The following is a 72,089-nucleotide window of genomic DNA, read 5'->3' as shown; positions in this document are numbered from 1 at the left end:
CAACGGAAGCAGCTCCAGTTTTACCTGCTCACTATCCCTTCTGTTCGCTGATTTACTATCCAAATATATGTCTAAGCGGAGAGGCAAACAGCGAGTTAGTCCTGTGACTCCTGTTTTGCCGAGAGCTGGAACAATGGGCGCTTCCTATCACCAGGTGTGTTTACGGGGCTTTCTTCACTGCCGGAGGGTTTGGGGAGAGGTCTCCCTCTCCCCTGGCTTGAACAAGAAACATCTTTTAGCCCTGAAATGAGGAATCCTCCTCCTATGCCTGCGATGGCATCGAATACGGCCCAGAGTACCCCGGATGTAAAAACTATGGCGGGGTTTCCTGGTGCGAGTGCCGAAGTGCTGCCAGAGGTGCCGACAAATCCCGCTATGGTAATAGCGGGTGTGAATGGAGGAGATCCCATTCTTGAGGAAGATCGTGGGGCAGCAGGAGGATACTCAGAATTGGCTACTTTCCCTAACTTGGATTCACCAAGTAAGTCATATTTACCTGTGAAACTTCCAATAATTACGTTGGACAACATATGGGAGTGTTTTTATTTGGGTTTCATAGACCCATGAAGACCCCCTCTAGTAGGTTGGCAAACTAGCCACCCACCAGAGAGGCTTCCTAGAAGGCTTCCATATTCATGCCTACCTGACTCCCTACCAAAATAGAGGAACCTATGAATTCTTTTATCAGCCATTTCCACCCCGATTGGTTAGATCAAATCCTTAGAAATTCTGTAAGGAGGGAAGGTAGAAGAATAGTCAATTTTATTATAGCTTACCACAATAATACAGCAGGATCAGGTATACAAGCAGATGGGTGGACAGATGGGCAGCATCTCATCTAGCACTTCGAAAGGTCTTCTTACACGCCCAAAATCTCCATCTTATATACTCTCCCAGTCCCACTCTAACTAATGGGACCCATTGGCTTCAATGTTACAGTTGTTTACTAAAATCTAGCTAACCACAATCTTGCTTAACCGGAAAGTAATTTCCTTTGCACCTGCAGATTTTTTCAAGAAGGCAGATTTTTTTTTCTTAACTTAGATGCAGAGATAGGAATCCATTTTATAGCTAACTCCATTTTGATCTCAGATTTTCTTGACCTAACTTTTCCAATTCAGGTCATTCAGGCCTTAATCTAAGTTTAATAACTGCACTTGGCCTTTCCATCAGGCCTCAATCTGGGCTAAAAACTAGGCCATGCTTTTCCAGCAAGCTCATAGCCATGCTAGCCATCAGATTTCTGACCTGACCAGTGTCTCTAGTAGCTTGAGCTCTATGGCTCAGCCTTCCACTATTCCAGTGGGGGTCTCTAGCTATATCTCAACAGAAGGCACTAGTAAGATTGGAAGCCTCTTTTTCACAAAAATTTACCCACTTCACTCAGAAATTCAATTCTGACTCTGAAAAAATATCTGAAATAGATTTAAAAAAAAAAACTAATATCTTTGGGTAAAGAAACTGAAACTAATTCTAGTAAAATAGAAAACTGCTAGCAGATTCAAGTAAATCTAATTAAAGAAAATCTTTACCTACAAAACAGAACTGAAATATTAGAAAATTACCAACGTTCAAATACCCTCAGATTGATAAACTTTCCTAAGCAGGTTGCCATCTCACCCTTGATAACTTTTAAACAATACTTAACTGAAGTGTTAAAAATTCCAGAAAACTCACATCCTCCAATTTCAAAGATTTTCTATATAGAACCTTTTCGGAAGACAGAATTACTACAAGGAGAGAATGTGGTTGCGCCAATAGAAACTTTAGACTTGAATTTGACTCAAATAATTGAAGAAGATAATGTGGGATTGACAACTGCTACACTTAAAGTGATCTTCATACTACAACCTGATAGAGACTGGATACTTAAACAATATTTCTTAAATAAAGGACAAGATTTCCTGAGTTGTAAAATAAGAATGTATCCTGATGTCTCTAGAACCACACAAAAGAAGAGACAAGAATTTCTTAAACTGAGGCCAAAGGCATTGCAACTTGGCGCACTATTTTGGCTGAATTTTTCCTGGAAGTGCGTAATAAAATTCAATTCTATTAAATATGTATTTTTGAGGCAAAGCAACTAAACAATTTTTTAGAAGCCAAACTGAAAGATTCACTGCTACCACCATCAAGGACTATAACAACTTCAACCCCGTAATTAGTATAAAGTCATCTGGTTGCTCTGATTTAATATACTTGATTTCCTTAAATATTGTGCATACCCCCGGCATTGTGGACTAAAGATTATAGTTATGTACTAACTATAATCATCTTTAGATGCAGGAGTGGTGTAGTGGTTAGGGTGGTGGACTTTGCTACTGGGAAACTGATTCCCACTTCAGGCACAGGCAGTTCCTTGTGACTCTGGGCAAGTCACTTAACCCTCCATTGCCCCAGGTACAAATACGTACCTGTATACAAGATGTAAGCCACATTGAGCCTGCCATCAGTGGGAAAGCATGGGGTACAAATGTAACAAAAATAAATAAAAAAAATTTGTATTCAAGATATATGCTTGATGTAACTGTAAAAATCCAATAAATAAAAATTTTAAAAAAAGATATGATTCTATAATTTAGGTATGTACCTTTGCACCTCATCCACACATGTGCATGCCATCCACAATATGTGCACCATGAAATCATGTTGTGCACTTTTCTGCTAGTTCATATTATGTAAGAGGTCAATTTATTTGCAGAAGTGACTAGAATACAATATTTACACATGTTCTTGCCGTCTTCAGCTAGGTGACTCTTTACAGAATTACCGCAATGTATGGAAATGTACATTCTCAAATCTCTGTGCCTAAGTTTCTAGAAATGTGTCTTTTGGACGCCCATCTTTTTTCTATGTGAGAAAACAAACAAAATACAGAAGTACATAAGTATTGCCATACTGGGAAAGACCAAAGGTCCATCAAGCCCAGCATCCTGTTTCCAACAGTGGCCAATCCAGGTCACAAATACTTGGCAAGATCCCCAAAAAGTACAAAACATTTTATACCGCTTATCCCAGAAATAGTGGATTTTCCCCAAGTCCATTTAATAATGGTCTATGGACTTTTCCTTTATGAAGCCGTCCAAACCTTTTTAAAACTCTGCTAAGCTGACCGCCTTTACCACATTCTCTGGCAACGAATTCCAGAGTTTAATTACACGTTGAGTGAAGAAATATTTTCTCCGATTCGTGTTAAAGTTACTACATTGTAGCTTCATCGCATGCCCCCTAGTCCTAGTATTTTTGAAAAGCGTAAACAGATGCTTCACAACTACTCGTTCAACTCCACTCATTATTTTATAGACCTCTATAAAGATATATACAGCTGGACCTATCCCCTGAAGAAATAGCGAGACTTGGCCATGTTGGTGGAGGTTCTTGGTGCTGTGGAAGCTGTTGAAAGTTAAGTGGTGCTGGTCATAATTTTTAACTCCTAAGTTTACACCATTTGAGAAAAAGTTAATGTATTGGATCGATGAATATGTGCACAGCATTGCCTATAGTAACCCCCCCAAAAAAACTATTTCTCTCTACATTGTGAAAGAAGTAGTGACAGTGATGTTTGAGGTATGTCTAAGCAGAAGTTGCTGGGAAGATGATATTTTATTGTTTTGACTGTTGAGGCATATATTTGGGGATAGACAGAGATAAGTGTGTTCTAAAGTGTAACTCCTGTCGAACCAATTATAAAACCCAGGAGCACATCTCAGTAACCCCATTTCCTGGAACACAGCAGATGATAGCCAGCCTTCTGGAGGTAAAACTAACATCCAAAAACCAACTATAGGTAAAATTAACATCCACCCTTCAGCAACAATTCTGAGATACAGAAGCTGCAGGACTGGAACAACGATTGAGTGTTCCCACCTTTAGAAGAAGTGAATAAACAGAGGGTCTCTGAGGCTTGAAGGGTCTGAAGAAGGTCTGGGGGGGGGGGGGCTCTTAATTTAGTATTTCAGCAGCAGCCACAGAACTCACTCGGAGGAAGGTTGGGGGGAGAAGAGAGATTTTATCCTACTGTTTCATTATTCCTTATATTTGTTTCATTGACTTTAAGGAAAAGAAGTCAAAGACATTTAAAATGAATTAAAAAGAAGAAAAGACATTTTCTGTGCACAGCCCTCATTTGCTCTGCTGTGTCTCCCCAACAGCTCAGTTCAGCTTTTCTAATACGTCATACCAGTTGGCTTTCAGGCTTATTTTCGAAAGTGATTGCCGGCGATCTTCCGACATAAATCGGGAGATGGCCGGCAATCTCTCAAAAGCGGTGAAATCGGTATAATCAAAAGCAGCTTTTTACACCATTGCCACGCCGGTGAAAGTTCAAGGGGGCGAGTTGGTGGCGTAACGAAGGCGGGACATGGGCGGGCGTGGCTACCAGATGGCCGGCTTTCGCGGATAATGGAAAAAAAAGCGGCATTAATCAGTATTTCGCCGGGTTTACTTGGTCCTTTTATTTTCATGACCAAGCGTCAAAAAGGTGCCCCAACTGACCAGATGACCACCGGAGGGAATGGGGGATGACCTCCTCGTAGTCCCCCAGTGGTCACCAACCCCCTCTCTCACTAAAAAAACACAAATAAAAACCTTTTTTACCAGCCTGTATGCCAGCCTCAAATGTTATACCCAGCTCCCTGACAGCAGTATGCAAGTCCCTGGAGCAGTTTTTAATGTGTGCAGTACATGTCAGGCAGGCAGACCCAGGTCCACCCCCCCCCCTACCTGTTACACTTGTGGTGCTAAGTGTTGAGCCTTCCACCCCCCCAAAACCCACTGTACCCACATGCAGGTGCCCCCCTTCACCCATAAGGGTGAGTTGAGTTGTGGGGAGTGTGTCTGGGGTGGATTGGGGGGATCAGCACACAAGGTAAGGGAGTTATGCACCTGGGAGCTATTTGTGTATTTTTTAAACATATTTAGAAGTGCCCCCTAGAGTGCCCATTTGTTGTCCTGGCATGTCAGGGGGATCAGTGCACTACAAATGCTGGCTTCTCCCATGACCAAATGCCTTGGATTTCGCCGGGTTTGAGATCGCCGGCATTTTTTTCCATTATCGCTGAACAACAAAACCAGCGATCTCAAACCCAGCGAACTCTGGCATTTGGCCAGGCTAAACCGTATTATTGAAAAAAAAAGATGGACAACCATCTTTTTCGATAATACGGTTCCAGCCAGCTGTTGCGCCGCCGCCAAATAGATCGCAGGCGATCTATTTCACCGGCGACGAACGATTATGCCCCTCCATGTCATCTAATACTTTATCGCCTCTACTCTGTGCAGTATAATTCTGTTCTAAATATTTGATATGTGAATGAAATGTAATCTTACGACTAAGATGGTGGTGAATTAAATCTTTTATTTTCGACAGATCAGTTATACCTCAGGGAACCTTGTCATGAGCGACACAGTTAAATTTCCTTATGTTTACCGGACTGTCCCTAGTGAGCTGCACCTCTGTGCTGGGATAGTCAAACTGTTAAAGCATTTTGGCTGGAACTGGGTCGGTGTCATTGCAGCTGATGATGAGAACAGCATGAGGGCTGTGCAGATCCTGAGAGAAGGGATTGAGCAGAGTGGAGGTTGCATTGAATTCATAGAAACCGTCCATGAGTCCAGTACACTCATGATTCAAAATATAACTAATATTTACAACACCATCATTACATCTTCAGCTAAAGTGATTATTTTGTATTGTAATAGAGACTTCACAGATTTTATAAGATATACACCCATTTGGCAAGTACCGGGAAAGGTCTGGATCATAACAGCTGAATGGTTATTTGTCTATCCCTCAAAAAATGTTGATAGGAAAAACACCTTTGCTTTCACTGTGGGAAAAAGGACTATTCCAAGCTTTCACAAATTTGTCCGTGAGGTGAATCCTGCTCTATTTCCAAGTGATGGATTCATAGAGATATGGTGGAAGGACCTGTGTAACAACAAGTGCCCTAAGAGCATCCAAAGATCCTGCAGCAGTGATGAAATGCCTGAGTACATCTTACACTGTGACATTGTAATCCTTGGAAGCAGTTATAATGTGTACAATGCTGTGTACGGTCTGGCACATGCGCTGCATGACATGATCACTTCTGGTTCTGGAAATAGCATCCTGTTAAGTGGAGAAAGTGAGAATGTTTTGGATTTTTCACCATGGAAGGTAATATCCTATGATGGAGGAATGCTATTTTCAGAAACAAGTGATAGTCTATAATTGCAGGATGTAATGAAGTCTGTATAGTCACACAGATGCTTCCTGCTCACCGTCAGAGATGTGCACCAATTTCAAAGATACAAGTGGATTGTAAAGCATATATATATAATGATGAGAGTAGTATTAATTGCACAAATATCAGAGCTTTATTTATAAATTACTTCCACAGCGGGTACATCTTTTTTCCAATTTGTCAAAACATCTGCCCTTATCATCTGTCTTTGCATTCAATGAGCTTTCTTCTTTTGATTATATACTCTCCTCTGCTGCTTTTAGGTGACTTCATCCTGCCCTGTCTGACTCTGCATCATCTTTCTTGGGTTTAACCTCTGCTGCTAATCTTACCCAACATGTTTCTTTTCCTGTCCATTCTGTTGGCAATGTAAGCTACCTATCCATAAAGTTCAAGTTGGTGAGGTTTCCTTCTCTGGTCCTCTCCTCTATGTCTACTCTCTCTGTTCCCTGGTCTAATCACCCGCTTATTTCCTTTTCTCTCTCTTTTCCAGTGCCTCCACCCACACCCCTCACTTCCCTTCTCTTTCCCTGGTCCCCTCCTCTATGTCTGTGTTCCCTGGTCTGATTCCTTTTCTCTCTCTCTGTTCCAATGCCTCCACCCTCATCCCCCCCCCCCCCCCCCCACACACACACACACTTCTTGCCCTCCCAGTCATGCCCCAACAGACTCAGCTTTCAATCTTTTTTGTGATAATCTCAATCAGCTCTCCCCACTTCACCTTCTCTCGGCTCAGGTGACTTGTTTAAATTCCTTGCTTCAGCATCTCCTTGATAGGTGCATGGAAATTCCCCAGCCTCGTATCTGACATTTACTCATACACCAACTTGGTTTCTTAAAACTCCATAAGTTCTGAGTCAAACAGAGATTCAAGTTGACCAATAAAACAGAGGTTGTTCCTGCACAACCTTTACTCCAAATTATCTATCTTGTCATCAAAGGTAAACGTTTCTGCATGAGAGCCAGCTGGGCTTGGGCCTCTGCCATGGTGGAAGTATGTTTCTCTATCTTCTGCATGCAGCGCCCTATCTCAGGCCATGTCATTCAGTTGTGCGGTTTCCTTTTGAAATGACTATCCAGAGCCGCAACTACTGCCGAGGAAAGTGTTTGAATAAGTGTGCCATCATTCACCTCCACCATCTTGCTGTCTGCGGATTAGGGCTTTTCTTTCGCTTAGCCATCATTTCCATTAGCTGTCCTAATTTCTGCTGCTTAGCTATGAGGGTGCTGGCATAACTGCTGGTTCCACCACTTTTAACATGTGTGGTCAGAGCTGATATTCAAATAACTATGCCTGGTTTAGTGCCACTGAATATCGGGGTTAAGCAGCCACAGGGCTTTTTATATAGCTATAAATATAGGTAGAGATAGATAGGTAGATAGCCGTGTACATGCAGCTGGAATAATTATACATCATGTTGCTCTGAAATTAAAGTCCATCCCTAAAATGAGATTATATGTGTTTGATATTATGAATGTATTCCTGCAGTGAGTTCATTAATAAAAATGTTTTGCTTCCCTTCAGCTTCATCATTATCTGAAGAAGCTTCGTTTTAACAATGTTCTGGGTGAAGAAATCTTTTTTGATGAGAATGGTGATCTCACCATTGGATATGATATTATAAGCACAGTAATTCTACCTGATGGGACACGGAGTAATGACATTGTTGGAAGCTATAATCCTTATGCTCCACCAGAGAAGAGCTTTACCATCAATGAAAAGACAATTGTGTGGGAGGACTTGTTCAGCCAGGTCAGAAGTAAAATGGAAACCAGTGAACCATGCCCATATCATGCATGTTCTTATAAAACATATAAGAATACCAAATCTGATCACTGTTCCTTATAAGCTCAGTAGGAGTCCTCTAACTGTACTACTGCCAGTGGGTGGTGAGGGCTTCAAGATCACCAGGCAGACATGTGAATGGACACACATTGATGATGTGTTCTATTGCTTGGTAGATGCCATAGGGGCCTTGTGGATCACCTCTGAAGACCCAGTGCCGTTCTTTGAATCCTTACTGACTACAGTCTGACTGAAATTGGTATAGCCACGACCACAAATGACTTTTAAAGTTGCCAGCTTGCCTTTGTGGTGTTTAAATGTCCCTTTCTTAAAGACCTCTTTCTGCCCCTTTCACACTGGGGGACTAAAGGTACTTATTTCATATAACAGGTTCTGTATAGTTTCTCTAACTTCCATTGTCACCCAATCACAAGGGGGTCTGTTCTGGGGTGGCATTAGGAGCCGTAATTGAAAACTAATTCCCATAACTACTGCTTTCTGTCCAAAACTGAGTGTCACTTGTATGGGATCTACCTTGTAGGCTAAATGTAAGGTAAAGAGAAGATAGAATCAATAAAAATAAAGACAGAGATAGGTTTAAATGGATAGGTACATTTTATTCCTTACCCTAAGACAAGTCTTCAAGTTGATACAAATACAGACATCAGACAGATTCTGGGTTCATCTGCACAGCGCCCTGCCGTCTGAGAGAAGCGTTGGGGAGGACTCCGAAACTAAGGCAAAATCTCCCCTCTTTTATACACAAACCTCTCCATAGAAGTACATGGTGAGATACCTTGCTCTCAATTTCTTACATGATACTTTCCCATGCGGTCTTATCAGCATGTTTTGGGAACAAGTTGTTTTTCTTATCTTGCGGTTGAGATACCAGTGTCACATCTCCCTGTTGCAATACTTTTCATACCATCTTATGAACTCTGTATGACCTCTGTATCATTTTATACAAAAATAATAAGCCCCATTTTATTCATCTGATCCATCATTCTTTCATTACAGGTGCTGTATTTGATTTAAAAATTGTACCATTTTGTGGCAGGACTCATTGTTCAGACCTGCTTTTTGCAGATTCTCAAATATTAAATCATTTACTTGTTGTTTGGCCTAGTCAGTACTTTTTCAGTTGTTTTAGGCTGCATAGCTTTGGCCATCACTATTCCAGTGGTAGCCTTAAAGCCAGGCCATATATTAACATTCCCCTCTTCACCCTATCCCATAGGGTGACACCAGGGTTAACGTACCTTGGTACCATCCGTTCCAGAAGGTATTCTATGAGGCCATCAAATTATCTGAGTCTTAAGATCAACTGGTACAATTTGTTTAGTTTTCGGTTTGAAATTATCATCTTGGTAGCACTTCAATTATGTCAATCCTACTAAAACTTATACTATAATATTATTTTTCTTCAACCTTTTAATATGCAGGTTTTATCTTATTCTTATCTATGTGACTATATATACATTGCTATCAATCAAAAATTGTTTGGTTATATACTGATTATATCTTAATTATACATTTGCATAGCTTTGCACAATTTATCACATCATCTTATAAAGCTTTATATGGTTATATTATATCCCTGTGTGCTATTATCTGATTATACAGTTGCAGTCATCTCTCCAGTGTATCCAACAGTTGCATAGCGATTGGTTCTTCTCAGAGGGAGATAGTCCAATGTGTTATCTCCTGTGGTGTTGGGAAGGAGATTTACGTACAGGGCATATTGTCCTGCTGTTGTCTTTTTCATTATTGCGGTTTCAATTAAGCGTTCTACTAAGCCTCTAGCACAAGGGATTATGCAACATCCTACTAAAACAAAAATTGCTACCACTATGATTATAGTCGTGGCCGCTGAAATGATAAATGTTTTCCATTTACCAAACGCTCTATCCATCCAACCTGTCCAGGATGTATCAACGCCAGAGTTTTCTGCCAATTCTTGTGACAGTGAGGCTAAACCTTCTAAAGCTCTGGTAATTGACCCATCTGGAGCTGTATTATTGGGGATAAAGGTGCAACACTGTGTACCTATCTTTTGGCACACCCCTCCATCGGCTGCTAGAAGTTGGTCAAGAACTAATCTATTTTCCAACGTCATTCTGCTACTGGCGTCTAATTGTGTTGCAATGCCTTGAACTGCATCCCTAGTGTAGTTCACAAATCTTTGCTGGTTGTAATATATATAATTGATCCAGTCTAGATTCTTATTGATAGTTGCCCACCAAAAGAAAACTGATTCAAATCCTGCGGCTATCTGGTTTCTGGCTTTAAACTCATCAGGAACCCCTCTTGGAACTCCAATAGCATCTATATAGACCCGATCATCAAAAGATCCAGGCATTGCATTTCTCTTCACTCGTGAGGAAGAGCTGCTGTGAGGGGGAAGCAAGGATGCTATAATGATTGGAATGACCAATTTGACTAGGGCACATTTGCCTGTCCAATTGTTAGGAAGTGTATGGCGGATAGTACGGGTTCCACAGTACCACCATATGTCTGCTCTAGCTTGTGAGAACTGTTAGGTTCAGATTTTGCAGAGTCCCATCTCCTAAGGTTGTATTACAATTGGTTAAGTTTCCTAAAAACCGTGTCTTTTTCACCCCATATCGTTCCAGACATGTATGATATCTGGTAGCAGGATTTGGAATCCTGAATGCAGGTGGAACCCTCATCCGAGGGGGTAAGTAGGGGTGGTGCTCGTCAAGATGTTGACAAGACTGATTTATGTGGTCTTTAACCTGCAATAATTGCAACATACACCAAAATCCATCTGGATCATTGTGGAGATCTAAAGGGAAAGGAACTACTGTTGGTTCTGCTCTTGCATGAGAACAAAAATAACAATTAGAGACATTCAAACTCTTTGTAGTATAATGTGCCCATTCGAGCCATAGGTTTGTCTCTCCAAATCCTGTTTCTAGTGCCACCAAATCTTTAGAATCATTAATTGGAACAATCTGGTAAGGAATTTTTATTTCTGGGATCTTTGTTGGCACCAAAGGATTGGTCGCTGTAGGTTGGGCTGGGGGTGGAACAATCTTGAATTTTCCTATGGGATCTCTACCTGTGGCATCAATTCCTATGGAATAAGTTCTGTATGTAACAGCCGTTACTCCTCTGAAAGTGATAGCCACTTGATTACATTTAGTCATGTGGCAGAGGCCAGTGACTCGCAATTTCATGATGGAAATGCTCCTTTTTAGATCTGGAATCTCACTACCTGAGTAGGGAACCCATGAACCTGTATACCACCATACTTGTGCCCAACTTCCACAATTGGGGAAGGGACACAGGTATACTTCAAAAGCTGACAAATATTGCTGCACAGGATGTTCCCCACACCTTGTGTAAGCACACGCATCAAGGGTGATTGTGATTGTGTCCTTGGTAGTGGGTAATGTTATTTCAAAAGTGGTTGTAAATTGTTCTAGAAAATTTGCTAGGTACTGTGTTCCATGTATCATGGGTGTGGTGAGCACACACAACAGGAGGGCTAAGCACTTCATGTTGGTAGTTTTCATAATGAAGCACTGTATCAAGATTGTACGCAGGGTAAGTGACGGCGAATGATTAAGGTGAGCAACAAAATTATCCCAAGGGTTTTATTCCAAAATATATCAAGGCTTGATATATCATTAAGTGTAATTTGGGTATGGGGGGTAAATTCTAATAGCCCCTATTTCAGTAGGATCTGGGATTTCGAAAAGACTATATGCTTCCAAGGGTTCCAATCCAACCTCTCTGATGAACAGGAAGGGAATCCAGTCAGTGCCCAGTATGGCGTATGTGATTACCCAAAAATCTACAACGTCACCAGTTTGTGGTCTTATTAAGAGATCGTCTGTTTGTTCAATTTGTAAGCCTAAGGTTCCTGCAAATAGTACCTGGGTGTGTGTAACCGTACGGCTAGGACCTAATGTCCAACTGTCAAGCAAAGGTTCACACAGTGTGTGGTATCGGGTGAAGGGGTCCCAATTGGGATCGTCTTCTGGGGCTGGGTCCCAATGAGGATGAATTAATTCTCTTAGATCAAAAAGGTATTCCGGGGGTTCAGGGATCAAGTGTGCTCCTAAATTTAAAGGCGACGGTGGGGGAGAATCCGGTGGAGAAGGCGGAGTGTCTGGCCTGGGAGGACAAGTGGCTGGGACGGTGATGTTTGCCGTGGCTAAAGTAGTATTCGTGGGAGGAGGGGCGTCACTAGCAGGAACCAAAGAATAAGGAGGAGGGGTGGGTCGTAATTCAAGCAAGGTAATATTATCCTCAAAAGTAGTTGTACGAGTGGGGAAAATATGGACCGAGCTACTGATAGGATTGGGAACACTTGTAGAATACAAAACAGGAGGATCAGTGAGGAAAGGAGTAGTCGCAGAGGTTTCAATGGGCTCTGAAGGATTGCCAGTTGAAGAGTCTGTCGTGGCAGATGTGTCTGCCCAGGGGGTGGGATGACTGGTGGCAATGGGGCCGATCTTTGAGATCGTCTGGGGGGGGGGATCTATATCCAAACAGGCGTGTGAATGGGGTGTACTGTTGGAGCTTTGTGTAGGCTGCTGTAGTAGGTGGTGGAGCAGGAGTGGATGCAAGTACAGAAGTAGTTGCAAGTACTGCTGGGGTAGTTGCAAGTACAGAAGTAGTTGCAAGTACCGTAGCGTTTCCGGCTGGCAAGGTAACGTTGCCAGTGGGAAGGGCAGTAAGTGTCAAAGAGGCTACTGTCAGCAGTATAGGTAAACAAGGTAGTGGGCAAACCTATACACAGTAGGATCATGCACACGAGTCCAACAGCAAACAGTCTGGCAGATGGGAAGCAGAAGAAGAGGGTGTACTGATGTGACACCGTTACTGCAGAGGCTGGTTCCGTCCTTGTCGTCAGGAATGGTGTCGGCTTCCAGATAATTGTCGTCAAAGTCGTTGGACCAATGGGAATTGGTTTCAGCTATCTATTCAGAGTCACAGTTATCAACGGGGTAAAGTCCAATGTCTGGTGGATCAGGTTCCTTGATATCGTCAAGGACAGCAAGGTTCTCCACAGTTGGTTCTCTGTGGAGACTGTTGCTAGCGGGGGAGGGTGGTGGTATCAAAAACTTTCACTGGTGTAGTAGGGAAAGGTGGTATTGGTATAGGAGAGAAATAGTCTGTAAGGGAATGAGTTCTTCTGGAGTGAACAGCGGTGTAATGTGATGTGGCATTTATCAAGCTTGATTCTGGAAGTACAAATGTAGATTGTCGAGCAGCTCACAGGTGTTAATGTGCAAAAGCTGGGTTGTAGAAAACACAGCAGATTCTTGTTCTTCCGGATTCAACTGTCCTCCTAAGTTGCGGACTTGGAGGAGATCTTCTGCCAGATTACGGATTCTGATGAGACGGATGCGAAGATCCACGTAGGGAAGTGGAAGAGCAGGAACTGTGGGAGGTGGAGGTGAGGAAGGCAACTCAAATACCGGTTCAGATACAGGTGGTTGTTCAGCTGGTGACTCTGGGGATTCTGCGAAGGTTTGGATGACAATTTCAGCCAGATCAAGGAGGTGTGATTCAGGAGAGGGGATAAGGTGGTTAAGTCTTGGGTCAAGTTGATTCAAAATTGTTGGGTGCGGGGTCGGTGGTCTCGGGCTCAGTGGCGGAGGTGATGGGGTTCGTGGTGGGACTGGTCTCTCCAGTGACTGCTGTGCTGGAAACAGTGGCGGTGGAGATGGGGTTCGTGGGATTACTGCTAAACTGAAAATAAAACAAAATATGAGTCTATAATGTCCATAAACAGCAACAGTAAATCTCAAGTGAAGTATCAGTTCTGAATTCTCTTTCATCGATCATGGTTGAGGCGGTGGAAGCGCTGAAGAATCTGGACGGAGATCTGGAAGATCTAACAGGGCTGGATTTTCACAGCAACTTGGGCAAGGAATCAGTAGAATGTAAAAATATTTAATACAGCAGAATATTTAAGAGCATAACCAAGCAGGTCTAAATTAATGACATCATTTGGACAAAAGAAAATCCTCATTGGAGAAGTTGGTGCTCCCTTTTCTGGCCAGAGGTCAGTTGCAGTAGAAGTACTAAACTGGAATAGAGGCGGTAGATCAGGAATTGGATTTGCAGTCTTCACTCATCCTACAGGACTTAATAAATAGAGATGAGATACGAGTAATGCCTAGTAGTTAAATCTTAGTACAGGATCATTAGAAAGAAAAGTCAAAGAATGCATTGCTAGTTCCTTGGGGCACCAATAGGTGGAGCGTAGTTTCAATATATAAAATCATAAGTTACAAATAGAAAACAATTTTTTTTTTTCCATGTAGATTAGATGTTGCTCGCACAGGAAGTCAGCAGAGTCTGAGGAAACATTGTGGTCAGAGTCTGCTCCAGGAAAATGCAGCCTTTAACATGATATTTTAAAAGATAGAGAAAAGCCAATATCAGAAAAGAAAGATGTAAAAACCATATATTTCTATGAGGCCTCCTCACGTGACCTTTACAAGGTTTAAATAGGTCAAATGAGAAGGACAATAACCTATAGTCCTCTGTAATAGTTCACAGCCAATTTGGAAAATAAAAATTATATTAAATTTTAAACTGATCCTTTCTATGCTTTCACAATTTGGGCCCTAAATTATGACAGCATATCAAGATTCACATTCAGAGGGATAGCTAAAAATAAGCTTATATATTCCCAGGAACCAATTTACAATTTAGAGTATATTTTAAATACAGAGGAGGAGCCAATTTATAAGCAGGAGACACGTAGGAGCATTTCTTAAAACATTTTAGTAAAATTCAAAATTCAAGGATATAATAATAATTTTTATTAATGCAATAAATGCATAAATTGACCAGCATGATATGTTCATATAGACCAGTATGATAAATGGAACGGCTTGTAAGCCTACATTGTAAATTGAATTCTAAACAAAGAGTAGCAAGGATAACACAGAATCACAGAAAAACCCATCTAGTCATTAAAAATCTGAAACATGTAATGAATTAAAGATGACCTGTAGAGAAAATAAGAACTACAAGGGTTAATTTCTGTCATTCGGTCTTAAGGAAATCACGAAATAACGGTGTTTCCTGTGTCTAATTTGGGTTTACTGCTCAATGCAAGCAGTGGATATTATGGTGACTGAAAATAGGACTATACATCAGACGAAAACTGTAAGTTTAAGTTTTCGTATTAAAACTTCATGCTGGTGTGATTAGTCTTCATAGAATTAATACTTCAGGAGAGGAAAAGAGGAGAAGGTCATTACTTTATCTGTTTTCCATAGGTACGGGTCTCAATAAAAAGGAAATTGGCAATTGTAGCTAGTGTTATCTGAACATAACTCTAAAATAATAGCAACCTGAATTTCTTTAGTTCGGGTTTACCAGTTAGTTATATTATGCAAGGGTTAATCTCTAAACCCTATTGAGAACCAGAAATGCTGGAACTCTATACCATAATATATCTTAAAACTATAAATCTTTAAGAGGCAGGGAAGGAAGTTTGAAAGTAGTAGATAAGACGTGAAAAGAAAAATTAAAACAGTTAATTCATTCTTACGGAACACATCCCCAATAGAGAACCAGGAAGTGAACATCAGCACTAGTTATTTTAACCAACATCACAAAGAAACAGTGTTTTAGATGGCATATAATATAGAACCTTTCATAGGAAATATCTGAAACAATTATGCAATTTTCAAAGAACACATACACGGACACACACCTATAAAATTAAAACTAAAAAGTGCTTGCATTTCTAGTGAAAGCAATTTACCAGAAGTCAAAAACAATCAGGTATTTAACATCACGTCACAAATCAAACAAACATTGTTTAAATGAAATAATATACAATCCTGGGAAAAAAACACTCCTTTGAGATTTAGTACCACTGCAGTTGATAGGCAATCTCTCAAAGTAACCTTAAAGCACTAATTTAAAACTAAAGAAATGATCCCTTAATAAATAGCTGGTGTAATTTATGTCATTTATCACAGGACACACAGCAACATATAGACATAAAATTGAAACAGTAACCTAATCCTGATAAGTAGAAAACTTAAAGTTCAGAAGAGGAAGCAAGATATGTCTAAATGTAGTTCGAAACCAATCATTGGAATTGTGCACGGTTAAGGAATTGTTTAGGGTATAAAAAAACAAAAAATATATGAAAATAAATATTCCAGTAGCCAATCACAAGTCACAGCACACAAACAGAAAAGGAAAACCATATTCATACACATACAAAGTTATTGTCCCACATACAGAGGCGTCCCTGTGTACTGAGGACAAAATCTTAATCCTAAATTTGGTAAAATAAAACATTTGAATTAGAGCTAATCCAACAGGCCATGAAAGTATACAACGGCAAGCTTAATAGTAACACATACAATAAATGAAAATATACTCACGATTCATGCAATGTACTCTCCAGCGCAGAAAATCAATTGAGAAAGACAACAGTTGGTGGGATCACTATGCCCTTCCGAACTCTCGGTGGCATAGGGAGGTCAACCGCAAAATAGAAAGGTTTGTTTCGGACGGAAAGTCCTTACCAGAGATCTGAATAGATGTCAGATCACCAGTATCTGGTGTTGGGTGCGGAGAGGAAGATATGATATAACGGGTAGTGAACAACATCACCCAATATGTATAATACCGGGACCTAGTAAACAAGTGGTCTACAAATAAACTCCAGACCTGTAATTTGCTATAGAAAAAATGAATTAGGGTAGTAATATATATATTGATTAGATCTAGAACCTGGTACAAGGTTAGTGGTTCAAAAGGCAGCTTCAGAGATAGCAGGGAGATCTAGAAATGATAATGTGCTAACAGTTTACAAAAACATGCAATGATTATCCTAATAGTAAAACATGCAGAGACATAACACAATCATACTCACGCATCTATTAATGTGCTCCAACAAAGGGATCCAAAATAAAAATTACGAATTGGCGGAAAGCTCAACGCTTTGACCGCAAGTGACATTAGGAGAAAGCAAGACAAAAGCTGTAAACAGAAATATGCCTAGAGAGACAGTACAAAAGTAAATAAATACGTAGTGTCAGCTATTATATATTTATACTACTCTATCCCAAATTAGTAAAAACTACTCTCCAGAGTGTGCTTCTAAAAGCATAATGAAACCCGGTTTCCTTGCCTGCCAAGAGCTATCCAGGTCACTTGGCCATGAGCTCCAGCCCACGATAGAGCCCCCAAAAAGGGACATTGCAAACACTCCCAAAATGAACTCAAAAAACCAGCGAATAAGGTCCTATGAGTTGAAGAGCAGCGGTCCAATGGGTTTCCGCTGATTAGCTACAACATAATCACCCCAATGAACCTTAAATGGTCTACAAACCACTCAGGGGTCTACAAACCCTTAGCGCTACAACGCAGTAAAATAAAAAATTTATAGGTTAGGCTCTCCCGCGTATACAACTAACCATTTCTAAAATTTTAAATGCCCGAGTCAACCTGTACACAATCGCAACGAAAGTCGTTAGACGTCTCTTTATTAACCCCGCGGTCATCTGTACAAGTAACTCATAGGTGGGCAATAATGCCGAAACCGCAGGCCACTCCGAAAATGGAATGGAAGTCTGCTCCTACTAATTGAGATACCGTCATCCATTGAAGGATCCCCTTCGATGGATGTGAGTCCCAGACATCGGTATCAAAGTTAATTGCATGACATTAGTAAAAGAAATTAATAAACAAAAAAATAAAAATTAAGAAATAAAGGGAAAAAGGAAAAAAAGAAAAAAGAAATACGGTACGTTCCTAAAAAGAACCTCTGAAACCTAATCCGGAAGTAGCAAGCAAAAAAATTATTTTAAAGGGAAAAAAACATGTAAGCACTTCGGGTAAGGCACAGTAATCAGACAACATAGAATAAGTTTGCCACACAGCAGACTGTGACAGGAACCCTGAAGAGCACTCAAGCATAACAGCTGACAGGAAGGGAGCTAAGGCAGGCAGTATAAAATCAATCATCCGAGACGAACGAAGCAGAGAAAACCTGAGCAATACTTGACCTTGTAGAACCTTAAACACGTAGCTTAATATTTTCTTTTATGGCTGACAAGATTAGTGTTATAAACATGCAACGATTATAGATGAGTAGCAGACCAGCACTGCCATACCCCTGTGTCATAGAACACAAGCACAATATGATAGCATTTAAATGGAACATTCTTACATGCTCAGAAGTGCACGTATAACGGGCTATGGGGGTGGGGGTGAGAGCACAGAACTGAGCAACTGTGAAAAAGAGCAATTAGTTGAACTACGCAGCAAATAATAAAGAACAGGAAATGCGCTTCAAAGTGAAAAAGGCCAAGCCAAACAACAGGACGGCCATATACTGGTACAGAGGTTAAAAGGGGAAATAGGGGATAAAAGACCAGGAAATGTGTGTAACAGCTGAAAAGATACATCTGTCACATAAGTATACCCGGTACCGTTTCCCACAGGCATAGGGAGAAGCGGAAATCAGAGGTTGTAATGCAGCACTATGAAAAAGAGCCGAGAAAAGTGTGGACAGGAAGGGGGGGCTGTGGACTGATTGGGTAGAGAGAAAGCATAGTTCAGAGGACTGAAGGAACTGATTATACTTAGAGAGATAAGGGGAAAACAGCAGCTGGACGGCGGTAAGCAGCTACACAGCTGAACACCGTAATTACTGTTTTCAGCTAAAAAAGAAAGAAAGTCGTAGGAAGTCCAACAGAACGAATGAGGAGGAATAGAGTGGAAAGGTGGGGGCTGTCAGTTTTGAAGAGTGGTTATAAGAACAGAGAAACCAAAAGGATTTTAGGGGAGATCAATCTGAAAGCGTGCTGTTCTCCTAGGGTAAAGGAAAATCCCCCGATACGGGAACATACAGAAGAGAAAAGAGCAGGATTAGACCCAGGGGACTAATAAGAAGAGGTAGGCAGAAGAAGTTAGGATGAAGGGGAACAGGAAAAGGGAGTGGGGAGGAAAGTAAGGTCGACAGAAGAAGGAAGAACAGAATACACAGTGAGAACAAGGGGACAGAGATGTGAACACAGGGTGGAATGGGAAGTAGAAAATGCGCAACCTCTAAGGATTGTTAAGCGAGAATGCTAGCATAAAGACCAATCCAAAGATGTTGAACATTGAAATAAACTTACGGCAAACCCCAAATCGCAGTCGCCTGGATTCGTTGTTATGCACCAATCACACAACAAGCACACTCTTGCGCACATCACGCAAATCAAAGAGATGGACAGGATAGGAGAAAGAAACGAAGGTTTGAACGCAAATAGAGATCAGCATAGACAAGGGCAGAGAAGCAGGTGTGTTAGTTCAGCGCAGGGCATGAAGACAGCAAGAAGGTAGAAGAGTATGTAAGATAGGGGTCAGAAAAAGTATGCAAGTTTAGCACTGAAGAAGGGAACCTGCAAAGAACAAAGGAAGAAGACAGAAAAGATAGAGGAGTAGGTAAAAGACAGGGGTAAGAACAAGAAAATTGGACATAACAATAGTGCCCAATACCCCTGAAGTGGGCAGAGTCCGTGATAGGGAAATAAAATGAAGGAATAACAGCAGGGAGATTAGGGAAGAAAAGATGAGAGAAAAAGAGAAAAAAGTGATAGAAAGATAACATAGAACATTTGAACGCACAAAATTAAGTATCCCCTCTTGCGTTCAAAGAAGATCAAGAAGGTTAGTGAGTACGATCAGCGTTTGGGGTCACCACTGTTTAAATGTCCCTTTCTTAAAGACCTCTTTCTGCCCCTTTCACACTGGGGGACTAAAGGTACTTATTTCATATAACAGGTTCTGTATAGTTTCTCTAACCTCCATTGTCACCCAATCACAAGGGGGTCTGTTCTGGGGTGGCATTAGGAGCCGTAATTGAAAACTAATTCCCATAACTACTGCTTTCTGTCCAAAACTGAGTGTCACTTGTATGGGATCTACCTTGTAGGCTAAATGTAAGGTAAAGAGAAGATAGAATCAATAAAAATAAAGACAGAGATAGGTTTAAATGGATAGGTACATTTTATTCCTTACCCTAAGACAAGTCTTCAAGTTGATACAAATACAGACATCAGACAGATTCTGGGTTCATCTGCACAGCGCCCTGCCGTCTGAGAGAAGCGTTGGGGAGGACTCCGAAACTAAGGCAAAATCTCCCCTCTTTTATACACAAACCTCTCCATAGAAGTACATGGTGAGATACCTTGCTCTCAATTTCTTACATGATACTTTCCCATGCGGTCTTATCAGCATGTTTTGGGAACAAGTTGTTTTTCTTATCTTGCGGTTGAGATACCAGTGTCACATCTCCCTGTTGCAATACTTTTCATACCATCTTATGAACTCTGTATGACCTCTGTATCATTTTATACAAAAATAATAAGCCCCATTTTATTCATCTGATCCATCATTCTTTCATTACAGGTGCTGTATTTGATTTAAAAATTGTACCATTTTGTGGCAGGACTCATTGTTCAGACCTGCTTTTTGCAGATTCTCAAATATTAAATCATTTACTTGTTGTTTGGCCTAGTCAGTACTTTTTCAGTTGTTTTAGGCTGCATAGCTTTGGCCATCACTATTCCAGTGGTAGCCTTAAAGCCAGGCCATATATTAACAGTGGTCAGCCATATCTTGCACCTCAGACTGCTTACAGTCAGGTGTGGGCTGGAAGGTAAAGCCAGACTGAATTTCTCAACAGAAGGTGTCTTGCAAGGGTGTTGTAAATGTCATGGTGAAGTGGAAGCTCTGGGAGTTTTTTTGATCTGAGCGAGCAAACTAGCTGTGGTGCTCCATTGACGAATGTCTGATGTTGCAATATTAATCATTATTGTTAGTAAATCAGTATCAGTGGGTCATAGAGGGCCACTAATGATCCCTATAGTACAATTCAGCATTATCCTGCTTATTTTCGAAAGAGAAAAACGCCTATAGTGCAACCTAAATCGGGAGATAGACGTTTATCTCGTAAAGGCACCCAAATCGGTATAATCGAAAGCCGATTTTGGGCGTTTCCAAAATCGTGGAAACGAATAAAGTTGACGGGGGCGTGGCGGAACTGGGGCGTGGTTATCGGCCGAGGAAAGATGGGCGTCTTTAGCTGATAATAAAAAAAAAGGCGTTTTTACCGCGATTTTGGGTCACTTTTGTGGACCCGTTTTGTTTCACGAACAAGTCCCAAAAAAGTGCCCCAACTGCCCAGATGACCACTGGAGGGAATCGGGGATGACCTCCCCGGACTCCCCCAGTGGTCACTAACCCCCTCCCACCAAACAAAAACCACTTTAAAAACTTTTTTTCCAGCCTCTATGCCAGCCTCAAATGCCGAACCCACCTCCATGACAGCAGAATGTTTTCGATCCTGTCACAGCCTTTCCCTTGGTCAGATGTGGCTCTCGAGTGCAGTACAGGGTCACATCAGTATTGCATTGTGGTGGGTGTAGGGTATTGGGCTCCGTAATTTCATTAGCTTGTGTTACAGTCTCGCGATGTTGGTAGTTGGTAGGCTCTTCTCCCATGGTGCTTTTCCCCCTGCCTACTGGGTCAGAGTGTGCCCTGTTGTTTTTCCTGTTGTAGTCCATGCGGTAGTGGCCATTTTTGTAAGCCAGTTTTAGTTCCCTTTCCTGTGTTAGCCATGTTAGAGAACATAGTTCTTACCTTGAATATGGCTGAAAGAGGGCATTGTACAGCATTCTGCCAGCTCTGACCTACTGCTCATCTCAGTACCAGGGAGACTCGTTGCCAGTGGGGCACAACCTCTGCTCTGCAGTTAACTGTGAGTAAACACGGTTATTCCAATAAAGGACGTTTTCGGAGAGATTAGTCTTCAGGTGTCAACTGGTGTGCCAATGTTAAATAGCAGCAACTAGTCCTAGAGGCCTGCGTGTATGCAGGTCCCTGGAGCACTTTTAGTGGGTACCGCAGTGCACTTCAGCCAGGTGGCCCCAGGCCCATCCCCCCCCCACCTGTAACACTTGTGCTGGTAAATGGGAGGCCTACAAAACCCACTGTACCCACATGTAGGTGCCCCATTCACCCCTAAGAGCTATGGTAGTGTTGTACATTTGTGGGTAGTGGGTTTTGGGGGAGGGGAGTTGGGTGCTCAGCACCCGTGGTAAGGGAGCTATGCATGTGGGAGCGTTGTCTGAAGTCCACCGCACTGACCTCTAGGGTGCCCAGTTGGTGTCCTGGCATATCAGGGGGGCCAGTGAACTACGAATCCTGGCCCCTCCCACGACCAAATGGCTCGGATTAGGACGTTTTTGAGCTGGGCATTTTTATTTTCCATTATCGCTAAAAAAAACAAATGCCCAGCTCAAAAACGTCCATTTTTTCGAAAATATGGTTCGGCCCGCCCCTTCATGGACCCGTTCTCGGAGATAAACGCCCATGGAGATAGGCATTTCCGTTTGATTATGCTCCTCCACGTCTTCCAAATGTACATGTGCAGATTGGGCCAAGTACTCATTAATTTCTATGTTACACTGTATAAACCTCACTAACTTGAACTTTATGGTTAGGTATCTTACAAATAACAAAATTAATTAAATTAAATTATATTTTATCTTCCATTCAAAATATAGTGCTCATACCTCATTCCCATATTCTCCTGAGTAGCTTGGTAATGAGACAAAAAAAGTAAAAGGCTAGAACCACCTCACGTTTACAAAGAAACTGCATCTAAAAAGTCATATTCCAGTGTTATCACAACTTTCTACGATTATTTTCTCAATCCTCAGGCACCTCCTCAGTCCAGATGCAGCTCGAGTTGTCTTCCTGGGTTCAGGAAATTAACCAGGGAAGGAAAGTCCATTTGCTGTTATGACTGTATTCGCTGTTCAGAAGGTGCGATCTCCAACCAAACTGGTGAGCGATGACATTATAATGAGACATGCCCTTGGGCACTGGTTATTCATCATTGAGCCCATATCCAGCCTTTGCAGTCAGCATTGTAAAAATATTAACGGGTATGGCTATAAAAAAAAAGCAAGGTATTGATCACCAATATCCAGATAAATTTAGTACTCACATAGATATGTTTTATATAAACTATCGGTCCAATATTCAGTGTGGGATGTTGGGTGTCTTTGGGGCAGAAAATAGGCATATTCTGTGCTAATCAGCGCAGCTATATTCCATGCAGCAACTGATTAGCGCTTGATTAGCAGGGAACCCTAACTGCTTAGAAAATAGGTGTTGGTAAGTGTTCCCACACTAATGGTGAAATTTTAGAGTAAGCTGCTTTATGGGAGCATTTGGATTTGAAAATATGGGGCACACAGAATTGATATGATAGAAAAATTATATTGTTCTTGTCAGTGTTTAGTGATATTGTTACTCTTGACTTCTATTGCTATCAGTCAGAACTTTAGAACACATGGAGGGGCATAATCGAAGGGGACGTCCAAGTTTTGCTGAGGACGTCCTCACAAAACGTCCCGGTGGAGGGGCGGGGAAACCCGTATTATCGAAACAAGATGGACGTCCATCTTTCGTTTCTATAATATGGTTGAGGATGCCCAAATCTTGACATTTAGGTCGTCCTTAGAGATGGTCGTCCCTAGACTTGATCGTTTCTGATTTTCGGCAATAATGAAAACTAAGGATGCCCATCTCAGTTGCCGGCATTCATAGTGCACTGGTCCCCCTGACATGCCAAGACACCAGCCAGGCATCTTCTGATTTGTGTTGAAAGATGGGCATCCTTCTCTTTCGAAAATGAGCCTGAAAATGTTCAGTTTTGTGGGTAATCAAGGATTTTTGTTCAACTTTGCAAACATAAGAACATAAGAGTTGCCCCAATGAGTTAGACCAAAGGTCCATCTAACTTGGAATCCTCTTTTCAACAGTTGTCAATCCAAGTCACAAGTACATAGCAGAATCTCAAAAAGTAGATACTCAATGTCCCTTTTTTTCCAGGAATAAGCTTTGGCTTTCCTCAGATCTACCTTAATAATGTTTTAAGAATTTTTTCTCCAGGAATTTGTTTAAACTTTTTCATAATGCAGCTAACTACTGTACTTCTGTCCCTTGCCCTTTGGGAGGGGAAGACACTTCAGCCTTGGAGATACACACCTTGGCTAGTATAAGAGAGACAATCAGACTCGGATAAGCAGCAATCAAGTAAAATCTTTACTGGTATTTCTCTTAGTCAGTACAAAAGTGATTGTTCCCTCTGGAGCATTTTTGTCACACAGCCAGCAAGACATTCAGACTGAGTTACAAGGCTTTCTCATTCTGCACTTATATACTGTTATAAGTTTCATTTCTTCTAAAATATACGATTCCTCTTGTTCTTACTTATTGTACATAAAAGGATATTTTCTATTTTCTTCATTATACATAAAAAGTTATTTCCTTTATTCTTACCAGCCTCTCCTGTCCAAGTATATTTGAAAGAGTAAACAAACATTTTATGTTTACCTGTTCTTACAGACCTCTGGCATATCTCCCCTCTGCTCCATGCTGAAAAGCCCTAACTTCTTTAGCCTTTCCTAATATGAGATTTGATCTATCCTTTTAATCAAACTTCTCTGTACTTTTTCTAATAATGCTATGCAACTACAAGAATACTATTCAATATTTGAGGTGTGGTTGAAAAAGGTTTGGCTGATAGGGGGTAAGTTTATAAAAGGACACTAATATTTAGGTGCCTAGAAGATGCCTGGGAGGAGTCTCTTCTATAAAAGAACATAGACATTCATGTATTTTCTGCAACAGATGCTATGAGATAATAAGACAATATTTTTCATTCTCAGATATGGATACCTGTATAACATGTCCAGAGGACCAATGGCCTAATCAGAAGAGAGATGCCTGCATCCCAAAAGTAATAACCTTCCTGTCCTATGAAGAGCCTTTGGGGTTAACTTTGACTTTCATCATAATTTTCCTCTTTCTCATCACTGCTGTTATTCTGGGAATCTTCATTTACTACCAAGACACTCCCATAGTGAAAGCCAACAACCGAGACCTCAGTTATATTTTCCTCATCTCACTCATGCTCTGCTTCCTCTGTTCTTTGATATTCATTGGCCGTCCTGAAAAGGTGACTTGTATTCTCCGACAGATTGTCTTTGGGATCACGTTTTACATGTCACTCTCCTCTGTATTAGCAAAAACCATTACTGTGGTCATGGCCTTCCAAGCCACCAAACCTGGGAACAAGCTCAGGAAATGGATGGGTTCCTGGTTCTCAAAATCTTTAGTCCTTTCCTGTACACTTCTTCAGGCTCTTCTCTGTCTCATCTGGTTGTGTACTGCTCCTCCCTTCCCATATCTTAACATGAGATCAGAAACTGGAACAATACTAATTGAATGTAACGAAGGGTCAATAGTTGCATTATACTGTGTTCTGGGATATCTAGGATTTTTGGCTGGTATCAGCTTCATCATAGCTTTCATAGCAAGAAATCTACCTGACAGTTTCAATGAGGCCAAGTACATCACTTTCAGCATGCTGGTGTTCTGCAGTGTCTGGATCTCATTTATCCCAACGTATCTGAGCACAAAGGGCAAGTATGTGGTAGCAGTGGAGATATTTGCTATCCTGGCTTCAAGTGCTGGACTTCTGGGCTGTATCTTTCTCCCTAAGTGCTACATTATTCTGCTGAGGCCTGAAAGGAACAGTAGAAAATTTCTAACTAAAAACTGGAATGATTAAAATTTGTACAAATGATGGATTAATTTATTATTGTTATCATTTGTTGGGCAAATCCAAAGTGACTTATCTGTGTTTGTTTTTTCAGAAGCTGCATCACTGGTCAAGGCCATCCTACATTTTACATATTTTTCTTTTTTATTATTTTATTTAAAATAAGATGTTATTCACAATTTGAACATACAATTTAAGTAAATATAACAGTCAATAACAATTTTGTCATTGATACATTGTTGGATTAAACCTTATACATGTGAGTAGCTTTTCAGGGTCTTCCTGCATTCATTGTATTAATGGGAAACAGTAGTAACATTTGAGGGCTACTTACAAAGCTGTGTTAGCTATTAACATAAAAATTAACACGGTGGCCTAACGCACGCCTGCCGAGTGCCAAAAGGGTCCTACTGCATCCCACAGTATTTTTTTGAGGCAGACTGTCTGTTCTATAAGTTTTGTCAGAAAAGGGATGTTAGACACTTTGTCCTTGTCAGTAGGGGGCACAAGACAGACCTTTTAGTGCCATTGGCAGTTGCCCTTTCACAACAGTAAACAGCTGTGGCCCTTTCAAAAAAGCCTCTGATGCCAGCTGTAAGGATGTTGGCTGTAAGTCATGCAAGGTTTTATGAAAGCCTCCTCTGTTTTCGGGTTGAATGAATCCCAGATAGCTTTACACGGTAGGGACAAGGATATGTCCCTTTTTTTTTTTTTGCTGGTGGTAAGTTTGATGGAACTGCCTATGGGACCTGATGGAGACCTTTAATTTTGCTGGTCAGTTGTGATTAGGAAGGCTGTTTATGTTGCATGGAACTTCATCCTTCGTAAGAAAGAAATTGAATTGCTGTGGGTTTTGGACTCCTCAACTGTCCCATGGCACTACTATGTCATAAACGTGTCACAATAGAAAGGGTTTCAGGCTGGACTTGAACTTTGGTAATGAAGGTTCTGATCATAAAATAGACTGAAGAACATTTTACAACCAATCACACTAAAATTTTTATTTTGAATGTATTCATATTTAATAATACCTAAATGTGGGGACCATAAGTTAACTGCTTTGTTTGTACCCACAGAAAGACGGTATATCAAATCCATCTCCACCTTCTTCTTCTTTTAAGCATTCTACTAGGACATAGTAACATGAACATAACATTGACATTCGCACTTCAGCCAGCCTTAATAAATTCTTAATTATATAAATAATACCAAACAACGTTTTCTTTGGAATAAAATTTGGCTGCAGCTTTATTTCCAAAGAATCATAAACAACTCAATTCACTTAACAACCACTTAGTAACATATCAATCAATATCCCGGTTAAATTCATATAGCGGTTTAATACTCTTAAGCCATTCGGTCATGAAACTGGCTTACCTTCCCCACCTTACCCCCCATCCCCCCATGTGACTTACGGTGCCATCAAGCCACATCTAACTCATGGCGGTTCCGCCCATGAGTTCTTTTCCATTTCATAACTTTCACAATATTCATTTTAACCGCTTCTGGTGCCTGTAGCACCCTTCATCCAGGCACCCCCTTTCTCATTAAAAGCTGCTACCGATCCTCCCCAATACTACCCCCCACTCCCCCATTCCCCTCCCCAACTACTCCAAAATTCGACCCCCCCAAAATTCCAAATCCCACCAAAAAACGGGGTGGGCTGGGACAGGTCCTTCAACTACCTTCCAACCACCCTCCCCCTCTCCTACCTAACTAACTATCCTTTTCAGCGCCAATTTCCTCCTATCCTGTCCTTTTCTTTCTAACCAATCCTATTACTTTTCCTTCATCCAATCCCCTTTTCTTTCCCTTTGTTGCTGCCCTGCCAGCCTCCAATTAACTCACCTCCTACCCTTTCTTTCCCCTCCCTCCACCCTTCATCAATCTAACTTGGCTGCTTCTGTCTCAGCCAATGTTATCACCCTCACTAATTAACAGTGAGGGTTTCCTTACAAAAAATGGATGGCTTGACTGTTGAATCTTAAGAAGTAATAGTATTTGATACGTATTGCAGTGGGACGGGGTAACCAGTGTCCCTTTGAGTAAAGACATAACATGCTCATACTTTTTTACTCACGTGATAAGTCTGCCACATTGTATTTATTTATTTATTTATTAAACATTTTACAAGCATCAACATCTTGTAATAAGAAAAACAGAGATAGAAATTCAAATAAGAATGAAAATATTTTCCCACTCTCAAAATGTATACATCAGATTATACTACTCTTCCTTAGACCACAATAATGTGGGGTTTAGTCATTTAATACAGAAGTCTAAGGAAAATTAAAGGAAAAATGGCCTGACTCATGTGGAGGGGCATAATCGAATGCAAACGCCTATCTCCATGGGCGTTTATTTCTGAGAACGGGTCCATGAAGGAGCAGGCCGACCCATATTTTCGAAAAAATGGACGTTTTTGAGCTGGGCGTTTGTTTTTTTTAGCGATAATGGAAACTAAAAACGCCCAGCTCAAAAATGTCCTAATCCGAACCATTTGGCTGTGGGAGGGACCACGATTCATAGTACACTCGCCCCCCTGACATGCCAGGACACCAACTGGGCACCCTAGAGGTCAGTGCGGTGGACTTCAGACAACGCTCCCACATGCATAGCTCCCTTACCACGGGTGCTGAGCACCCAACCCCCCTCCCCCAAAACCCACTACCCACAAATATACAACACTACCATAGCTCTTAGGGGTGAAGGGGGCACCTACATGTGGGTACAGTGGGTTTTGGAGGCCTCCCATTTACCAGCACAAGTGTTACAGGTAGGGGGGGATGGGCCTGGGTCCACCTGGCTGAAGTGCACTGTGGTACCCACTAAAAGTGCTCCAGGGACCTGCATACACGCAGGCCTCTAGGACAGTTAACTGCAAATCAGATGTTGTGCCCCACTGGCAACGAGTCTCCCTGGTACTGAGATGAGCAGTAGGTCAGAGCTGGCAGAATGCTGTACAATGCCCTCTTTCAGCCACATTCAAGGTAAGAACTAAGTTCTGTAACGTGGCTAACACATGAAAGGGATCTAAAACTGGCTTACAAAAATGGCCACTACCTCATGGACTACCGGAAACAAAAACAGGGCACACTCTGACCTAGTAAGTAGGGGGAAAAGCACCATGGGAGTAGAGCATACCAACTACCAACATCGTGAGCATTTGCCACAAGCTAGTGGAATCACGGAGCCCAATACCCTACACCCACCACAATGCATTGCTGATGTGACTCTGCAGTGCGCCTAACAGAAAAGCTGTCACACTCACCCGAGAGCCACAGCAGAACCAGGGAAAGGCTGTCACAGGATGGAACACATTATGCTGTCATAGAGGTGGGTACGGCATTTGAGGCTGGCATAGAGGCTGGAAAAAAAGTTATTACATTGTTTTTTTTTGGTGGGAGGGGGTTAGTGACCACTGGGGGAGTCCGTGGAGGTCATCCCCGATTCCCTCCGGTGGTCATCTGGGCAGTTGGGGCACTTTTTTGAGACTTGTTCGTGAAAAAAAAGGGTCCAAAAAAGTGACCCCAAATCGCAATAAAAATGCCTTTTTTTTTTGATTATCAGCTAAAGACGCCCATCTCTCCTTGGCCGATAACCACGCCCCAGTTCCGCCGTCACCACGCCTATGACACGCCCCCATCAACTTTACCCGTTTCCGCGACGGGTTGCAGTTGGAAACGCCCAAAATCGGCTTTCGATTATACCGATTTGGGCGCCCACGGGAGTAAAACGCCCATCTCCCGATTTGGGTCGCAATATAGGCATTTTTCTCTTTCGTTTATAATCAGGACAATGTGTTATCCTTAACTGTATTATAATGTATTACCGTGTGGTCCACATGAACATTCCAATCAAATTTATATTTATTGCTAAGTCAGAAGACAGAAGATTCATAAGGTTATATTTAAAAGAAACAACCTATATTTCATGATAAATGCAGATGTCAGGAGCAGATATCCCTTAAGGCTGAACTTCTGAGCAGCAGGATCCAACAGAGACCACATGATGTCCTCACATGTATTGGAGGTCAGTTAGAAATAGAGTGGCCACCTCACCATAAGGAGTACAATTTTGCTGTATTTCTTCATCCTTCTTGTGTGTAAATGCACAGGTCTAGTCTACTTCACTGCAGTTTAATACTTAATGTTTTCTGCCCATCATTCAAATTAGATAGACCATCAGGAACCATACAGAATCCCACGCCATGCACAACTGTAACATTTGGAGTGAGAAGAGCGAACATTATCACAGTAGAAGCTGTTTCATAACGTTAAAGATGGAAGCTCATCTGGTTCTGATTGTGTTGTTGCTTTGTGACATCCTGTGGAAGATGGCTGAGTGTCAGTGCACACTTGGAAACTACTTATCAATACAGCTAAGACCAGGTTACCATAGGGATGGGGAAATTGTGATCGGGGGACTTGTAACTGTAGAAACCTTTTACCCATATCATCATCCATCCTTCACAACTGTTCCCTCATTTGAAGGACAAGCCTAGTAAGTAGCATCCTGGTTTAGTTCCTATATGAGACAGGCTTGAGGGTTTTAATTTTGGTGGGTCACTGACATAAACTGTAAATATAGCCCGATGACATTTTACTAATTCTCTCACATTAAGTCTTAGTATTTTCCCTTTGAAATATGTCCTGGGGAAGAATGACCTGCTAAGATTTTCATCTGCTTTATCTGAGATTATTTTACACAACTAGATGTGTTGTTGATCTCAAGCCCTCATACCTTTTGGACAGGTAAAAATATATTGTTCCCTGGGTCCAATTTTTTTCAATCAACAGAGTGAAAAATGTTATGACAGTTTTAAATCCTGTGTAAATGTATTGTGAAAAGTGACCTCCCCCCATTTTTCCAAAGCAAGTTTGTATTCTGAAGTTTTCTTTTTCTAATGAATAGATATCCACCATACTCTCCATGAAAGAAACAATTCAAATCTTTTTTTTAAGTTCTCCCCTTCTTAATTCCTTTGACATCCTGTTAATATTCAGCTTTTCATTCCTTTGAAAATACTATTTGTTTGTACGTTATTGAAAGCACTTAAGTATCTGAAAACGCACATTTTATCTTCCTTTTGCTTTTCTTCTGTCGAGTGTGTCTTTAGTTCCTTCGGCCCCTCTGTCTCTGACTTATTCTTCAGACTATCCACCATTTTGCTCACTTTGGTATGAATTACCTCCATCCTAATTCTCCTTTCATGCATAAATTTACTTCAGCTGAGGTAACCACCTCCAAGGTAGATATCTGATCTTTAGCAACCTAGTAGCCAGAGCACCCCTGGCCTTTCACTCCCACTGTATCACCACAGCCTTTTGTGGTTCCCTTTCTCTCCACTGCTATCTGGAAAAATTGTGACACCTGACAGGAAGGGAAATAAACATGCCCAATGCAGCAATCCTTGGTGGAGACTATTTTTCGATGTGCACCAGTAGTTTGCTTGTCATTATTTTACTGTATCAAGAGTAAAGTTCTGCACCTGCATTAGAGCATTTTGTGCTGAAGTTCAATGCAACAGTCTAATGTACAGATGATTATATCCGACGCTTGACAGCACATAACCAGTGAAACCTAAAAACACACAATCTGTGCAGTAAGATTTAGGAACGTTATTCATGGGAATAGAGTTTTCAGGCACAGATGTAGTAACCTAAGGACTTTCTGTGCATTGTCTGCCATATTGCATAAAAGTCAACTATAGTTACCCATAAAAATGAATTTGATAACAAACTTTTCCATTAAAATAGACAAATTTGTTGAGGTTTAGTGGTCTTATCCCACCTCACCTCCTCTTTCTTTTCCTCCTTGTTCTTAACTCTCTTCCCTCCCTTCCCCTTCCCTCCTCTTTCTCCCCTTCCTCTCTTTTCTTTCTCCTCGCACTCTGGGCCACATCTTCACCTTAGGCTGATATGAACTTCAACCAACATTTCAAGCTGTTCCATCATGGGTCTGGCCTCATTTTTGTTACTGTAGATTGGGAATTTCCACTTGTACTTCCAACCATGCTGTCTCCCCTGATACCACTTCTTCACCCTACCTCCTTTGGCTCCTGAACAATCTTGGTTGGGGAGTTTATATTATTGGTTCAGATGCATATAGATAAGCAGAGAAACAGTGATGCTAAAGTCCAGTGATTATATGGGTCTGTGCATGTTGGTAGGATGTGCATTTATCTGCTGTGGCCTGAGGGCATGGCTGAAGAATAGAAAAAAATATGGGAGGAAGGAGAGAGAGGAAAGAAATGCAGTTAATTTCTGCTAAACCTGGAACATGCATGTTTTTGACTTTGTTGTCAGACTAATATGTAGAGATTGTAACAAACAATGCTTCTAACCCTAATCCTAAACCTTTTTCACTCTTGTCTACTACTAATGTCTGTGGTTCTGTATCTTATAGTTTGATGCTAATTTCATATTTTAATTATATTTATTGTCCTTAAAGTCGTGTACCATTGAACTATTACAACTTCCTGGCCTTTGTGTCTGCGGTGGAGGAGATTAACAACAGCTCGGAGCTCTTACCCAACCTCACACTGGGATTCCACATTGAGAACCCTTTTGACAACTTTTTCTTAATGTATAGAGCTGCCATGAATATATTTTCAGGAATGGACACTGGGATCCCAAACTACAGCTGCAAAACATCTGGTCCACTGTTTGCTATTATTGAAAGTCTCCCACCTGAGCATTTGAGCCAGTTTTCCAGCCTGTCCGGTTTATACCACTATCCACAGGTCATGGATCATCCTTGATTTTACTTCATTCGCTCTTCTATAATCTGGTTCAAACTTTATGAACAATGCGATTAATGTGTATAATGAATTATTTGAACTTGTGAATGTAAAATTATTAACTCTCAGTGTAATAAGAATTCTGAGAGGAAAATTCTTCGCAAGTAATGATTTTTTTAATAATAACTAAACTAGTGGGGAGTTTTAAGCAGCAGTTTCATTATAACTATTAATTTTCCTGAAAGAAACAAACCAAAGTATCAGGTAGCCTGGCTTCTACTTCCTGGATGCAAAGGCAAATTGCTCTAACTGATCCCAAGCCAAAAGAATAAAATAGTCATACAACTTTTTTGTGGCAAACAAGATGCTGACTGACGATCCTATTCCAAAGAATGGCAGTTGCTACAAGGTGGGTAGATTTATTCTTCTAACGCTGATTCTAGCCAACAAATTCTCCAGATGGTGAGCCTCATATGTGAGCCTCGAATTAAAGCCACCGTAATATAGAGGGATCATTGAGAAAGTCCAGTGTTTAGGAAAGTCTTATAAATCTTGTAGGTCTTGCCCTGAATGGCTACAAAGAGAATGTATACCCCTTAGTTTAGTGGTAAAACATTACCATTTGTTTCCCACAGGTTGGGACAAATTGGTGTATTGCCTGGCACAAAAAGTTATATGCCTGTTTCTTTTATTCTCCTTGAGCTTGAGGTCAGTAAGAGATACTTTCCTTTGTTTTCAGGAAGTATAATTCAGGCTGATGCCCCCTCTCACCAACTCTCTTCAACCTAATGATGATACCTTTAGCCAAACTCCTAGCCAATCCAAACTTCAACGCCTACATATACGCAGACGATGTCACGATTTACATCCCGTTCAAACATGATCTAAACGAAATCACCAACAAGATCAACCAAAGCCTCCAAATCATGCACTCCTGGGTGGATGCATTTCAGCTAAAACTTAACGCAGAAAAAAACACAATGTCTTGTACTCACCTCACAACATAACACAAACAACTACTCCACCATAACCACACCATACTGTTCTCTTCCCCTCTCACAAAATTTAAAAATTCTTGGAGTCACCATTGATCGAAACCTCACACTCGATGCCCACGTGAAGAATACGACGAAAAAGATGTTCCACTCCATGTGGAAACTCAAAAGAGTAAAACCTTTCTTCCCGAGATACATCTTCCGTACCCTGATACAGTCATTGGTAATAAGTCATCTGGACTACTGCAACACACTATATGCTGGCTGCAAAGAACAGACTATCAAAAAACTCCAAACAGCCCAGAATACCACTGCTAGACTCATATTTGGAAAAACTAAATATGAACGTGCAAAACCCCTAAGAGAGAAACTTCACTGGCTCCCACTTAAGGAATGCATTGCGTTCAAGATCTGCACGATTGTGCACAAAATCATTCACGCAGACTCACCAATCTACATGCTAAACCTCGTGGACCTGCCTCCTAGAAACGCTATAAGATCATCCCGCAAATTTCTCAATCTGCACTTCCCCAGCTGTAAAGGACTAAAAATACAAGCTGACACATGCCACTACCTTCTCTTACATGAGCACGCAATTGTGGAATGCATTACCTACAGCCCTGAAAACTATTGACAAAATAACTAACTTTCGCAAATATCTGAAGACATATCTCTTCAACAAGGCCTACAAAGAGAACCCATAGCCTTACTAAACTACCTCAACCCACCTAGTTATGAAAGTCCACCTCTATACTTACCTGCCCAACACTTTACTTCTCTCTTCCCTTACTTAATCCTTGTATATTACTAATTGTATCTGATATCCTGGTATGACTATGTCATAACAAAATTCTGTAAGCCACATTGAGCCTGCAAATAGGTGGGAAAATGTGGGATACAAATGCAATAAATAAATAAATAAATAAATAAATAATTTGTTTTATTTGGGAAAATTTATTAATTGATATAAAATAGAATTTGTAAGAAAACTACTTCTAATAAAACATTATAAACTGGCTTTGATTCTGCTGAACCAGGTTTAGTTCCCACTGTAGACCATTGTGACCTTGGCAAGTCACTTAATCTTCCAGTTCCACAGGTAAAAAAAACATATATTGTGAACCCATAGGCCCACTAAAGAAAGTACCTGCATATTGGTCTACAGTTTATATATCATGCCTAAAAAAATTGGGTCTGAAAAAAAATATGCCTAGGTGTATTCTATAAACTGTACAAAATTTAGGCGTGGTTTATAGACACACCTAAATCTAGGTGTAGTTTATAGAATACACCCAATGCCTATTTTCTGTCACTAGATGTAAACTTAGTGTAAATGCCAACGCCTAATTACTCATGCCACGGGCATATTCTATAACACTGCACATAATTTCAATGAATGCCCATGACCTGCCCATCCCTCTTCCATTGCCATGCCTCCTTCTCAGATCCGCATCTTAAAATATATGCTCATCTCTTTTTAGAATATGTCTAGACCGTTGTGCATATAAATCCTAATTAATGCCAATTAATGTTAATACTTGCTTGTTAAGTTCATTTATTAGTGCTGATTGGCTTGTTGGCTATATATGTTGCATGTGCAAATCCAGAATGCAACTGGATTTACACACGCAATTTAAGTCGCACTATATAGAATTGGTTGGATAATGTGTACAGTGCTGTGTATGTCTAGTAGTACTATAGAAATGATTAGTACCAGAGAATCATTACTTACGAGAAACTATATCTCTGCTTTCCTATTGTTAGCAAATAGTATTAATCTGAGACCGAGGCAGGTGGAAATAATTCCCTAGGCACTGCTCTTCCTGAGTTGCTTGGAGACTCTCTTTGAGTGAAGAAACAGTTTCAGGATGGGGCAGGCCAGACTTTTAGGGGTCTCAGCATCCTTGCTTTCCTTCAGTAGGGTCTAGACAAAGGGTGATTACTGAACTCCTTGAAAGGTCCTGGTGGTGGCCTAAGGTTGCCACAGTGTGGAGGGGAGGAGGGGGCAATTGGTGAAATATTGGTGATGTACAACTGTTTCATTAGGAAAGGAAATGATTCCCATAATTCTTACATGAAACAAACTATCAAAATGATTCTATTGAATGCAACAACTGGTGCATTAATCCTAAAATAGGAAAGCCCTAAGTCCCCAAATGGTCTGTCTGTCTCTAACTCTCTATAATGACAAAGGAATCAGCTCAAAGAGGAGCTAGCAGCAAAAAAAGGAAATCTCCCCTCCATTAAGACTCCTGATCATTTACCAGCACTCCCAGAAAGAATGAACTGATCCAGGAATAGATGGATCACAGTGGGCTCTGGTAGATTATAATCTGTGACAGAAATACCCACGCTCCCAAATGATAATACTATAATATATTTTTGCTGCATTAGAAAATTGTGAGAATCATGTATTGGAACCCAAATTCTTGCCAGAAATGAGGAAAGATAAGAGCATTAGTATTGCCATACAGGGACAGACCGAAAGTCCATCAAGCCCAGCATCCTGTTTACAACAACGATCAATCCAAGTATCAAGTATCTGGCAAGATCCCAAAGCTATCTGAACCCTGCTAAGCTAACTGCTTTTACTACATTCTCTGGCAAACAATTTAATTACACGTTGAGTGAAGATATATTTTCTACAACTTGTTTTAAATCTAGTACTTTGTAGCTTCATTGTATGCCCCCAAGTCCTACTATTTTTGGAAAGAGTAAACAAGCGATTCATGTCAACCCATTCCACTCCACTCTTTATTTTATACACCTCTATCATATTTCTCCTCAGCCGTCTTTTCTCCAAGCTGGTGCCCTAGCCACTTTAGCCTTTCCTCATAAGGAAGTTGTCCCACCCCCTTTATCATTTTGTCACCCTTGTCTGTACCTTTTCTAATTCCACTATATCTTTTTTGAGATGCGGTGACCAGAATTGCACACAGTGTTCAAGGTGCAGTCATACCATGAAGTGATACCAAGGCATTATAACATCCTCATTTTTGTTTTCCAACCCTTTCCTAATAATTTCTAACATTCTATTTGCTTTTCTTAGCCACCGCTGCACACTGAGCAGAGAGTTTCAACGTATCATCAACAACGACACCTAGATCCCTTTCCTGGTCGGTGACTCCTAATGTAGAACCTGGCATCATGTAGCTATAGTTCGGGTTCCTCTTTCCCACATGCATCACTTTGCACTTGTTCACATTAAATGTCATCTGCCATTTGGATGCCCAGTCTTCCATTCTCGTAAGGTCCTCTTCCAGTTTTTCACTATTCTCTATTCACTATTCTTTGCACTTGTTCACATTAAATGTCATCTGCCATTTGGATGCCCAGTCTTCCATTCTCGTAAGGACCTCTTCCAGTTTTTCACTATTCTCTTGAGATTTAACAACTTTGAATAACTTTGTGTTGTGAGCAAATTGAATTACCTCACTAGTTATTCCCATATCTAGATCATGTCAGGGGCGAGTTAAAAGTGGGATCTGGGCGTTCCTAACACCTGGACATTTTTCTGCCATAATGGAGCAAAACAAAAACATCCAGGGCTGTAAGTTGGACGTTTTGCTGTAGACCAGTTTTATTAATGAATAAACCACAAAAAGTGCCCTAAATGACCAGATAACCACTGGAAGAAATCAGAGATAACCTCCCCTTACTCCCCCAGTGGTCACTAACCACCTCCCTCCCAACCCCCCCCCCCCCCCAAAAAAAAAGTGATTAAAAACATTACTTTCTAGTCTCTATGCCAGCCTCAAATGTCATACCCAGCTTCATCACAGCAGTATGTAGGAATGGATCCTCAGAAGCTTAGCCAAAATTGGGTGGCGGACATAGGCGTAGTTTGACTGTTTCATTTGGGGGGGCAAAGAATGGGCAGAACATATTAGCATATCATTTGCATATATACAGTACATATGCAAATGAATATGCTAATATGGAGGACGGAATTGAAATTTACAGGCAAAATATCACAGATGCACATTTCAAACAGCTGACACATTTCAATTAATAAATTATGAATAAAATACTTTTATCTACCTTTGTTGTCTAATCATTTAGTTTTTCTATTCGCTTTGGTCCCAGTGTCTTCTGTTTTATGCAGTGTCTTCTTTCCAGTAGGCTTCCCTCTGCTCCCCACCCTCCCAGTCCCATCCATCTCTTGCTCCTTCCCTCTGCTCCCCACCCCTCCCAGTCCCATCCAACTTCTGTTCCTTCCCTCTGCTCACCATCCCTCCGTCCCATCCATCTTCTGCTCCTTCCCTCTGCTGTGCCTGACCTCTCCCAATCCCATCCATCTCCTGGTCCATTCCTCTGTACCCCAACCCTCCCAGTCCCATCCATCTCCTGGTACATTCCTCTGCTCCCCACCCCTCCCAGTCCCATCCATCTCTTGCTCCTTCCCTCTGCTCCCCACCCCTCCCAGTCCCAACCATCTCTTGCTCCTTCCCTCTGCTCCCCACCCCTCCCAGTCCCATCCATCTTCTGTTCCTTCCCTCTGCTCACCATCCCTCCGTCCCATCCATCTTCTGCTCCTTCCCTCTGCTGTGCCTGACCTCTACCAATCCCATCCATCTCCTGGTCCATCCCTCTGCTCCCCACCCCTCCCAGTCCCATCCATCTCTTGCTCCTTCCCTCTGCTCCCCACCCCTCCCAGTCCCAACCATCTCTTGCTCCTTCCCTCTGCTCCCCACCCCTCCCAGTCCCATCCATCTTCTGTTCCTTCCCTCTGCTCACCATCCCTCCGTCCCATCCATCTTCTGCTCCTTCCCTCTGCTGTGCCTGACCTCTCCCAATCCCATCCATCTCCTGGTCCATTCCTCTGCTCCCCACCCCTCCCAGTCCCATCCATCTCCTGGTCCATTTCTCTGCTCCCCACCCCTCCCAGTACCATCCATCTTCCCTCTGCTCCCCACCCCTCCCAGTTCCATCCATCTTCCTTCTACTGCCCCCCCCCCCCCCGCGAGGTCCAAGATGGTGACTCCGTTTACCCCCTCTCTTCCTCCCTCTCTCCGGCACAGGCAACAGTCTTCAGCTTTTTCAGCGTTCCTGGCAGCGGTAGCGATGTACATGCTGCCTTCGGTCTGCCCCGGAAGCCTTCTCTTCAAGTTCCTGTTCCCACCTATGCGGGAACAGGAACTTGAAGAGAAGGCTTTGGGGCAGAGCCGAAGGCAGCGTGTACATTGCTACCGCTGCCAGGAACGCTGAAAAAGACTGCTGCCTGCGCCGGAGGGAGGGAGGAAGAGAGAGGGGTAGACGGACACGCTCCTCTCCATCCGCTTGGCTTCCCTGCCCTCTCTGTCTGCGTCCCGCCCGAAAGGAAATGACGTCAGAGGAAGGCGGGACGCCATGCTTATGTATATGCTCTGTAATTTTGTTCTTTCAATAGTTTCTACCATTTACCCAGCACTGACATTTGAAATTTTACGGATCAACTCTGGAACTCTTTTAAAAAATCACTGTTACATTGGCCGCTTTCCAATCTTCTGGTACCATGCTTGATTTTTAAGATAAATTATATATTACTATGCTCTAAGTATTTGATATGTGAATGAAATGTGATATTTTCATGACAAAGGTGCTGTTAAATCCAATCTTTTATTTTCAGCAGATCAGTTACACCTCAGGAAATCTTGTCATGAGCAACACGGCTAAGTTTCCTTATTTCTACCGGACTGTTCCCAGTGCGCTGCACATCTGTGCTGGGATAGTCAAACTTTTGAAGCATTTTGGCTGGACCTGGGTTGGTATCATTGCATTTGATGATGAAAACAGCATGAGGGCTGTGCAGATCCTGAGAGAAGGAATTGAGCAGAGTGGAGGTTGCATTGAATTCATAGGAACCTTCAGTCAGTCTACTTCACTCAGTCTTCAAAATGCAGATAATATTTTTAGCACTTTCAATACATCTTCAACTAAAGTGATTATTTTGTATTGTAATAAAGACTACAAAGAGCTTATAAGACACACACCCATTTGGGAAGTACCAGGAAAGGTCTGGATCATCACAGAAGAATGGGGATTTTTGTTCCCCTCATACAGTGTTGATAGGAAAAACACCTTAACTTTTACTGTCGCAAAGAGGACTATTCCAAGCTTTCACAGGTTTGTCCGTGAGGTGAATCCTGCCATGTTTCCTAATGATTCATTCACAGAGATGTGGTGGAAGGACCTGTGTAACAACCAGTGCCCCAAGAGCATCCAAAGATCCTGCAACAATGATTTATTTTACTTCTTACACTGTGACAGTATAAACTCTGGGAATAGTTATAATATATACAACGCTGTGTATGGCCTGGCACATGCTCTGCATGACATGATCACTTCTGGTTCTAGAAATACTGCCCTATGGAGTGCAGAAAGTGAGCGATTTTTAGATTTTCTGTCATGGAAGGTAATGCTTTATGTTAGAAGAATGGTATTTTCAGAAAGAAGTGATGGTATATGATTGCACAGTGTGAAAGGGAAGCAGCATGCAGTGAATTCTATATGATCACGTTCCTTATATATCTACTATAATAATTTGCACCTCCAACGTTCTGAAGCTGACTGCCAGGATGTTGAATCCCGGTTCGTAATATCTGAAGCCTTCCGGTGACGTCACCATGTTGCCTGGGAAACCGCGATGCGTCTCAAGCACAAGGTGCCAACGGACTCAAACAGAAAATCTACAGTAGCTGAGTCCTGCCCGCTGCACACAAACACACTGACAGAGAGGGGGCCTGAACAGCACCAACGTATGCACAATCTGCCCCCAATGCACTCACACCGCCACACACCCGCACTACGAATTTGCACCAGTTTACATGGTGAGCAGACAGATTGAAACCAAAAAGCAGCATCACTCCCAACCTCTCTGCTTCCTTCCACTCCTGTTGTCCAAGTTCCATGGGCCACGATGGCCCTACTGGCGTTCGATTTCCATGCTCCCCTCTCCTTCGATGTCCATGCCCCCCTCTCCTCCCATTTCCGCTGGCCAGCACCTCCCTCCCTCTGTCTCTGTGGCCTCCGACAGCAAGGAGGACGTGTGTGGGTGCCCCAGCCCTTCGTACGTGGCAGCTGCTGTTTAAAAAGTTTTACCTCCTGCTCGGGGCAATAGTGAAGTCCAGCAAGTACAGACGCCGCTTCAGACAGGCTGTGGTTTCGAGGGGGGAGGGGGAGGAGGAGGGGGGGGAGGAGGAGGGAGAGGGAGGGGGGGAGGGGGTGATGAGGAGGGGGCCCTGGAACCTTGCTAGCGCCCATTTCCTTTCTGTTGGAAACGGGCTTCTTTTACTAATATTTATATATTTATTTATTTTTACATTGTAAACCACTTTGACTCATTGCAGAAAGGTGGTATATCAAGTCTTTTAACTATTAAACAGGCGTTTCATGTCCAACATTACAGACATGCAGCTAATTACAAAGATAAAAGCACATATAAAAACTACATGAGCAATATTTATCCTGCGGCTGTCAGCTTTTTTAAAATACTGATTGCTATGAGTTGAATTAGATCTGGATATTATGTATTGGGATTAACCCAGCTGAAAATACTTAACTTTCGGTGGCCTGAGGACCTGGATATTATGTTAGGCCATCTGATACTCAGTACCAGTACCAGATTACCTCCTTCTGAAACAGGTTACGAAACTGGGGACCTTTATCCGGGGTATGGGATCTGTCTGTGGCTGTCTGTTGTGCTAAAAGGCTGGAAGAAAAGAAAAGCTTTGAGGACTGCATGATAAGATACTTCTCCAGATACGTTATTTTTGGGGCATGCCTACCTATCCTCTGGAACTGTGGAATTATGTTTGCTAATAGAATGTTATGAGATTAAAGAGGATGCTTCTAAGTTTTGCATTTTTGCATGAAAGTGTGGGGCAGCTTTTTTCAATAATGATTTTTTTCTCTCCCCTTTTTTTGGAGAGTTGTTTCTCACTATTAGTTTTACATCTCATTGTATTGGGCTGATTAGAGAAGCCCTTTTAGGGTTTGTGTAATGTTATTTCATGTTGGGTATTTGAAATCAGCCCTGGGCAGTTGAGGTTTAGTTGTTTAAAGTTCATCTTTGAGTAGTCGTGTCCTCTTTTTAAATTTCTTTAGGCAAAGTTATTTTGGCCATATTCAAGAATGCCATATGTGGATTGCAGAATTATTACTATTTGATGTTGAACTACCAGTAAATGTTCACTGATATAACTGATGTTTTGCCTGAAATGTTTCTTAGTATATACAAACAAAATTTTGGGATAAGAAGGTCATTTTTATAAACTTCAAAAATAAGCTCCACATTAATGTTGCTTCAAAATGAAAACATGTTCGTAAAATCAGGAGCAGATTGGATGTGCTTGAAGTTAGGAGTTTATACCTGCAGTGAGCTTCACTAATACAAATGTTTCTCGTTTTCATTAGCTTCATCATTATCTGAAAAACCTCCACTTTAAGAACGTTCTGGGTGAGGAAATCTTTTTTGATGAGAATGGTGATCTTGCCATTGGATATGATATTATAAATATTGACATTCTACCCGATGGGACATGGATTAAAGAAATTGTTGGAAGTTATAACTCTTATGCTCCTCCAGAGCAGGAATTTACCATCTATGAAGAGGCGATCATGTGGAAGAGCACATTCAATGAGGTCAGATTTAAATTCAATTTGAGCTCCTCGCTCTGGAATTTAAGGCCTTTCAGTTTGTGTAGCACAATGTCCACCCCCCCCCCCCCCTTTACCTCACTGCTCTCATTTCTCCTTACACCCCTTAGTGCAAAAGTCCAAATGGGGATGTGGCCATGGAAAGGACAGGGACAAGTGAGGGGCATTCCTATAAATTGCATGTGATTTTATAGAGTATCTGCATTTGTACGTCTAACTGCCATCAGTTGGGTGCCAGCATTTACACCAGACTTTAGCAGGTATAAATGCACACCCAAAGTTAGGTGTAGAATGTACACTAAGCTAATATTCTGTAAATGTCAAGTCATGCAAAGTGCCTTTTACAGAATACTGGCATATAGCACATATTATTTCAGTGCTTATCTTTAAGAATATAAGAATATCCCTACTGAGGCAGACCAATTGTCCATCGAGCCCAGTATCCTGTTTCCAGCCATGGCCAATCCAGGTCACAAGTACCTGGCAGAAACCCAAATAGTACTGTAACCCTATGGGTTAAAATTGAAAAGATTACCTGGCTCCTTCTAGATCTGGTTTAGAGACAGTGAGCAGCAGTGCAGTGAAACTAAGTCCGTGTGCATGCGCTGAGTGTTCCACATGCTGATGGAACTCTCAGGAGAGTGACAAACAGCTCAGGCTGGCAGTTGGGAGGTAAGAGAGAAGCTGTACAGACATATGTTAGGGATCTGTGAACAGCGGAGACAGAAAATCTGTTTTGGGGGATCTTTTAAAGTTGTTGTTGATGTTGAGTGCGGAGAGGGTGATCTAGACTAATTACTTAACTTGAAAAGCCTGTCGCGATTTTAGGGGCTTTTAGACAGGCGACTGATAGCTGCTTGAAAGGCTGTGGTGTTAGAAATAAAATAACACAATAAATCCTACCAGGATATTAATGTTTCGATGAGCTAGGAAGACGGGTTCATCTAATAAGGTGTAATAGTTAATATTGTCCACAAAAGTGCTGGCTGAAGTGTACTTTAAAATTCTATTAAACCAAATGGGCTTCAGGAGGAGTTTGAAAAGTGAAACGCTGCACTGAAGTTTTAAATAAATGTTTATTAAAAGGAAAATACTAATTACACTGAACTTAGGTGGCAGTGTATGAACAAAACAGCTGGGAGTTATTTAACTCCCAGAGAATTTCATGTTTCCAGTAGTTTTGAAGGAATCTACCTCCAATACTCCTTAAATTAATTGTGGGAGGGAAAGTATAGGGATTACAAATTATACTTTCTTTTACTGGGGAAGTTAGACAGGAAAGGTTAAAATAGCCTTTATGCATAATGACTTGATATGTTCACATAGTTAGCATTTGGTTTTTTTTTAGTTTGTTAAAGAATAGTGTAGTAGGTGCCCGAAGTCCTGATTCCTGGCCAGAGGTCATCGCTACATTATATGGTACCCAACGATAAAAGAAAGAAGAAAATACAAGAAAGCAGGAAAAAGTATCCTTTAAACCCTTTTGCACGCTTGAGTGGGACTGCAAAGGACTGTCAGATTTAGTGAAATTTGATTGTTTAGCAGTTCTACAAAAGCTCACCTGAGGTAATCGTAGGGTGAGCAATCATATCCAGAGGTGGGGTCACAGTACTAAGATTCTATGCTATCAATCCCAGGGCAAGCAGTGGCTTCGCCATGTCTATCTCAATAGCAGACAATGGGCTTTTCCTCCAGGAACTTGTCTAAACCATTTTAAAGCAGAGCTCCGCTAACCACTTGCCTCAAAACACCTAGCCACCTGCCTGGGGCTACCCTGCGGCCACTTAGAGGATCTATCTCCAGCACAGCTCTGGTCCACCTGAATCTGCCGCTTGTGCTGTACACTAGCACCCTCCTCCCACCGACTGGGTCACAACCGCCTCTGGGCGAGTCTTCCACTCTGAAATTAGTTTAGCTCACAGAATATGTCAGCCTAACTTTAAATAGATCAAATAACATTATTTATTAAGATTTATTTACCACCTTTTTGAAGGAATTCACTCAAGGCGGTGTACAGTAAAAATAAATCAAACATGAGCAACAGACAATTACAGCAGTAAAAATATTCAAATAACAATAAAGTATGGCATAGAGGGGCATAATCGAAAGATCGTCCAAGTACGAATTAGGACGTTCTTACGAAAGCGTCCAAAATTAAACATGTATAATCGAAAAATAGTATGGGCGTTTTTCGATAATCGATTATCCCTGTAGCAAAACAATCAAATGAGGAGCGCATAAGCGTGACTAAATTGGGCGCCCTAACACGGTCGATTATTGCAGGTGCAAACAACCAAATCAGAAAGTGTGTAAAAGAATGTACATAGGTGTACCGCAAGTACAGTACATGTTGTTCTGGCCATCCAAGTACGGGAAAATATGAGGAACTCTTATATGCGTCAACTACAGAAAAATCATGCTGCTCCACCCATATATTCCTTATATGTGCCCATCTGCATGTCCGGACCTGCATGCACTGTACACCTACTGAACATGCAGCTATATGCATATTGTGTATATGTGAAAAGGGTTGGGTGCTTCATACTCATCTATATAAGGCACGTTCCGCACGCATAACAACCAGGCATGTGCACGTCAAAGACGTCTATGCTTACGACGGCATCCACGTGCTGATAGGGCCATATATGGGATGGTCATCCATATATGGAGCTGTGCATGAAACGACGTCCCTCACGCAAGGTCGTCTTTATAAGGCACTTGTTTTCCAACACGTGGAAAAATGGCACAGCGACGTGAGCCGAACTTCGGCCAGGAGGAGAGCCTGCTGCTGGTGCGCCTCTGCCTAAGGCACCAGCACAGGCTCTTCGTGCAGCATCACCACCTGCCCCCCAGGCTCCAGGCCATGCGAGCCTGGTCCCGCATTAGGGACAGGCTTGAAAGGTAAGGTTTTCGGCCCCCCCCTCCCCTCCTGTACCTACACATATAACAGCTCCGTCATCAATGTTACCACCAGTAACTGGAGTGTGCATGCAAGGATAATGAGTAATATAGGAACATGCACAATCACTAATAAAATGTATGTTCTTGAAAGGACGACCATTCCCACATCCCTACAAGAATGTATTTCGTTATGTATTTATTTCTTGCCTGTGAACCCCACATTTTCCCACCCCTCTTTGCAGCCTCTATGTGGCTTAGAACACATCCGAATAGTGGAAACATGATACCAATTAAACGTTTACCATACTTTATAACATGGTAATGATAGCACATATAAAGTAGTTTTACAACCATAAATTATAATGCATACAAACGGTACTTTCTGGCCTCATGGCCACCTCTATGGCATCATCTGCATAGGAACCAACTCGGTGGCTGCTATGGGTGCTTGAGCACCCCCAATATAAAATAATGCCTTATATGTATGGAGGGAGGGGTGATTTCTACTGGGGGTTGCACCCCCCAAAATGGTAAAAAGGTGGCTCCTATGATTCAGTACCAATGGAGGTGGTCCCCCCCAACACTGTTGACCCTCTCTCTCTCTGCTATTTGAATAACAAATCAATGTGTGCAGAGGACAAAAAGGACCATCCCCCCCCCTGACCCCTGCTCTACAAACTTATATCTTACAGACGCTTCGGAGTGCACCGGGACCTTGAGTCCCTGAAGAGGCGGTTCCGCCGTGTGAAGCGGGAGAGGCCCGAGCTCATCCGGGCGGTGCGACGGTACCTCAGGGCTCGGCGTAAGTATTCAAAAACAGGACACCTGTACAGATTTCTAAATACACTTCTTGAATAATGCGAATGTGCTGTACAATATCAATTCCCATGTGGCTAATAGCCAACTAGTAAGTAATAACATATCTGTCCCAGATCAAGGATGCAGGTTGCAGGGGTCCTCCCATGAGTGTGGCTGCAACTTCCAACGACCATCACCCCGAGATGAATGAGATGACATGCCTCACTTTACTATTCCCCTTTCTGGGGTGGCTGAATATTGTGTCCTGGTAGACCTGCCTGAGGCCCTACTTTTAGTGGATGTCATGGCCTAACTCACATAAAAGTTTTGTGCTCAACACCCTTCCCACTGCCCCCCCCCCACCACCAATAAAACCAACAACAACTGCCCATCAACCCCTCGTCACATCTCACAATGCAAACATGCTGGTCAGCAATGAATGTGGTATGGCAACATGTCTTGTGTGGTGTGTGTCAGAGGAGGTTCCAGGGTTCTTTGTCATGTCATCTGATGCATCTCATTCCCCATGGGCATAGGCCACGCCTTACCACACCGTGGCCCATCCCCTGCCTCAGGCCACCCAGCTACTGCACTATGCAAGCCATGTTGTATGTGCTGATCTCAATCACACTTCTTTTACATACACAGGGCTCCACCACCAGCAAGCGGAGCGCGTTGATGAGGAGGGCCACCACCTGCAGGAGGAGGAGGAGCCAGGCCAGGAAAGCCACCTGGAGGAGGAGGAGGAGGAGCAGGAGCACGATCCAGGCCAGGAAAGCCACCTGGAGGAGGAGGAGGAGCAGGATCCAGGCCAGGAGGCCCACCTGGAGGCGGGGGAGGAGGAGGAGTCATCGGGCTCGGAGGAGGGGGGTCCTTGTAGTAGATGAGGACTATATGGAGGCCCCCTCCCCACTTGTACCACAAGCAGAGCCCTCTCCCTCCCCTCGGCCATCCCCATCCCCTGCGGCAGCTCCATCACCTGCCCCACCGCCTTCCCCTGGGTCTGCTCCATCCCCTGGGCCTGCTCCAACCCCTGGGCCAGCTCCAGCCCGTGGCCCACCTCCAGCAGCCCTAGGCGCAGGTGCCATGATGCGCCTCCTGCAGCAGCTGGTAGATGGCCAGCAGCAGCTGGTACATGGCCAGCACCAGCTGCTGCAGGAGGTCCGAGCCCTACGGCAGGGCAATGAGCAGCTCCAGGGCCCACTAAGCAGCTGGGGCTGCTCATTGCCTATTTTCCCATCACCAAACTGTGCCTATTTCCTTCTGTCACCTCTGTGCTCTAGTGAGTGTGGGCCACATGCATTCAACTGAAGGAGTCTGTAATGGGGGTCATAAAGCAGTTCTACGCAGTCTAGCAAGTCAGTAGTAACACAACACATGCTGAAATGTTCTTCAATTTAACAATTATACAACAAACAGCTTGTCCACAAAGTTGTGAGCGGTGTCCTTCTCTTGGCTGATCGTCCACCACCTCTACCCAGCTGCCTGTGGGGCTCTCTCTTTCGCACCGGTGTCAATTCCATTCCTCCTCACCATCTCTTTGCTGGGTCATCAGGTTGGGGGCCATGCCAATGTATATGAATGCTGAAAGACAAAAGTGGATTATTTGCACCAACACAGTTCCTCACTCTTGTGCTATACAGGTGATCACTCAGTGGCCTGCAAGGCCAACACCCTACACCAGCAGGACTGCCTCAACCTCCACTGCCTGTAGCAGCAGTCCAGCCTCTACATCCACCCCCTGCAGCACCAGCAGTCCAGCCTCTGCCTCCACCCCCTGCAGCACCAGCAGTCCAGCCTCTGCCTCCACCACCTACACCAGTCCAGCCTCTGCCTCCACCACCTGCAGCAGCAGAACCTGCAGTAGAGGCTCATCCTCCACCAGCACCACCAGCAGAGGCTGCACCTCCAGCAGCGGATGACTTTGGTGAGGAGGAGGATGCATATAGGGGGCCAGCTCCTCGCCAGAGGCCATCCAGCCAAAGGAAGCAACTCCTGCAGCTGGCCACAGAGTTGCTATGCCACAACGTGCGCTTGGAGGAGTACCGGCAGCAGAAACTAGACCTGCAGCGCCAAGCACTGGAGGCACAGCAGCAAGCCCACCAGGAACTCCTCCAGGCGCAACGCGAAGGCCACCAGGAGGTGCTCCACGCACAACACCTAGCCCAGCAGGAGGTGCTCCAGCAACTCAAACGGCTGGAGCAGAGCATCGAACACCTGCGCCCTCAGGTCACAGCACCTACTCCAGCCATGCTGCTGGAGCAGGGCCTGCCATCAACTTCCTCCTCCACTGACCACCAACCACCAGCTAAGAGGTGGGCATTGCGATCGTCCACCTCCGCACCCACCCTGCAGCACCCACCAAACCTGCTCCCATTCTGGGTCCTGTGGCCAGCCTACAACCAACAAGGTGGCCGGATTTCCACAGCGCAGCCGAAGCCGAAGCCGCAGGCTGCTGTGGGGATACGGAGGAGGACACTGGGAGCAGCACCTCAGAAGAGTGTGAACAGACTTCTCGTGCAGCACCAGCTGCAAAGGAAGGCCGTGGGAGGGGTAGGAGGGGACGGGGGAAGGGGAAAGTGATGGCACATGCTGTAGGGTGAGGGTTGGTGGGAGGGGGGTGGTGGTGGTGGGAGGGGGGTGGTGGGGGGGGGGGGGGTGAACACAGGAACACATGCAATTAATATAAATAAATGTACACTTACTTTCACCGAAAACTTGTTTCAATGAGTCTTTGTCTTGCTCTTACGCCAAGCTGGTAAGCATTGAGCTCTGCTCTGTGGGCTGGGGGTGGAGGGGGCTCCTCTTCCTGCTCATCTGGGGCCTCTTCCGGTGGTGGCTGTGGCTCCTCTGGGAGAGGCTGTCCTCTGCGCTGGGCCAAATTGTGCAACATCGCAGCATGCCACAAAGATCTTGGCCACCTTTTCTGGACTGTAGAGCAGCTCTCCTCCAGACCGGTCCAGACAGCGGAACCGGTTTTTCAACAAACCAAAGGTCCGCTCAATGATCCTCCGGGTGCTGCGATGTCTCCTGTTGTAGGTTTCTTCTGCCCCTGGTTGTGGGTTGATCAGGGGGGGTCATGAGCCATGTCCTCTGCGGGTAGCCTCGGTCACCTTTGCAGAAAAGCAGAATGAGATAGATTAGTGTGTATTGCTTGGAGCAGGTACAGGGGGGGAGGGGGGATTTGGATAGTGGGTTGTGGAGTGAGGTGGAGGAAGGCAGGGCGGAGGGTTGCCCAGTGGAGGAGGTATAGTATGGGTACATGCATGTTGCACTTACCTAGTACTCATCCACCAATGAACTCCCCTCGCTCGAACCTGCGGAAGATGCCCAAGTGCTGTAGGATGTAGGCATCGTGGGTGGACCCGGGGTACCTGGCACACACGTCTAAAATCTCCCCCTGGGCATCACATACAACTTGCATGTTCATAGAATGAAATGCCTTCCTATTTCTGTAGGTGGCTTCGTGTGCCCGGGGGGGTCTGAGGGCTTCATGTGTGCAGTCTATCACACCGATGACTGAAGGGAATCTAGCAAGAGCATAGAAGGCAGCCATGTTGTTGTGCAGGGCCTGGGAGGTGGTGGGGAAAGTGATGTAGTGTGAGGTGTGAGTTAGAAAGGCATCCAGGAACTGGGTGAGACAGTGTGAAATAGAAGCCTGGGTGAGCCCTGTTAGCAGCTAATACTGATTGAAAACTCCCAGTGGCCAGGACAGAGAGAGAGAGGAAGTGATTTTGAGGTGGGCAGGGATGGGGTTATTCCTACATGTCTGGGGCTGAAGGAGGGGTTTCAGCTGCTCACACAGCTGAATAATGGTGGCCCTATCAAACCTGAACCTTGTTAGACACTGCTGCAGGGGCTTAGCCACGGGTGGGCCTGGGTGGGCCCATGCCCACCCAGTTTTGGTTCAGGCCCACCCAGCAGTGGAGGCAGCGGAGCGGAGGGAGCAGGCTGAGCTCCGATCCCGCATCTGCCTACCTCTGTCTCACGGCAGCACTTCCCAAACGCTGCCCACCGCCGCCACGATCGCAGGATTTACCTCCCTCCGTCTCAGCACTCAGCAGCAGCGGTAGCGAATCATACACGCTGCCTCCTTCTAACCCGGAAGTGGCAGAGGGAGGCAGATGCGGGAACGGAGCTCAGCCTGCACTGTAAATTTTTTTTGGGGGGGAGAAGAAGGCTCCGGGCGGGCAGGTGGAATCGCAGGACATGGATGGGAGCGGGAGGGTCGAGAGGAGAATCGCTGATGGCTGGAGGGAGGGGACAGGGGAGAAAAGAGAATTGTTGGGTATGGTATAGATGGATAGAGGGGGGCAGGGGCAAGAACAGAATTGCTGGGTATGGCTGGATAGGGGCAGGGCAGAGAGGAGAATTGCTGGGTATGGTATAGATGGATAGAGGGGGGCAGGGGCAAGAACAGAATTGCTGGGTATGGCTGGATAGGGGCAGGGCAGAGAGGAGAATTGCTGGGTATGGATGAATGGAGGGGGCAGGGGAGGGAAGAGAATTGCTGGGGATGGATGGATGGATGGAGGGGACAAGGGGAGAGAGAAGAGAATTGCTGGGTATGGATGGATAGAGGGGGCAGGGGAGAGAAAAGAATTGCTAGGTATGGATAGCTGGAGGGGAGAGGAGAGTTGCTGGACATGCATGGATGGAGGGGAGGAGAGAGGAGATAGGAAGGTTGCTGGACATGGGTGTATGAAGGGGAGGGCAGGGGAGAGGAGGGTTGCTGGAGATGGATGGAAGAGAGGGAAGGGAGAGAGAAGAAATGCTGGACATGGATGGAGGGGATGGAAGAGTGAGGAAGGAGATGAGGGAAAAGGAAGAGAGGAGAAAAACTGCACATGGATGAAGAAAATAGGCAGAAGCTGGATCCACTGGACAGTCAAGTCTGCGGAGGACCCAGCTTTTACTTATGGATATAGAGCAAGAAATGAAGAAGAAAGGAGGAAAGTAAAGAAATAAATGGAAAGGAAGCCCTGAAAACGGAGTTAAGAGGACAGATAGCAGCAGAATCAGATACTGGGCCAGCATGATCAGAAAAACAGTCACCAGACAACAAAGGTAGAAAAAAATCATTTTATTTTCATTATAGTGTTTGGAATATGTCCACTTTGAGAATCAGGTGCTCAACATTAAAAGTTTATATTTATTTACTTATTTACTACTACTATTACTACTACTACTATTTAGCATTTCTATAGTGCTACAAGGCATACGCAGCGCTGCACAAACATAGAAGAAAGACAGTCCCTGCTCAAAGAGCTTACAATCTAATAGACAAAAAAAATAAATAAATAAAATAAAGTAAGCAAATCAAATCAATTAATGTGAACGGGAAGGAAGAGAATTAAATTGGAACCTGGGATCATTTATTTTTTTTTCCTGGAGAGAGTAATGCATTGACCCCCCCAGGCTCTCTCCCCGGCTATAGCCAGCTCTGCAATTTTGAGGGGAGGTGCACAGGTGGATGGGGGGGTGCAGAGGTGGACCGGGGAAAGAGCCTGTTGTTAAACATTTACCAGCACACCACTGTCTAGTGCCCACCCATCCAACCTGTTGGCCCACCCAAAAATTGACTTCTGGCTACGCCACTGCACTGCTGGTCAGTGAGTTGTAGGAAGGTGGTGCGGGGCCTAAACACTCGGGGCTGTGAATACCTCCTGCGGTGGGTGGCCTCTTCCTGTAGCATGCATGCCACAAGTGCATTAAGTGCATCCATATCCCCACCACCAGTGCAAGTATTAGTACTAGTAGTCAAACACCAACACACACAGATCTCTCACTTCCAGCCACCATGCCCTCTGGCCACTCACTCGCCAAACAGTACAAGAACACAGAGACAAATGGAGGTCATGGAATAGAGTATACACTTGGGAACAGTGAGTGGGGAGGGATAGGGGGAGGGGAAGGAGGCGATGGAGCAAAGGAGTAGGAGTAGGGAAAGGTCAAAGGGTAAGACACAAAAGAGACAGGGCACACAGACGAACGTAACAGGTACTCAACACGTTCGGCTTTCTCTCTGCAACCACCAATTCAGCTCTTCCACCAACGATCTCGCCACTCTCCAACTACACACAATCGCTAATGGGTCTAAAGACAATTTCCCCCTTGCTCTGGTCGCTTTTATTTCGGGTCCAACATATTACGCCCGTGTTCCCGCTCAACCAGAGCCATTTCGCTATCCGTTATACGTTGTACACGACCACGTCGTATCACCGCCCCTAACACGCCCCCGACACGCCCCTTATTTGGGCGTTTTTAAGTGAACGTAGGAGCGACATGGCCGCACTGAAACGTTTGTTTCCATTATATTGATTTAATCGTTTTTGGGAGATAAATGTCTATCTCCCGATTTAGGCGTTTTTGTCTTTCGATTATAAGCTGGATAGTATACTACTTACAATGTCAACACAATACGTAATAGAACATTTTAGAGGAGTTAGAAAATAAGGTGACTAATTTAAAGAAAGTTACACATGAGGCAAGAGAGATGGTTAAATATTATCTCAGCTAGGGTAGGAGTGGATAAACACGTCCTGCTGCAGTATGTGCAGCCCAAGTCACTCCTTGTGTGTGTTTGAGTGAGACTAATAAGTTAGTTATTTCTTCCATTAAAGGACTTCTTGAAGAGCCAAGTTTTCACCTGCTTCCTGAAGTAGAGATAGAGGGGCATTTTCAAAAGAAACATGTAAAACAGAATTTGGACGTTTTACAAAGACGTCCAAATTCCAAACAGGAAAGAAGGTCATTTTTAAAAAAGATGGATGTCTGTTTTTTGTGTTCGAAAATACTATGGACGTCCTGTGATTTGGACGTCCTTTTTTTTTGGTCCATTTTTGAACAAAAGATTTCCAGAACAGAGGAGGAGTGGCTTAATGGTTAGTACAGCGGGCTTTGATCATGGCAACATGGGTTCAGTTCCTACTGCTGCTCCTTGTGACTTTGGGCAAGTCAAATGCACAAGTAGCATTTTTGGATATGACATCTAAGTCTGAATTTGGATGTTTTTTTGTAAAATGTCCCTACTTGTTACACTGCACCACTACTAGACTACATAAGTACATAAGCACTGCCACGGGACTACTCCAGGGACCTGCATGCTATTCTAATGGACCTGAGTATAACATCTGAGGCTGGCATAGAGGCTGGCAAGTAATATTTTTAATCACATTTTTTGGGGGTGGGAGGAGGATAGTGACTACTGGGAGAGTAACAGGAGGTGATCCCTGAGTACTTCCAGTGGTCATTTGGGGCACCTCTTGTGTGGTGTAGAGGAGTGGTTAGTGCAGCAGACCTTGATTCTGAGGAAGTGGGTTCAATTCCCACTGCAATTATTCACTATAAAAATAGGTCTATCTCAAAATGTCTAAGTTTTAGTCTTGGACGTCTTTGTTGTGTTCCATTATTGCTGAAAGATGTCCATGTCTTAGGAACACCCGAGTCCCGCCCTAAACACGCCCCTGGCAGACCCTCTTGAGATTTGGACATCCTTCTGATGGTCTTCAGAGAAAGACGTTGAAAAAGAGGTTTTGATAATACTGATTTGGATGTTTCTGTGAGATAAATGTCCAAATGCTGACATATGTGTCACATTTTGGATGTCTATCTCTTTTGAAAATGAGCCTGATAGTCTTGTGTTAAATTTAGACCTGTTATTTCTGCAGTGCAATGTAATATCAATGGGTGAGTTATCTGGACAGTACCTGAATTGTATTGATAACTGTATAACATTAGGTCTTGTTCCTGGAACACCCTTGCTGCATCCTTCACGTCAAGATAAATTTGGCCAAAATATATCCATTTGAGAAAGCAACAAGTTTAAACAAAAAATACTTAGTGTAGCTGAATGAAACTCACTCTGGATAAATGAGTTGGCTACATGATTAAAGAAACAAAAATACTTATACAGTGAGCAACCAATGGTGAGCAGATCCATGAGGTAAATGTTCAGTCTTTGAGGTAGAAAAGTAGGCTACAAAGATATAACCTAAAGTCCTTTTCTCATAGCAAAAGTCTTATATGGGGATGGAGAATTCAGAGTTATTTGAGGAAGCAAGGTATTTTCTCCTACTCTTAATCAAACTATTTAGGGTGACCAGCACAGAAACATTGCTCAAAGCGGTCTCCAATCAGCCTGAATGACTGATTCCAGATCAAACCTATTTCATATTATTTATATTTCCAAACAAAATACAGCTCATACAGACTTCCATATTCTACTGGGTAGCTTGGCAATGAGCTGAAAAACTAAATGGGAAAATTGGCTCATGTTTAAACAGAAAAGTCATAATCCAGTATTACCTCAAGTTAATTAGTTTCTTCTCAATCCTCAGACACCTCCAGAGTTCAGATGCAGCCCGGGTTGCCCTCCTGGGTTCAGGAAATTAACCAGGGAAAGAGAGCCCGTCTGCTGCTATGACTGTATTCCCTGTCCAGAGGGAGAAGTCTCCAGCCAAAATGGTTAGTGATTTCATGCTATAATGTGAAAGGTTCATATTAGGCCCTTATTCAGGCTTTATTGAAGACCTGACATGGGCCAGCAAATATGCATGCACTCCTGCCTTTTCCAAAACATCAACACAACTGATCTGGACGTCTCAATTGCAATCTCAATATTCTTTGAAAATTGGGTCTTCAATGTCCTAATCCAAAAATATGAGCTGGATACCGCTAGCAAAACTAATCACACCCCGATTGGATAAGACATATGGAATTCTTTAAAAGCATCCATTTCAGGTGCAAGTACTTCTAAGGAATAATGCATGATTTCATTTCCAGGAAGATCATCATTCATTATTTGTGTAATATTTATTTATTTATTTATTTGTTACATTTGCATCCCACATTTTCCCACCTATTTGCAGGCTCAATGTGGCTTACATAGTACAGTAGTGGTGTTCGCCAGTTCTGGCATGAACAAATACAAGGTGTTATTATGGTAGAATAAGGTTCATGTAAGGTAGGTATAATGGGAAATTTAGGGAGGAAGAGGGAAGTTGGGGTGTGTCCATTCTGATCTTTGGTTTTGTTGTGTTGCAGGTACTGAGGCTTTTATGTTGGGTCAGTGGGATATGCCTTTCTGAACAGGTGTGGTTTTAGTTCTTTCCAGAAATTTTGGTGGTCGTACGTAGTTTTTACTGTTTTTGGCAGTGCGTTCCATAGTTGTGCACTTAAATAGAAAAGGCTGGATGCAAACGTTGATTTGTATTTGAGTCCTTTGCTGCTTGGGTAATGAAGATTTAGGCATGTTCATGCTTATCTTGTTGTGTTTCTAGTTGGCAGGTCTATGAGGTCTGTCATGTATCCCGGGGCTTTGCTGTAGATAATTTTATGAACCAGGGTGCAGATTTTAAGAGTGACACGTTCTTTGATTAGGAGCCAGTGCAGTTTTTCTCGGAGGGGTTTGGCGCTTTCAAAACATGTTTTTCCAAATATAAGCCTGGCTGCTGTGTTTTGAGCTGTCTGAAGTTTCTTTATAATTTGTTCTTTGCAACCCGCATAGATACCGTTGCAGTAATCTACATGGCTCAGTACCATTGATTGTATTAAGTTCCGGAATATTTCCCTCGGGAAGAATGGTTTCACATGTTTAAGTTTCCACATTGAGTGGAACTTTTTTTTATGGTGGATTTCACTTGGTTCTCTTTTGAGAGGTTCCGGTTGATAGTTACTCTGAGAATTTTCAGGCTGTCTTCGATAGGAAGGGTATAACCTGGAATGTTTATGTTTGTGGGTTTGTATGTGTTGTATTGGGATGAGATGATGATGTGTTTTTTCTGTGTTGAACTTTAATTTGAATGCATTTGCCTATGAGTCCATGATGTTCAAACTGAGCTTGATTTCATTGGTGATTTCTGTCAGATCATGCTTGTATGGGATATATATTGTGATGTCATCTGCATATATGAATGGGTTAAGGCCTTGAATGGATAGTGGGGTCATCATGAGTTTGAAGAGGATCGGTGATAGTGGTGATCCTTGCAGTACTCCACAGTCTGATTTCCAAGTTGATGATATGTTTGTGCTAGCTTTCACTTGATATGTTCTTGTGGTTAGGAAACCCTTGATCCATGTGAGCATATTTCCGCTAATACCGAAATCATCTAGGAGTCTTAATAATATATTGTGATTGACCATGACGAAAGCACTGGACATGTCAAATTGTAGGAGAAGTATACTTTTACCCATTACTATTTCCTGCTTGAATTTAGTTAAGAGAGTAAGTAGTACTGTTTCGGTGCTGTGTAGGGGGTGGAATCCTGATTGTGATTTGTGTAGTATTGTGAATTTGTCTATGTAATCATTAAGTTTGCTACTGTATCTCATTTTGAGACAAGCCTTACTATTAAGGAAAAGTTACTGTCCTATAACTGATGCTATTTGTGAAATAATGGGACAATATATTTCATTCTCAGATATAGACACTTGTACGAAATGCCCAGAGGACCAATGGCCCAATCAGAATAAAGATGCCTGCATCCCAAAAGTGATATCCTTCCTGACCTATCAAGAGCCTCTGGGGATAACTTTGACTTCCATCTGTATTTTCTTAATTCTTATTAATACTGTCATTTTGGGGATCTTTATTCATTACAAAGACACCCCCATAGTGAAAGCCAACAACCGAGACCTCAGTTACATTCTTCTCATCTCCCTCATGCTCTGCTTCCTCTGCTCCTTGGTATTCATTGGCCATCCTGACAAAGTGACCTGTATTCTCCGATACACTGCCTTTGGGATCAGTTTCTCTATCGCTCTCTCCTCTATATTGGCAAAAACTACCACTGTGGTCATGGCCTTTCATGCCACCAAGCCTGGAAGCAAGCTCCGGAATTGGATGGGTTCCAGGATTTCAATTTCTGTAGTCCTTTTCTGTTCCCTTATTCAAACTGTTCTGTGTCTTGCCTGGTTATTCACTGCTCCCCCATTCCCATATCTTAATATGAAATCAGAAATTGGAACAATACTAACTGAATGTAATGAAGGGTCAATATTTGCATTTTACTGTGTTCTGGGTTACATGGGATTTCTGGCTGGTATCAGCTTCGTCGTAGCTTTCCTAGCACGAAATCTGCCTGACAGATTCAATGAAGCCAAGTACATCACCTTCAGCATGCTGGTGTTCTGCAGCGTCTGGATCTCCTTCATCCCAACGTACCTGAGCACCAAGGGCAAATACATGGTGGCAGTGGAGATATTTGCTATCCTGGCCTCCAGTGCTGGACTTATGGGTTGTATCTTTTTCCCTAAGTGCTACATTATTCTGCTGAGACCTGAAAGGAACAGCAGAAAATGCTAATAAAAAAGTAGAATTATTAATAAAGGATGGATTCATTTAAATATTGTTATCATTTGTTGGGCAAATCAAAATTGAATGTTCTTTTTTTACCCAGAAACTGCATCATTGGTTGAGGCCATCCTAAATTTCATATATTTTATATTATAGCTAAAATTAGATATTATACACAATTTTAATGCAACATTAAGTAGATATAGAGGGGCATTTTTGATATGACATCTAAGTCTGAATTTGGACATTTTGCAAAACATCCAAAATTTGAATAGGAAAGAAGGTAATTTTCAACAAACAAAAATGTATATCTTTTCCTTTTGAAAATACTGTTTTGAAAAATGTTTTGTGATTTGGGCGTTTTGTTTTTTGATCCATTTTCAAACAAAAAACTTCCAAGTGCAAAACGCACAAAATCAAGCCATTAGGATACAGACCCTAAGAAAAGTTTCAGTCACAGGAAAGCATTCATAGAGGATAACAGAGTTCAAACTGCTGTAGAATCAGGAACACTGATATTTTAAAATATCAAAACATTTTGCAAAATGAGAGATTAGTGCTTGTTCTGACTGTGGTGCTAGTGTCCATCAGAAGGAAAATCTAGCAATGAACCATAAAATCCATTCAGAAGTTAAAACTGTTGCATATAGAAAGTGTGGTATAAGCGTCAGAGGACAGCCTCACAGTCCACCAGAGAATCCATGTTGCAGTGAAACAATATATATGCCCTGAGTGTGGTAAAGGCTTTAGGCAGAAGGCAGACCTCACAATACACAAAAAAAATCCACAACAGAGTGAAACCATTCACATATTCTAAGTGTGGTAAAAGCTTTGATTATAATGTAAATCTCAAAGTGCATCAGAGATTCCACACAGGACAGAAACCATTTGCATATATAGAGTGTGGTAAAAGCTTTGGTCAGAAGGTAAACCTCACAGGGCACCAGAGAATCCACACAGGAATAAAATTATTTACATGTCCTCAGTGTGGTAAAAGATTCACAGGCACGACATCCCTCATAGTTCACCAGAGAATCCACGCTGGTGTAAAACCATTTACAAGTTCTGAGTGTGGTAAAAGCTTCAGAAAGAAGGCATTGCTTGCAGTGCACCAGAGAATCCACATAGGTGTGAAACCATATATATGTTCATAGTGTGGTAGAAGCTTCCGCTGGAGGGAAACCTCACATGCACCAGAAAGTAGTGGAGGAGTGGCCTAGTGGTTAGAGTGGTGGACTTTGGTCCTGGGGAACTGGGTTCAATTCCCACTGCAGGCACAGGCAGGTCCTTGTGACTCTGGGCAAGTCACTTAACCTCCATTGCCCCAGGTACAAATAAGTACCTAAGCCGCATTGAGCCTGCCATGAGTGGGAAAGCGCAGGGTACAGGAGTGAAACCATTTACATGTATAGAATGTAATAAAAGCTTTCATTGGAAGGTAAACCTCACAATGAACCAGAGAATACACACAGGAGTAAAACCATTTACATGTTCTGAGTGTGGTAAAAGCTTTGGTTGGAAAGAAAGCCTCATACGGTATCAGAGAATCCACACAGGGATGAAACCGTTTACATGCACTGAAGAGGTAAAAGCTTCAGTTGCATTAGGACAGGTAATTATGAAATGTACACTGTTGCTATGAAGTATGGAAAAATGGCACTCTGGTATTATACAAAAGGATATAGCTGAGTGCGTGAATAAAGCAGTAGTAGCTGGGATATTAATTCAGAAAGAGGGTTGGTTCCTGTGTTGTCAACATCCCAAAATCCCATATATATATTTCATCCACAAAATTCTCAAGTCCCTGGCTAATCCTCCGGGGTGCCCCATAGTATCTACAATGGGTTCAGTTTTGGAACCCTTGTCTCAATATATTGATAAGACCTTGAGGTTGTGGGTGCCCTGGGCAGACTCATACGTGAGGGGACTCTATGCATTTCATCCGTTTACTTGAGGAGGTGGAGCTCGCTCAGACTGACAATATTTTGTTGGTAACGATGGATGTGGAGGCGCTCTATTTAAACATACCACAAGAACAAGCTTTGGAAGTGGCTTGTCACTATTTTCAACAAGTGGCCATCCCTGCAGATAAGATAGCAGTAATGCATACATTGCTATCCTATGTGATTTGTAGGAATTATTTTGAATTTCAATAAACGTTTTTTGTGCAGGTCGGAGAGTAGCCATGGGGGCCACTGTTGTGCCATCGATATCTTGCCTATATGTTAATGCTTCTACATATAATGATTAAATCATCATGTGGAAACGTTTCATTGATGACACAATCCTGATATGGGAGGGCACTAGAGAAGTGCTTCAAACGTTCATTGATTTTATTAATAGATGTAATCCCCACATTAGATTACTGTTAATGTACAAGATTCTGAAATTCCATTTTTGGACATCAAAATTGTGAAGACGGTGGATCACAGATTCATGACTACCATTTATAGAAAAGACACAGATCGAAACACCATTTTGCATTACTCTAGTCACCATTTCAGTTCCTTTAGGAAGGGAATTCCAGTAGGGCAGTTTATGCGCCTTAGGCGCTTGTGTTCCTCTGTACATGAATATAAAAGTCAAGCAAAAGTGATGAGAAACAGATTTATAGAACGTGGATACCCAGTGCAGGTAGTTAAAAGGGCTTACAAACGGGCACTTTACATACAATGAGAATGGTTGTTTCTCCCCCAAAAAGATCAGGATACTAACCCCCCCCCAGTTTGTGTTATCCCTTATTCATTTCAGGCTACAGCTATAGCCAAAATATTGGGGTGTGTTAGTGGTTCATACCGCATTACAAAAATGGCCCAAGGTAGCATACACTTGTAATGTTAATATGGGGGCGTTGCTAAAACATCCTTATAGTGATATGTTCAATGGGACACACGCAGTGCCGGTGGTGGGAGGTGGGGATAGTGGTTGGGAGGTGGGGATAGTGCTGGGCAGACTTCTACGGTCTGTGCCCTGAAAATGGCACATGCAAATCAAGGTCAGGTATACACATAAAGTAGCACATATGAGTTTATCTTGTTGGGCAGACTGGATGGATCGTACAGGTCTTTCTCTACCGTCATCCACTATGTTACTATCCGCCTTATTTTTGAAAGTGATGGGCGCCCATATTTCGACCCAATCGGGAGATGGGCACCTTTTTCTGGTGGGCGCCCAAATCAGTAGAATCGAAAGCCGATTTTGGGCGCCTTCAACTGCAATCTGTTGCGGGAACGAACAAAGTTGACGGGGGCGTGTTAGAGGCGTGGTGAAGGTGGGACTGGGACGTTTTTATCGGCTGAGCAGAGATGGGCGCCCTCGGCCGATAATGGAAGAAAGAAAAGCGTTTTTAGCGAGAAGTTGGGTCACTTTTTCTGGACCCTTTTTTCTCACGAACAAGCCCCCAAAAAGTGCCCTAACTGCCCAGATGACCACCGGAGGGAATCGGGGATGACCTCCCTGACTCTCCCAGTGGTCACTAACCCCCTCCCACCAAAAAAAAAGAACTTTAGAAACTTTTTTTGCCAGCCTGTATGCCAGCCTCAAATGTCATACCCAGATCCATCACAGCAGGATGCAGGACTCTGGAGCAGTTGTTAGTGGGTGCAGTGGACTTCACCCAGGTGCACCCAGGCCCATCCCCCCCCCACCTGTTACACTTGTGGTGATAAATGGGAGAGCTCCAAACCGCCCCCAAAACCCACTGTACCCATATCTAGGTGCCCCCCTTCAGCCATAAGGGCTATGGTAATGGTGTAGATTTGTAGGCAGTGGGTTTTGGGGGGATTTGAGGGGCTCAGCACCCAAAGGAAGGGAGCTATGGACTTGAGAGGTATTTTACTTTTTATTTTAAATTGTTGCAAGTGCCCCCTAGGGTGACCGGTTGGTGTCCTGGCATGTGAGGGGGACCACTGCACTACGAATCCTGGCCCCTCCCACGACCCCAATGCCTTGAATTTATTCATTTTTGAGCTGGGTGCCTTCGGTTTCCATTATCACTGAAAAACGAAACCGCCCAGCTCAAATCCGCACACATCTGATGCATTTGTCCGGCACAAACCGTAGTATCAAAAAAAAAGATGGGCGCCCATTTTTTCGAAAATACGGTCTGTCCCGCCCCTTCACGTACCTGTTCTCGGACATAGACGCTCATGGAGATGGGCGTTCGTGTTCGATTATGCCCCTCTATTTATTGTGCATATTCATTCAGCTTTTGTAACAATTCCAGGAACAACAAAAAAATTCTTTTTAAGGCATAGCACCACATGTGAAACTCAGCAGGTGGTGTATTGCATTGTATGCCCCTGTAAACTATACTATATTGGGCAGACACGTTGGAAACTAAAACTGCGTATCGCAGAACATTTGAGTATTATAAGAAACGAGCGAATGGAGGCCCCTTTAGAGGCTCATTGGAAGGCAGCTAATCATGCATTAGAGGATATGAGATTCACTGCATTAAGGCAAGTGATATTGAGTCAGGAAGGGGGTATTAGTGAACCACTGAGAGTACATGAACAAAGATTTATTTCCGCATGGCGCACAGTGGCCCCCTTTGGCTTAAATTTGGAGATTGAATGGTAATTTGGGGAGTCGGTAGCAAATTTGCATTATGAATAGGGGATCAGGTTTCTCTATGTAAACACGGAAGACGATAGATGAGGGTAGCCCGGTTTTGTATCCGGAAATGAAGAGGGCAGAATCTAGGCATGATCCTTCTGGTAAGCAGCCATGGATTTATGTGTTTGTATTAGTAGTTTGTGAAATTGTATTAGAAGAGATTAGTGAAAATGTTACATATGTGCCTTTATTTCTAAAAAAAGGCCCGTTTCTCACACAAATGAAACTGGCGCTAGCAAGGTTATCATGTAATGGTGACTATGTTCTTAGGGGAACCATTAGGAGAAATGTTCTGTCATGATAAGTAATAATTGGGAAGGGTGTATAATGAGTAATATGCTCCAGGGGTATGAGATACAGATTGTTTATCTTTTTTTTTTGTTGTTTTAATTTTTCTTTTTTTGTGATTTTTATTTATAATATTTTTTTAAAGATAAAGAGTACGCAGACTCCATCCATGTCCAGCATTTCTCCTCTCTTCCCTCCCCTCAATACATGTCCAGCATTTTTCCCCTCTTCCCTCCCCTCCATCCATGTGCATCCCCTTCCTGACTTCCCTCCCCTCCATCCATCCAAGTCCAGCAAATTTCCTCTCTCCCCTGCCCCCTCCATTCATCCATCTATGTCCAGCAATTCTCCTCTCTCCCCTGTCCTCCCCTCCATCCATCCATGTCCAGCAATTCTTCTCTCTCCCTTGCCCTCCCCTCCATCCATCCATGTCCAGCAATTCTCCTCTCTCCCCTGCCTTCCTCTCCATCCATTCATGTCCAGCAATTCTCCTCTCTCCCCTGCCCTGCCCTCTTCTCCATCCATCCATGACCAGCAATTCTCCTCTCTCCCCTGCCCTCACCTCCTCTCCAGCGATCTCTTCTCTCCCTGCTCTCCCCTCAAATTCCAGCCATCTCTTCTCTCCCCCTGTCCTCCCATCCATGTCCAGCGATTCTCCTATCATATGCAACCTAGCTGCGCATCTCAGTACTATCAAACACAATGCAAAGCATAAAGTATACAGTAAAGGTAAAGTGGAACAGCCTAGCTGTATAGAAAAATCAAACATAAGCAGCCTAGCTGCTCATCTCAATACTAACAGAGCAATGTAAACATATGGCATACAGTAGAACACAATAGACTAGGCAAAGGGCCCGCCTAGGCAGAGAGAGCACCACTAGTAGTTCAGGAAAGGGTTCATTCTGTCAGTACACTCAGAAGAGCCATGGAACAATCACGGCAAGCTCCCTCAAAACCGGAGTGGAGCAGAAGCAAAACAAAGAGAAAAGAAAGTCTCTTGAGGACATGCACCGCAGGTGGAGGCAACAGCAGGTCACTCCACTCACAGAAGACTAGAGATGTCACAAAAGACAAGCAAACAGTCACTGAGGTGCCTGAGCCGGATGCTCCCAAGGCAAGCAAGTTAAAGCAACAAATCCCAAGCCGACGTTCTCAAGGCAAGCAAGGTGAAGGAGCCAAACCTGAGCCGATGCTCCCAAGGCAGAAGACTCAATGGCCCTGCACAACACCCAAGGACCAGGATCAGCCCACATGGACCCCTCCATACTCCAAGCACTGCTCTCTCGTCCAGAGATACCTTTGAGACGTAACCTCAGCCACTGCATTTCCCATCATCCAGCCCACACATTCCCAAACACAGCACAAAGACACTCACTGCATACAGCGAGTAAGGACTCATGGTGGGCGACTGGAATCTCAAATGAGGCATGGGAGGCTCTGAACTCACAGGCCTGGCAGCAGGTTTCACTGCACCCAAGCAAAGGTGAAACCTGTAGGCAAAGCTTTACTCCTCAGGACTCCCTGGCTTGGAGGCAGACTTCCACTGGAACACAGCATAAGGTGAAAGCTGTTGGAGGAGTGGCCTAGCGGTTAGGGTGGTGGACTTTGGTCCTGAGAAACTAAGTTCAATTCCCACTTCAGGCACAGGCAGCTCCTTGTGACTCTGGGCAAGTCACTTAACCCTCCATTGCCCCAGGTACAAATAAGTACCTGTATACAATATGTAAGCCACATTGAGCCTGCCATGAGTGGGAAAGTGTGGGGTACAAATCATATGTAACAAAAAAAAAAAACTTTACTCCTCAGGCCTCCCAAGCTTGAAAAGCAGGCTTCACAGGAACAAAGCACAAGGAAAGCTGTAGGCCAAGTTTTTACTCCTCAGGACTCCCTGGCTTGGAAACAGATGTCCACAGGAACACAGCATAAGGAAAAGCTGTAGCAAAGCTTCAGGCTACAACCTCACAGCGAAATAGAGTTGGAACAATCAAGGGTAATTGCCAGCACCCTGAGCACTCTCAGAAGCCAGCTTAAGAAGTACTCAGTGCTGATGGTATCACCAGCTTGGCCTCCACCACTCTACAGTGACCCCACAGGTCACTGACTGGAACTGCAGGTTATTTTAGTAGGAAAGAAGGAGGAACACAGCACAGACGAGCAAGGCACGGACGTCAGGGACGATGACCATGACAACTACCTTTTCACTGTCCTGTCAATTTCCTTTCTCTCATTCCCCTCTCCCCACTTTTTTTTTTCCTCTAGGTTAATTTTAACTAAATTCTACTTGGATTTTACTAAGTTTCCCATCAGGCATATTTTTGAAAGAGAAGGATGCCCATCTTTTGACACAAATCAGAAGATGGACATCCTTCTCATTGGGTCATCCAAATCAGTATAATCGAAAGCCGATTTTGGACTTCCCCAACTGCTTTCCATCGCAGGGATGGCCAAAGTTCCCAGGGGCGTGTCCTAGGCATAGAGAAGGTGGGACTTGGGCGTGCCTAACACTTGGATGTCCTCGACCCTAATCAAAAAAAGAAGGGTGTCACTGACGAGCACTTGGACGAATTTACCTGGTCGTGTTTTTCTTAAGAGCAAGCCACAAAAAGGTGCCCGAAATGACCAGATGACCACCGGAGGGAATCAGGGATGACCTCCCCTTACTCCCCGAGTGGTCACTAACCCCTCCCACCCCAAAAAAACATCTTTAAAGATATTTTCTGCCAGCCTCAAATGTCATGCTCAGGTCCATCACGGCAGTATGCAGGTCTCTGGAGCAGTTTTAGTGGGTGAAGTGCATTTCAGGCAGGCGGACCCAGGCCCATCCCTCCCCCTACCTGTTACACTTGTGGTGGTAAATGTGAGTCCTCCAAAACCCATCAGAAACCCACTGTACCCACATCTAGGTACCCCCTTCACCCGTAAGGGCTATGGTAGTGGTGTACAGTTGTGGGTAGTGGGTTTTGTGGGGAGTTTGGGAGGCTCAGTACCCAAGGTAAGGGAGCTATGTACCTGGGAGCAATTTCTGAAGTCCACTGCAGTGCTCCCTAGGGTGCCCGGTTGGTGTACTGGCATGTCAGGGGGACCAGTGCACTACAAATGCTGATTCCTCCCACAATCAAAGGGCTTGCATTTAGTCGTTTCTGAGATGGGCGTCCTTGGTTTCCGTTATCGCCGAAAATCAGAAATGACCAAGTCTAGGGATGACAAATCTCTAACGATGACCTAACTTTCAAGATGTGGACGTCCACGACCATATTATCGAAATGAAAGATGAACGCCCATCTTATTTCGATAATACAGGTTTCCCCGCCCCTCCATCGGGACGTTTTGCGAGGACGTCCTCAGAAAAACTTGAGCGTCCCGTTCGATTATGCCCCTCCATGTAGCCCAATTTACCTTTTGTTTCCATCCTCTCATTTCAACCCTAATATTTTTAAAATGTAAAATGCTTAGATACTTTCCAGCCGATATTCAGCGCTATTTAAATGGCCAGGAATGGCTCCTGACTGGTTAAATAGCACTAAGCTGGCTAAGTGCTAATATTCAGTGTGAGATAACCAGTTATCTCCGCTTAATAGTATTGCTTAGAACATAGCTAGCCGGCTATATTATGAGATATAACCGGCTTGCCGCTAATATTCAGCACCTTGTTGGCTATGTTTGGCGGCCAAATCAGGCCCCCTAAATAGCAGGCCTATCTTTGGCTGAATAATGGCCATTTTTAAAAAAATTTGTGGTGTATTAAACAAAATTGAACTGTGAACATTATTCCAAAATATCGCAGCCCCTGTTATCTTGGACTTTGTCATATGAATCCTCCGTCTCCCATTAAACATCTTTGGGACTGCATTAGTGATCCAGTGTCACAGCAAATAGCAATCTACATAAGTACATAAGTAATGCCACACTGGGAAAAGACCAAGGGTCCATCGAACCCTCCTGTCCACGACAGCGGCCAATCCAGGCCAAGGGCACCTGGCGAGCTTCCCAAACGTACAAACATTCTATACATGTTATTCCTGGAATTGTGGATTTTTCCCAAGTCCATTTAGTAGTGGTTTATGGACTTGTCCTTTAGGAAACCGCTGAACCCCTTTTTAAACTCTGCCAAGTTAACCGCCTTCACCACGTACTCTGGCAACGAATTCCAGAGTTTAATTATGTGTTGGGTGAAGAAAATCTTTCTCTGATTTACTACACTGTAGTTTCATCGCATGCCCCCTAGTCCTAGTATTTTTGGAAAGCGTGAACAGACGCTTCATATCCACCTGTTCCACTCCACTCATTAGCGCACCATACAACAGGGAACGGTCCAAAGGACACTGCATCTAGAGCTCTCTTAATTCCTCAAAGTGATTGCAAGTACCCATCCCTCACTGTGGTAGAACATTCAACAAGGCAACCCTTATTACCCCTCATTATGGGACCCTTTTTCAAAGGTGTGGCACTACCACCGGCCTATCACAGGAGCCAGGGGTAGTGCTGCCCCCAGCGCATGCCTTTTTCAGGTGTGACAAAAATATATATTTTTAGTGCCGAGGGCTTACCCGGAAGTAATCAGGCAGCACTGTGCACTGCCCAGTTAATACAGGGTTAGTGTATGCTCCCTTACCGCTCTTAACTAGGAGGTAGTAAGGGCTTCCCCCAGAAATGACTGCACTGCAAGTGTGTACTTACTACACAGTCTTTTTTTTTTTGCCTTTTACCCGCTGCAGTAAAAGGGGCCTTGGCACGTGGCAAATCTACATAAGTACATAAGTATTGCCATATTGGGAAAGACCAAAGGTCCATCAAGCCCAGCATCCTTTTTCCAACAGTGGCCAATCCAGGTCACAAATACCCGACAAGATCCCCAAAATGTACAAAACATTTTATACTGCTTATCCCAGAAATAGTGGATTTTCCCCAAGTCTATTTAATAACGGTCTATGGACTTTTCCTTTAGGAAGCCGGCCAAACCTTTTTTAAACTCCGCTAAGCTAACCACCTTTACCACATTCTCTGGCAACAAATCCAGAGTTTAATTACATGTTGATTGAAGAAAATTTTTCTCCAATTCATTTTAAATTTACTACATTGTAGCTTCATTGCATGCCCCCTAGTCCTATGCAGCTTGAAAAAGGAGCCTTCTATTTGCTAAACATGCACCTATGCAGATACCAATGACATCAAAGATTACAATGCTGTGGTTGCCTGTACCATACTGATGTTGTAAGAGGGGTCTCACACCAATTTGATACAGGCTAAGGGACCTGACACTATAATGATAAGTAATAGATTACCACATTTTATTAATGAGGTGAGCCATTCAAAGAATAGAGGCCTCCTGTGAACAGATCTGACCCTGACTTAACACATATCTGGTCAATAGCAAACCCATGGCCACAGGCTTCTTAGTCTTGCTCCAGGTCAAACAGACACAAGTTGTGAACACCACCCCCACCCTCTGGAAATGTAGATTTTGTTTTGCAGGAAAGTTGTGATTTCTACCTGTAGTTGTCAAGATTATTGTTTTATCCGTCATGGTTTTCTTTTGTTTAAAATAATAAATATGACAAGCACTCTACTTTATAAAAACATGAAGGAATATGTAAAGGAAGAAAAGTACAATTGAAGGTAGATGTGTGTACAGTATCACTGATTATAATTATTTTCTTCTCACCAAGACTTTCTATATATTTAATAATTGTTGGTTAATAAATGTGCAACTTCTATATTAAGAAAGAAAGAAAACTATATTTTAACGTCAAACTCACATATCTGAAGAACACATCCCTTGAGGCTGAATCTTTGAGGAGCAGGACTCTGAAAAGATTTAACAGTGCCCTCACCAGCTGCTGAATCAGAGCTAATAATACCGAGATCTGTGCAACATCAAAATGAGACTTGTGCTGTCTTTGCATGGATTTACAGGTGTGCAGTTTGAAAATTCTTGGTCATAATATGACTTTTTCTGCACATTATTTTAATAACCAATACCTCTGAAACTTCCTCATACCACAATTGCAGAGCAGGGCAAGCAGGACTTTGTTTCATAGCAAAAGCTGTTTCACAACCTGAAAGATGGCAGCAACTCTGGTTCTGATTTTGATATTTTGCTACATCCAGTGGAAGACCATTGAGGGCCAGTGTTCAACAATGAAATATGGAAGCTTAAAACCAGGATACCAGAAGGATGGAGACATCATGATTGGGGGAATTATTACAATGAGACATTTAATAGTCAGAAAACCACTGTCCTATACAACTTTTCCCATTTGGAGTCGTGATTACATGTAAGCAGCACAATGGCTTAGCTCCTATTGAAGACACACTTATGATTCATATGTTTAGGATGGTCTCTGGCTTCAATCGCCAATCTGATTGGTAGCTTAATGAAGGATCTTTAGATAAGGGAGACCTTCTTGGGATTTTACATTTGCCTATCAGTATGCAATATGATGCTATAAATCAGGGTCTGTAAATACATGAATTGCCATTACCTAAACACAAAGAGGTAGATATTCAAAACGATTTAAGCAGTTAACTTCTGGTGTATCCACATTAGTCTTTTTTTTCTTTTAATTTGGAGCTAGCAAACTGATTACTGTAGGTCAGATGTGAAGATATCTTGACTGAGCTATATGTATAAAAGGAGGTGAGAATAGAACTGTTCTCAGGGCTTAGCTTAAACTCAACCAAACAGTAGTGATATTCATCCCTTTTTCAATTAAATGTATATAAGTTGGATAATAAGTAGCTATCCTATACAGATAACGTATTCATTTGAGTTTACAGTTGCATATTCATTGATCGTATTGAAACAATGCATCAAAGCAAGCAGATAAGTGATAATCATCCCCTTTTTGATCAAATGTAACTACTTAAGTAGGATAACAAATAAGTGTCCTTACTTATACAGATAAATTATCCATTTATGTTTAGGACTACATATTCAACTGTCCTATTTAAGTGGCCAGTGTGATTAAAACAAGGGGGAAGGGGATGGGACTTGATATATTGCTTTTCATAGCAGTTTACTTATTATATACAGATCCTTATTTTGTACCTGTTGCAATAGAGGGTTAAGTGACTTGCCCAGAGTCACAAAAAGCTGCTTTTTAACATATTTATAAATGCTCTAGAGATGGGAGTAAATAGTGAGGTAATTACATTTGCTGACCACACAAAGTTATTCAAAGTTCCTAAATTGCGAGAGGATTGTGAAAAATTACAAAAGGACCTTATGAGACTGGGAGACTGGGCGTCTAAATGGCAGATGACGTTTAATGTGAGCAAGTGCAAAGTGATGCATGTGAGAAAGAGGAACCCGAACTATAGCTACATAATGCAAGGTTCCACATTAGGAGTCACCGACTAAGAAAGGGATCTCAGCATCATTGTTAATGATACGTTGAAATCCTCTGCTCAGTGTGTTGCGGTGGCTAAGAAAGCAAATTGAATGTTAGGTATTATTAGGAAAGGAATGGAAAACAAAAGTAAGGACATTATAATGCCTTTGTATCGCTCCATGGTACGACTGTACCTAGAATATTGTGTTTAATTCTGGTCACCATATCTCAAAAAAGATATAGTGGAATTAGAAAAGGTACAGAGAAGGGCGATGAAAATGATAAAGGGGATGGGATGACTTCCCTATGAGGAAAGCCTGAAACGACTAGGGATCTTCAGCTTGGAGCAAAGATGACTGAGGGGAGATATGATAAAGGTCTATAAAATAATGAGTGGAGTGGAATGGGTAGACGTGAATCATTTGTTTACTCTTTCCAAAAATACTAGGACTAGGGGACATGCGATGAAGGTACAAAGTAGTAAATTTAAAATGAATCAGAGAAAAAGTTTCTTCATTCAACGTGTAATTAAACTCTGGAATTTGTTGCCAATAATGTGGTAAAGGCGGTTAGCTTACCTGGTTTTTTAAAAAGTCTGGACGGCTTCCTAAAGGAAAAGTCCATAGACCATTATTAAATTGACTTGGGAAAATCCACTGCATATTTCTGGAATAAGCAGCTTAAAATATATTGAACTTTTTTGGGATCTTGCCAGGTATATTGTGACCTGGATTGGCCACTGTTAGAAATAGGATGCTGGGCTTGATGGACCTTTGGTCTATCCCAGTGTGGTAATACTTATGTACTTATGCAGAGGGAATTAAAGGCCACTGAACTATCCACCAGGGTACTCCTCATCAAAGCGAGTGGATAGGTCATTTGCTTATCTTTATGCAGAGACCACCCTGCTGAATATCAACCTTACACTGTCCAGGTAAACCGGGGAGAAACTGTTCAGCTGAATTCTTACTTAGCCCAAGATATGAAATGTGCAAAAGCAGTGACCTTGAAAATGTCATGTAAGTAAATTTAGCAAATCCCATACATTTATGAGGTCTGTATTCAAAGCGATCTAAATGACCAGAAATAGCTCTTAGCCCTTTAAATCACTTGTGTGGCGATATACGCTGATATTCGGTGGCATCCAACAAGTTAGTGCCGAAGAATATCAGCACTAACCACAAAACAGAAAAACAGCTATTTTGTGGGTGGTCCGAGGGTGGAGTCAGCACTTACCTGAATAAGGTGATCTTCTGAATAGGACTACATAAGAATTCCAGTTATCTCTATTACCTTGCTTGTTAGGGACTTTGAAGGGATCTGTATACTGAAAATTTGGTTTTCCCTGTCATTTGTTTTTGAATCATGAGATCTCACTTGTTTTCATCAGTGTCTTGGTTAACCCCCTTGACCCTCCAATTTCAGTAAATTATAGGTCCAAAGTGAGAGAAAACAGTTTTCTCCCAACTCCTATGTCATACTGAGGCACATATATTTTCTATATGCACCTTTTTGGCTTTTGTGTAGACCATGGCGTGGAGTCCATTCTGACTGGTTCTTGAGTGAGATTCACTCTGTCCTTGATAAGAGTCAGATTGTACATCTCATCTCTTTAGATTTGTCATCGGCTTTTGATCTCTTTCATCACAAGCTTCCTCTCTGCCATCTTGTAATTTATGAGCTCCCTGACACGGTATTAAAGTGGTTCAACTCTCATCTTAGTGATTGTTCTTTCTCAGTCTGTGCCCACTCTACTCTGTCTACCCCCCTCCCTCTCACCTGTAGTGTCCCTCTGGGTCACCTCTTCTTTTCAACATATATTTCTTAGTCCTCTTGCCATTATTCTTCAGAATAAAGGTGTCTTGTTTTATTTCTATGCTGATAACATTCTAAAGTTTGTTCTGCAAGACTATCTTACCAATGATCTTTCCTAGGTTCAACATTGACTCAAATCAGTTTCTCTTTGGTTTTGATCTAATCACTTCATCTGGAATGTTTCTTAGATGGTCACCTGTTGAGTGACAGGTGCAAAGGACTGTGTCTTATTTTCCCTAACTGTGCTGGGATAGCCAATCACCTTAATTGACTAATTTAAATACCTTGGTGTTTACATCAACCAGCACCTCTCTTTTGAACTTCATATCTCTCATGTTCATATTTGCATATAAGCATTACAGTAGTTTAGATAAATATGGTCTTATGTTGATCAAGATTCTCAGATCAAGTTTCAAGTTTTATTCAGGAGTTATTATCCCACCCATCAAGAAGCATGTCGGGGAGAAGAGTGAGGTAGAACTACAATTCTGATAGGATAGAAGAAGAGGGTATAGGAAAGGGAAGGATCTAGTCTGCTGGGTCCAACAGGCTTGACCTCCGTGGATTGCTGTGGTGAGGCTAGGACACGCATTGGAGAAAAGGAACACTTTGAGATCTGTTTTAAAATTTTGGTGCTGTAGGGACTAAGGAAGTTTATTCTAATGTTCAGGGCCTTGAACTGAAAAAAATCACCTTCCTAGTTTGTTGATGAAGTATTTCTTGGGACAATGTTACTATCAATAGATTTTGGAATGATGATTGCAGTGTTTTAGAGTTTGAATATGTGGATAGCATAAGAGAGAGAGGTAGTGGTTCACCATGGGATTTATAAACCAAAAGTAGAATCTTATAGATGAAACTGTGAGGCAAAGTGAGCCAATGGGCCCCTTTGAGGAGAGGTTACATGATCCAATTTCTTTTTTCTGGTAATGAGTTTGATAGCAGTATTTTGAATGATTTGTAAGCGCCTACTATCAGTGGTTTTGAGACTCATGTAGAGTGAGTTACAGTA

General features: G+C 42.8%; 2 protein-coding genes across 2 annotated transcripts; both read left to right on the top strand.

The window, feature by feature from the left end:
* The first annotated feature begins 18,227 nt into the window (after window positions 1–18,227).
* On the top strand, window positions 18,228–25,666 carry LOC115464507 (vomeronasal type-2 receptor 26-like). Its single transcript, XM_030194873.1, has 3 exons — window positions 18,228–18,239; window positions 22,743–22,869; window positions 24,762–25,666. The coding sequence occupies exons 1-3, from the start codon at window positions 18,228–18,230 to the stop codon at window positions 25,664–25,666; spliced, it is 1,044 nt and encodes a 347-aa protein (XP_030050733.1).
* A 4,273-nt stretch (window positions 25,667–29,939) lies between these two features.
* On the top strand, window positions 29,940–57,035 carry LOC115464506 (vomeronasal type-2 receptor 26-like). The gene is made up of 6 exons (XM_030194872.1): window positions 29,940–30,160; window positions 32,111–32,402; window positions 39,003–39,788; window positions 41,789–42,016; window positions 54,070–54,196; window positions 56,152–57,035. Exons 1-6 carry the CDS (start codon window positions 29,940–29,942, stop codon window positions 57,033–57,035), a joined length of 2,538 nt encoding a protein of 845 aa, XP_030050732.1.
* Window positions 57,036–72,089: the final 15,054 nt, after the last annotated feature.

This window comes from Microcaecilia unicolor, chromosome 3 (genome assembly GCF_901765095.1).
Source record: "Microcaecilia unicolor chromosome 3, aMicUni1.1, whole genome shotgun sequence".
In the NCBI taxonomy this organism is placed as follows: Eukaryota; Metazoa; Chordata; class Amphibia; order Gymnophiona; family Siphonopidae; genus Microcaecilia; species Microcaecilia unicolor.
This window is presented reverse-complemented; position numbering and strand designations above follow the sequence as displayed.

Coding starts and splice junctions, on each gene's coding strand:
- LOC115464506 (XM_030194872.1), top strand. CDS start 29,940: ATGGAAGCTCATCTGGTTCTGATTGTGTTGTTGCTTTGTGACATCCTG. Junction 39,789..41,788: donor TAGATTTTCTGTCATGGAAG/GTAATGCTTTAT, acceptor CGTTTTCATTAG/CTTCATCATTATCTGAAAAA. Junction 54,197..56,151: donor AGAAGTCTCCAGCCAAAATG/GTTAGTGATTTC, acceptor TTTCATTCTCAG/ATATAGACACTTGTACGAAA.
- LOC115464507 (XM_030194873.1), top strand. Junction 22,870..24,761: donor TGCGATCTCCAACCAAACTG/GTGAGCGATGAC, acceptor TTTCATTCTCAG/ATATGGATACCTGTATAACA.